General features: G+C 31.4%; 1 protein-coding gene and 1 long non-coding RNA gene across 8 annotated transcripts; one reads left to right on the top strand and one right to left on the bottom strand.

The window, feature by feature from the left end:
- The first annotated feature begins 25558 nt into the window (after positions 1-25558).
- Positions 25559-47256, top strand: LOC127733032 (sperm flagellar protein 1-like). 7 transcript variants are annotated; one of them, XM_052242294.1, is made up of 9 exons: positions 25559-25918; positions 30642-30753; positions 35843-36051; positions 36859-36936; positions 39058-39100; positions 39907-39966; positions 43759-43882; positions 44415-44524; positions 45430-47256. In XM_052242294.1, the coding sequence occupies exons 1-9, from the start codon at positions 25783-25785 to the stop codon at positions 45434-45436; spliced, it is 879 nt and encodes a 292-aa protein (XP_052098254.1). In that variant the 5' UTR covers positions 25559-25782; the 3' UTR covers positions 45437-47256. The 7 variants fall into 7 exon arrangements, with proteins under 7 accessions (XP_052098254.1, XP_052098253.1, XP_052098255.1 ...); XM_052242293.1 differs by lacking the exon at positions 30642-30753 and adding an exon at positions 32772-32889 and having other exon boundaries at positions 25561-25918; XM_052242295.1 differs by lacking the exons at positions 30642-30753; positions 39907-39966 and adding exons at positions 32772-32889; positions 41388-41426 and having other exon boundaries at positions 25561-25918.
- LOC127733056 (uncharacterized) lies at positions 26138-28785 on the bottom strand. The gene is made up of 3 exons (XR_007996685.1): positions 28173-28785; positions 27542-27656; positions 26138-26869 (listed from the first exon to the last, which is right to left on the bottom strand). It is a non-coding gene; the product is annotated as an uncharacterized LOC127733056 (long non-coding RNA).
- Positions 47257-53076: the final 5820 nt, after the last annotated feature.

A 53076-nucleotide genomic window follows, 5' to 3' on the forward strand; every position in this document is an offset into this window, starting at 1 on the left:
TAAACAGCAACGTATAAAACAAATCAAATGTATCCGTTCGCTTCCAATAGAAGCAGGATACAGGATACCTAAGCGTATACTATTTTGTATCTATATAGTAAAATGGTCAACTGCAGGACACAAGTCATTCTTCCAGCACCCGTAAAAAACAACACACATTTGCTTCAGCCGACAAAGCACAGTTAGGTTTAAATTAATTATTAATAAGTCATTGATATTTGGTTTAACTTAATTTATCTTCCGCCGTGTTCATTTTTAGTTTGTTTAAACGACTGTTAACGTCATAATCAAACTACGTTTCTTACGACTATACTTTCGCGGACCATCGGACTTTAGCGTATGGAGGCATCGCACTTTAGCGTATACCATCGCACTTTAGCGTGACCATCGCACTTTAGCGTCCCCATTGCACTTTAGAGTCCTACATATATATACAACAATATACATGAAAATATATGAGGAATGATAACAGAAAAGAGTCATGCCCACTGACCTGAAGGAAATTTTAATATTTTATGAATTAGACTAGGGATTTCTCAACGAATTCAAGTAGGAAAATAGGTGATGAGGTACGAGGTGAGATACCTTCCCTCTATATAATATATATCAGTGACCGCTGTGGATAGTAAACTTGAAATTGATAGAAAATAGCAACTACAAGTTATTTTTAGTATATTTATGTTCATACAACAGAAAAACGCAAAAATAATTGAAATTAATAGAAAACAAAAATATAAGAGATTCTGGAAAAAAGGGGGAGTGCTAAAAATAAATTGTCCTGTCCCAAGTACCTAATAGGTAAATAGACTCCAAGAAAAAAAATTATAGTACCCTATTGCATAATTTTTTAACCAACAAAAAAATACTCACCACATATAATTATAGATGAGGTTCTTACCATACCCTTTGGTAACTACAAAGATAGCTGTTTCACTGTACACATTGCTTGCTCTTCAAGGTCATTGAATACTGTTCTGCTCTGTTCAGTTGTTCGGTTCCTCTAAAATATCAGATAAGTATAAAATATTTGAAAGGATGGAAACTTAAAACTTTATTTTATTTATAGTTCTTTATAAAATGTTTATTCAATCTAAGACATTCATATAAAAATAAGGAGATGTGGTATGATGAGACAACTGTCCACCAAAGTTCAAATGAAGTAGATGTAAGTCATTATACTGGCAACTGTACGGCCTTCAACAATGAAATAAACCTAAATCATATGGTCAGGTTTAAAAGGCCCTAAGACACTAAAAATATGAAACAATTCAATTGAGAAACTAACAGCCTAATTTATAAACAGTTTACATAAAAACAAATATGACAAAAATGAACCAAGGACAACCACTGAACTTTCAGGCTCCTGACTTGTGACAGGCACATAAAGAATGAAATGTGTCGGGGTTAAACATGCATGTTTGTAAGTGTTCAACACTCTCCCTAACCTGGGACAGAGGTGTAACAGTACAACATCAAACTATAAAAATCAGTTGAAAAAGGCTTTACCCATCAGATGGATTATTACAGTAACAAATAGAAATACATCTAACAAAAACAGGTACTTATACATCCCAAAAGCAAAAAGGCACAAAGTACAGATCTGAGAGTTTCGCAGTTCCTGACAGCTAGTTCAAAGTCAATAACAACTAATAAAAAACATATCATAGGGAACATGTGTACTTAAGTTTCAAGTTCAACTTCATCAAAAACTACCTTGACCAAAAACTTGAACCTAAAAACTTTAACCTGAAGCAGGACAGACTGACGAACGAACAGCCAAACGAACAAACAGACAGACACAAACAGACAGACGAATGAAAGAACTGACAGACGAACGAACCAACAGATGAACGAACCGACAGACAAACAAACGAACAAACTAATGAACGGACGAACGAACAGACCCACAGACCGAAAAACATTATGCCCATAAATGGGGCATTAAAATTATGTATCTAAGGCTAAAATATCAATCAGTTCACATCCAACATCCAATGGATTAAGGTTCCACTAAAGTCAAAATATAGGACACTTCATAAACATCTAAACTTTGCCTGTATTTTTCAACCTATAATGAGTAAAGTCCTAAACTATGAGAACATATGTTCATTTAAACATACTTAACATATACACACTGTGTAAATTGTAAATAAACTTGAAATTGTTATGCTGTGGCCAAACCGGTTCTTGGGGTGAACACTAAATTTTCAAAAAAATCTGAAGGCCTGCGAGACGACTTAATTTGCTTAAAATTGTTATGGACGAATACTGTTATATGTAATGCAGGGCAAGCTCATGTTGATTTGTCACATACATATGTTATAATGGCATATTTGTCCAATTTCTGTATTGTGCCTTCGATATTTGTTCACCTAGATACATGAAATTAACTGAAACTCGAAAATCAATACATTTTCTGAAAAATCAACATGAGCTTGCCCTGCATTAGATATAACACTATTTGTCCATACTAATTTTAAACAAATTAAGTCGTCTCGCAGGCCTCCAGATTTTTTTGAAAATTTAGTGTTCACCCCAAGAACCGGTTTGGCCACAACATAACAATTTCAAGTTTATTTACAATTTACACAGTGTGTATATGTTAAGTATGCTTAAATGAACATATGTTCTCATAGTTTAGGACTTTACTCATTATAGGTTGAAAAATACAGGCAAAGTTTAGATGTTTATGAAGTGTCCTATATTTTGACTTTAGTGGAACCTTAAGGGTAAAGACGTCAATGATAGTCAGAGAAAAACATGACCTTGTGCAATGCCAAACTATAGGTATTGAGAGATTGTAGAACCGTGAAAGTACATATGTGTAATATTTAGTATGGCTTTAATTCATTGATGACAAAATCAATATTTACACCAATAAAAACAATATTCAAAGATTTATTTACACTGTTGAATAGGTAACCTTTTAGAATAAGTTTATTTAAAGGATTGATATTAGTGTAACCCGGATTGTTTATGTTTTCTATAGTACAAAAAATTCTCCTTTAATCAATGTCATATCTCAATCAATTTCTAATATATTTATCTCAACAAGAATAACAACATATCCAACCAAATATTAATATTATCCTGTAAAACTTAAACCATAAAACATTTCTTTGCATGTAAATATCATTAAGTAAGATTAAGGTTATTGTTCCGTGACCTATTGCTGTTCATATGGATGTAGATGTAGATGACTATAAATTATATAATACATGGCAAATATTTGTAAATACTGAATATCAGCTCATAACTAAAGCAAAGAAACAGACAGATATTATTATGTTGAAAAGACATGTTATAATTTATATCTGATTAATCTTTTTAGCTACAAGTATCCAAAAGGTAAAAAAAACAGGGTTTGTAAAAGTTTTTTTGTTTTTTTTTTAAAACTATTATACCTGTATACACTGGGTCTACCATTGTTGAAAGTCTATATAATGGAGTTGTAATAATGTCTGGCTATCCTAAATGCATTTGAATACAAAGTTAGACGACTGTAAAATCATATTACTCCAAGAACTGAAAAGAAACATTTAATATCAAAACAGGTCATGAAAATTTTCACATACCGGTAGACTAGAACAATCTACTTGCTGATGAGAGAAGTCAAACTCGCCGCAATACATTGGATTTTCATTAAGTCAAATGACCCTAGAAATATTAATAAATATAAGGTTTTCAGATCCAGGATTTTGAAAAGGGGGGGCCCATAAATGTAGCTCCATAAGGGGAAGGGCACCCCCTTAAATCAGCCTCTGCTTTTGCAAAACTTGTAAATTTGTAGACATGTACGGACATTTGGAAGAGTGTTTTACATCTCCAATATATAAACTAATGTGAAGAAACTGTAATAGTCACCATTTTGTTTCACATCCAACCTTATTCTGCATGAAAATTTTGTGAAATCTTTTTGATTCTATAAAAGTAATTTTCTAGAACTAAAAGCTTTCAAATCCCAAAGAGATCGCATTGAAGCAAATAATTATAACTAAATAATACCTTAAACTCCTCATAAACCATGTAAACCTCTTTAGTGTACCAACAAAATTCTAAGGAAATAATCCATGTCTTTATTCAAGGAATTAAAGATCAAACTTATAATTTGGAGTCAAATTCTAACCTTTTGATCACATGATCATACAGGAAATAAAACTGTTCACTCACATCTACTCACTTCACACTTGAGTAACTGGCTGTGTACAAAAATAATTTAACCTGACAAAGGTATTTCACCAAATTATGTAACAGAATTTTGTTCAGATAATAAAACATTCCCCTAAAGGGAAAAGTTTTAATATAAGTTAAATTGTACAACTTTGCCCCCAGCATAGCTATAAAAAACAGCACAATAAGGGGTGTGTAACAGGACACTTTTTATGAAGATACACTGAGACTCTTTTTATGAATAAGTCACTCGTGCATTCATTGAGTTCACTTTTATCACTTTATCCTTAATGTACACCTCGTGACTTAATTACCTTGATTTATAAATATAATTTATCAGGTTGGGAACAACCCTCCAAATGAGGGATGTCCCTTAAATGAAGGACTGTCCCCCAGACAAGGGGTCATTTTGCTGTTGTAGAAAAGAAAAAGAAAATCTTAGCTTTTTTAACTTAAAAGTGGAAAAATTCATTATTTTTGGAACAACTTTTCTAAAAAAGGGGTCCACTTATTTTTAATAATAAAGAAGATATACATTCAAGTCCATCAATATTACTTCCGGTTCCGGACAAACTATGATAAACAATTCCTAAATATAGAAGGACAAAGGTTCAGGGAATGGTTCCAAGTAATATATAAAGACTCCTTATATTGATAACATCCACCACAATAGCCAATTATCACCATCCTGCCCATTATCTACATTCTTTGACCCAAAACTTGTCACATCATTGTAAAAACTAACAATAATATGGCATCTTAATTTTTGACGATCTACCTAAAATTGCCGTTGAGAGTGTTACTCAATCCAATCTTTGGATGCCCGACACTGAATTTATTAAGTATAAGTTGCCTGATCAACCAAAACCACCAACAGGCATTGCTATCAAGGCACCTTTTGAAAAACTTTATCACGACTTGTACAGGCCAGCTGCGCGTATGGTAGCATTCCAAGTTGAATCAAAAGATCGGTTTCTGCTTTGGATAAAAACTTTTGCTTTTCGCTACCATTCCCAATTTGGAGCTCTTGACAACTATACTTGCAAGTGGACAGACAAAGAAAATACTAAAGAGGGCAACATAGGTGAAATATTTATACAACTTTTCAAGGGCACTGAAGATGAAATAAATACTGACTCAAACAAACTACTTACATTTCATTTTTCTGATAACAGTTCAAGGAACACATCATTTATCATGGGCAAAAACAGAGTTCCAATATCTTTAATCAATACTAGACAATCATTTTAAACTAGACAATACAGTCACAAATCGTGAACAATAGTCTTCTTGATTCATCCAACACAGAATACGTACACTTTCTTCACAACACAATTAGACCAAAGTGAGACAAAACCTATGAAAATGTCAACCCCTAGAGTTGTAACGCCAAGAACACGATACTCAGTGATAAATAAACAAATTGATGTCTGCTCTTTGGTCAGGTTGTTGTCTCTTTAACATATTCCCCATTTCCATTCTCAATTTTATAATCTACTGAAAATATGCTTGCATCATTGCAACTATTAGAGAGTAAACTATGTGAAGTGTCAAACACCTGTGCAGGCTTAAAAGATGACAACCCTACAGGTAACAAAAACTATGATAGCAAAATGTCAGAACTAAATCAAAATCTTGATGACCTGAAAGAAAATCAACAAAAATTAGAAAAAGAGCTTCATGGTCTTGTGTTATCATCTAATCAGATGAAGAAACAATTTGTAAGTTCAGCAGTCCTAAGTGACAAGAAACTTGTAGACTTTGAAAAGTCAATTTTGACAAAAATAAATTTACAAAGAAACGAAGTTATACTTACACTGTCACATTAAAGGAAAATTCTGACTTAAAGAAAGTGTTTAAACAAGAAACTATCTGATCTTGAAAAGCAACTTCATGAGATACATGTACCTGATATTGAATACAAGGCAACCATAAGCACACACAACCGATTTACAGGGCTTACAACACAAAATGATGACATGACAGATATAAGTGAAAAAATCAGAGATGAACAAAAAGTAAAGAAAGATGATGATAACAGTATTCCTCAAGAAAAAACATACAGGTATGCTCAAGATCTAGAAATAATTATTGACTCTCATGGAAATTGTCTATTGGCCTCAAAACTGTACAGAAACATACAATCAAAAATCAAGGTTCTTGGACCAGGAAAGAAGAATATAAAAGGCGCAGGGGAGACTATTCTTGAAACAACCAACAAAGACACCAGACATATTGTATTAGTTGTAGGAAGCAATGACTTGAGTATCAAAACAACTACTGCATGTGTAAATGAAATGAAAAACCTTATAGAAAACACAAAAAACAGTCATACTCGTTCCCGCATACATGTTTTACCAACATTTGATCGTGTGAAACAGCTAGCCCCATTTCAACAAACAAGAGGCTCTCAAGAGCCTGAATCGCTCACCTGTATTTCAGAGGAGAAGATTTTTAAATGTTAGCAAACTTGATGAAAAAATTGTGTAAAATTGTCTTTAAAGGGCAATAACTACTTAAGGGGTCAATTGACAATTTTGGTCATATTAACTTTTTTGTAGATCTTACTTTGCTGAACATTATTGCTGCTTACAGTTTATATATATCTATAATAATATTCAAAATAATAACAAAAAACTGCAAAATTTTGTTAAAACTACCAATTCGGTGGCAGCAACCCAACTATGGGTTGTTGATTCGTCTGAAAATTTCAGGGCCGATAGATCTTGACCAATTAAACAATTTTACCCTTGTCACATTTGCTCTAAAAGATTTAATTTTGAGATATAAGCCAAAAACTGCATTTGAACCTTATGTTCTATTTTTAGCCATGGCAGCCATGTTTGTCGATGGATACAAACTTCTGATACAATTTATAAACAAGATACCCTAAGGAACATTTATTTAAAGTTTGAAGGTAATTGGCCCAGTAGTTTCAGAGGAGAAGATTTTTAAATGTTAGCAAACTTGATGAACAAATTGTGTAAAATTGTCTTTAAAGGGCAATAACTCCTTAAGGGGTCAATTGACAATTATGGTCATATTAACTTTTTTGTAGATTTTACTTTGTTGAACATTATTGCTGCTTATAGTTTATATATATCTATAATAATATTCAAAATAATAATAAAAAACTGCAAAATTTTGTTAAAACTACCAATTCGGTGGCAGCAACCCAACAATGGGTTGTTCGATTCGTCTGAAAATTTCAGGGCCGATAGATCTTGACCAATTAAACAATTTTACCCTTGTCACATTTGCTCTAAAAGATTTAGTTTTTGAGATATAAGCCAAAAACTGCATTTGACCATTATGTTCTATTTTTAGCCATGGCAGCCATGTTTGTCGATGGATACATACTTCGGATACAATTTATAAACTAGATACCCTAAGGAACATTTAGTTAAAGTTTGAAGGTATTTGGCCCAGTTGTTTCAGAGGAGAAGATTTTTGAAATAGTTTACGACGACAGACGACGACGAACGATGATGGAACCAAGTGATGGCATAAGCTCACGGGCCCCGGTGAGCTAAAAAGCAAAAGAATTCAATGAAGAAATAAAGAAATATTGCGAAAATCAATCAGATGTTAAATTTATTTTGAACAGTGACATAAGTGGTATTAACACGTCTATTTTTCAAGAGGATGGCATTCATTTTAATCAATCAGGCAAAAAATGCCTCTCAGAATCTTAAAAACACATTTGAACCCAGTATTTGGACTTAAACCTTTTAATGAGTACAAAACTTCTACAAGTAAAACACAAAACGGAAACTTTAGACATAACGACTCCTATGGTCGACAAAACAATGACAATCAGTCTTACAGGCAAAACTACATGTACAATGAAAACAAAAACCCCTATAACTATTATACTGGTAGTCAACAATATCATAACGCTAACAAAAAGTGAGATGAATCTACTTCTCAGTAGACTTATTGAACTAGCTTGCACCATTATTCAGCTATAGATTTAACTGAAAAGCTATATAGTACAGTACATTTAGCCATATACTTTAATTAAGGCCAATTAGAATAATAAGCATTTATTATAGTTGTTATTTTTATTTTTGTACAAAAATCACAATAGTATGTTTTCATTTTTTATTTACGTTGCTTGCAAATGTCATTAATTACATGTATATTGTAATATACACTCTTTAAAAGTATAGCACTATTACATACATAATGCTATCAATGTTTTATGATACATAAAATAAGCACACATCTCATGAAACAGAAAATTTAGATTTACTTCCCTTGTCCCATGTTTGAAACTCATTATTGTGTTTTAAGTTAAAAAAAAACTTATATATTTATATATTATTTTGATAACTAAATGAAATAGAAAATATACACATTACACATATATATCAATGACTTATATGTCCCTGCAGACATTAAAAAGATCTGTAAAGTAATAATAATGGAGTTATTTCCCTTTCCCCGTGTCCTTTGTAAATAGATAGATTTTTGACTTACTATATGAATATTGCCTTTAGATTACAAGGAAGTAATTATTTACATAGGCAACAATGGTAGCCTTTTTTGGTCCTGCGTTTTCCCTATCAAAGATCCATTGAAAAAAATTTCGAAATCTGAATTATCAATACCTTTGGGTGTAATTGAAAATGCATAACACATATGGTGCCGCAGCTTTTTTTATAGAAAAATGGCATTTTTTAAGGGTACTCAAGGGTTCCGGAATTTTCGAAATAGTATAAATGAAGAACACCACTTGCTAAATTTGGCACAGAAAATGTTTCTCGTCACAGAGAGTTTTCTCTAAATTTCTCGCTTTTTCTACACCAATGGCCAACACTCATTTCTCACTATTTCAATTTTGATTTCTAATTACTAGGGCAGCAGAAAATAAATTTACTTCTACCTATTATCTTGGATGTGAAATCTAGGTGGCGCCAATCATCTTTATTTACTTCCTTTTAACCTATACCGACATATATTGAAATAAAATCTGACAATCTTTACATTAGTCGATTACTATATACCCCTGCTGCTTAAGTTCAAATTTTTGGATTAAAGATACAATTGTTCACCATTTAAAATGACTTTCTTTACAGGTACCCCCCTTTGCAGAAAACGTTACTTTTTACAGACTTGGGGCCATTGACCAGCTTATTTTGACTGTTTGGCTATGTTTAAAACGAGGTGTTTGATTAATAAAGTTCGATTTAGGCCTATTAAAGACTTCAGGCTGATGATTTGATAACTGTGTCCAACTTATCTGTCTTTATCGCGAATATATGAACACCATTGTATAAGAGTCAAAATATTTTATGAAATAGACTATAAAAATGTTAAAACTAAGAATTTATCATTGCTGTTATGTGTTTTATATGAATCGTGTGCAGAACATTCAATTTGACCATATTAAGGAAAAACATGTATAGCCTTTGATTTTTTAACTAATTTTGATATTTTAGGGGCATTTTGGCACATTTTAAAAACAATAATAAACAAATATTTTAAATGCAAAAAGAAACTATACGTGTGTTTTGTAGATTTAAAAAGGCTTTTGACAGTATCTGGAGATCAGCTCTCTTCTTAAAATTACAAGATAAAGGAATCCAAGGCAAATTTTATAACATACTGCATGACATGTACTCTAATACATTATATTCATGTAAATATCAGAATATGTTTACTAAGCCTTTTCTTGCTAATCATGGAGTCAAACAAAGAGACAATGTAAGTCCTACTTTATTTAATATATTTGTCGATGACATAGGAAAATACTTTGATACCAAATCAACTAGTGCAGTTAATTTACATGATCAAAAATTGAACCATTTATTGTATGCTGATGATTTGTTATTGATATCTGAATCTGCAACTGGTCTCCAGAACTGTCTTGATTCTTTGCAAAAATATAGTGCTGAATGGAAACTGGATGTGAACTTTAAAAAAAACAAAAATTATAATTTTCTCTAAAAAAAGTAAATAAAGAAAGTTTCTACTTTTATTACAGTTCTAATGCAATCGAAATCGTTGATTATTATAAATACTTAGTTGATTTTCATAGCTCTGGAAATTTATACAGGCAGTGTCAAGCCTGTCTCAGATAAAGCTAAAAAAGCATATTTTGCGTTGGTCTAAACTCCCATACAGTGAAAACTTGTCTGTTAAAACTTGTCACCAGCTTTTTAACTCAATGATAATTCCTATTTTAACTTATGGATCAGAAGTATGGATATCAGAATTCAAACCATTAATTTTGAAGCTTTAGACAAAAGTTAATTTGAAAAAACACTTAATAGATATAGGAAGATGTGGTATGAGTGCCAATGAGACAACTCTCCATCCAAGTAACAATTTATAAAAGTAAACCATTATAGGTCAAGGTACGGCCTTCAACACAGAGCCTTGGCTCATACCAAACAGCAAGCTAAAAAGGGCCCCAAAAATTACTAGTGTAAAACCAATCTAATCTATATAAAAACGAGAAACGAGAAACATGTATGAACTACATAAACAGACTCCATATTTAAAAACATACTTGGGGTTCATGGAAAGTCTTCCAATCTAGCAGTGCGGTGCGAATTGGGTACATTACCTATTAGCATTAAATGTTATCACCTTATGTATAAATACTATGTGCGTCTCAGTGATATTGGTGAATAGTCTGGTGGTCCACATGAAATTCTCAAGTCTGCTTTTGAAGTGGACAAAACTCTAACAAGTAGAGAAAATTCATGGTCTAATAAATTATCTGAGTTATCAAAATATATCCCTAAACAAGCATTGTAATATTAATTTCAAACAGAAACTAGAAGATTTCTACAAAAACAAAATTATATTTGAACTATCTATAATAAAAGATGGAAACTGTGGTAAACTTTTATTTTTTAGTAAAATTTATACTAAATTTAAACAAGAATATCTAAACTATAATGTTCCTAAATATCTCAGAAAAAAGGTCCCTAAATTAAGAATAAGTGCACACTCATTAGCAATAGAAACTGGTAGGTATGCAAGACCAATAATACCCTCTATGAGAGATTTTGTAAATTTTGCACAGGACAAATTGAAAATGAGATACATTTCTTGATTGAATGTTCTCAATATAAAAAAATTAGATCTAAATATAAAATCAATGAAATAAATTAAAATAATTCGAATGAAAATTTTATCAAAATTTTAAATCCCAATTCTAAAAAAGAACTAAAACCAATTTGTATGTATATTGAAGAAGCTCTTGATTTGAGAGACCACCATATGCATACTGTTTCATCAGATAATAATCTTTTATAGTATACGCTTGTGCATATACACATATATCTTATATACAGATTACTGTTTTTTTAAGTAAAATTATGAAAACTTAGAATAATCATGATGTATATATGTGTATGGTATCATGAAGAATTCTGAATGTTATGGTATCCCTAGACCATATCTAGAATTGACCTATGACTTGTTGTTACATTGATCTTTATTTCATTTATAGTAGATGTTATTGTTGAATATATTATTGTCTGTACTTGGATCACGCCTCTATTGTGCTCTTTCCAATAAAATTTTGAATTGAATTGAATTGAATATTACAAAATTCTTGGACATGTTTTGACCATATAATACCAGATAGATGTATAGTTCTTTGGGAAAATATTCTTCAAATAATATAGATATGTGCCCTTTTGTACTAAGAAGTGGTTTTACAAAAAAATATTTTTTTATCACTTGAAATGTACCCCTCATAAAAGGGATAGTCATTACATTGAGGGGTTGTTCCCAACCTGTTTATATGAAATGTGTTCATAAGAATTGTATTTATAAAAAGCTAACTATGTACCAAAATGCTGAAATTAAATAATGTGTCAACGAAGTTACTGACTACAAGAGTACTTTAACGATAAAATATTTCCATGTACAAACCTTTGCCAGGGACGTAAAATGAACAAAAATTGTATGTCACGTGATCAATAGTTGGGTCTACTCGAAAAGAATAGTAAGCTGGTTAACGGCTGACTACTACACTTTGTTCGTAGTTTGAGTGTAGCGTAATACAAGCGGATTCCAGTTTAAAAGAATAGAATAAAATAGAATCACAGGAACTTGTCTCAGAATTTTTTCCGCCAATATACCTTAATATAACGTTATATTAAGGTATATAGGAAATTTTTTTTCTGAGACAAGTGCCTGTGAATAGAATAGAATATTTTTATTTCCCAAATTACAGAGCCCATAAAAAGCATAAAATCAGTTGGAATTTGTTTGTACGTTTTTATGCTTTTTTCTTGGTATGGAGGGGTATAAGATAAGATAAGATATTTTATTTTCCAATTATGGTCCCCAAAGGGCATAAACATTACAACATCAATAATTTTTCATAATACAATACAAACTGAGATAAAAAAAAAAGTCACAGTTTAACGAGAACTATTTAAGTTCTTAAAGAATACGTAGACAAAAAAATCTAAATTATGTTTTTTTAATACTAATGCATTTTATTGCAAGTGTGGTTGATATAGATAACAAACAAGCAGCCCAAAAAGAAAAAAGAAAAATAGATATCCATATATGTATAGTGTATAAATTCAGGGGCGTAGGAGCCGGTAAAGGGTACCATACCAATTAAAGAGAGGGAAAAAACTATAAGCCCCTCTCCCATTTTGTCATTTTTTTTAAATATTAAGTGACTACGAAAGAGGACATTGGCTTATTTCTAGACTTTTAGACTATTATGATATAAAATATGGATTACATGTAAAGGTCTTTTTTTTGCTTGCCACTTTAAGAACCCCCCCCCCCCTTTTTCTCAACTTTTCTACTCCTACTTCACTGATATGTATAAAAGGAATAAGCAAAAATTTTACTCGCACATAGCTGATAGAATTGAGAAGCGCTAGTGTTAACGCAAAATCCCTAATTTATTAAAGACTAAATATCTCCATTCATCATGATACATAAACCAGTACGCATTTTTTTATTTGTTTTTTTGTGTTTAATCTTTTTCATTATGGTGCAATCGTCTCAAATTTGTATAATTTTCTGATTAAAAACGTCGTACAAGTCAGATACAAAACAAAAGTAACAAAATAAACTGGATGGTAACAACCAGCCGTTTAGTTTTTCTGCACTTGTAGTCCGGTCAAGGTCCTCAGAAAAAGTATACGACAACGGTTGTTACCAGCCAGTTTTTTTTTGTTACCTTTGTTCTGTATATAATACTAAAACCTAAAACCATCCCAGAGTCTCCAAGAACCTGCATTGTATTCTTGTAAACTATGCATGATATTAGCCAAAGTATTTTTAAGTACATGTCTTTGTAAGAATCATGCAGTGGGTGATACATGATAATTTCACTAAATTCCTTTTTTTTTGTCCTAAATTATAATGAGAACACAGGAAGCTAGATGAGTAAAATTCATTATTTTCCCTGTATGTGCATTGCCATGGCAACAGCTACACAACATTTTGCCTGAATTATAAGTTATTAAAGTACCATGGAAGTAAAGTTCATCAATTAAAACAGTATGGATTTTAACAAAGTTGACTAAAACACAAAACACCACACAATTCAAAAATGTTAAAAATTCAAATTTACTTATAGTTTATTTCCATAGCAGCTAGCTATTTATAAATAAATTAAAATTTTATAATAAAAAACTTCAAAATCGCCAAAGGATCTTCCCAGATGTAAAAAAAATAGACTAAGTGCATGTATCTCTGACTTTAGTTTAGGGAATCCCACTGAAAAGTTGAAGTCTTTGTAAACACTTACAGTAGTGTAAATATATGGCAAGAAATGAACCAAAAAATTATTACTTTAAAAATTTCCAGATTTATAATGAGATTGATTACAAGTATGTTGTTATACAGAAAAGACATAAAGACATATTGAGGGTGGGTCATAAATATCAAGAATATATAATTATGTTAACTGAAGAGCAGTTATTTTCTTTTGCTAAAATTAATGCTCTTAGGTCTGATATTATTTCACCTTTGCTTAAGATAACCAAACTTTGTTTGGTGCTTCTATAAATAAGAGGGCGCATTACGTTTGATGGCATTTGGGAATTATTATTTTTTACGTTTGCGCGCAGCTTTTGATTTCATTTGCGCGCATTTATTTTACAGGTAACAGTGGTAAAAATAAAGATGATTCATAATAAATATGACTTTAGTTATTTTGAAATTTGAACATATTTGTAAATTTAAATTATATATTTAAACATAATGAATTCTAAAAAAAAAATAAAAAACTAATCATAGCTAAAAACAAACATAGAAACAAATCAGGGGAACACTTCATTAGCGTTAAAATTATATTTAATAAATCCCTGTCCCAAGGTAAATACCCTTCTTCATGGAAAATAGCCAATGTAATTGCCATATTTAAGAAAGCAGATGCATCCCTACCATCTAATTATCGACCGATATCCCTAATTAGCTGTGTAGGAAAAGTAATGGAGAGGGTAGTCTACAAACATATTTATAACCATCTACATAGGAACAAACTTATTTATATGTATCAGTCAGGATTTTTACCTAAACATTCAGCTGTACATCAACTTATTGAACTTTATAACACAATATTAAATTCTCTTGAAAAAAAAGAATTCAGTTGCTTCGTTTTCTGTGATTTTTCCAAAGCATTTGATAAAGTATGGCATAATGGACTTATATATAAAATGAATTCTTATGGAATAAAGGGAAATTTACTTGCATGGACTAAAAATTATCTTTTTCAAAGAAAACAAAAAGTAGTTATTAGAGATTCGTCTTCGTCATTGTCCATTGTTTCTGCGGGGGTCCCCCAAGGCTCTGTTCTCGGTCCCCTTTTATTTTTGCTGTATATAAATGATATTGGCGAAAATTTAATTTCACTGACTAGACTTTTTGCTGATGATACGTCGCTGGGATATTCCACCGCAAGCATTACAGACTTAGAGGTAGTAGTTAATCATGATTTAAACAAACTCAATGATTGGTCAAAAAATTGGTTAATGTCCTTTAACCCAGATAAAACGGAAATAATGATTTGCTCAAATACTAAGATTCCAAGTAATTTAAGTTTTTCTTTCAATGGAAGATCAATATCTAACACATCAAGTCATAAACACTTAGGTGTAACTCTCTCCCAGGACGCAAAGTGGAATGAGCACGTAGAAAATATTTCCAAAAATATTACAAAGCATTTAGGAGTCTTAAGAAAATTAAAATTTAAGATGAAAAGACAGAACTTAGAAAAAATGTATCTGGTATATATTCGTCCTATATTTGAGTATGCTTGCGAAGTGTGGGACAATTGTGGTATTTGCTATTCAAACAAATTAGAAAAACTTCAACTGCAAGCTGCGAGGATTGTAACAGGACTGCCAATCTTTACTAAAACCGAATATTTATATTTAGAGACTGGCTGGGAACCCCTTCACAGTAGGAGGCACAGAAGAAAACTCCAATTATTTTATAATATGTACAATGGTCTCGCTCCACAATATTTATGTGATTTAATTCCCCCAACTATACAAAGTACAACTGTTTATCCACTGCGTAATGGCAATGACTTAATAGTCCCCTTTTGTCGACTCTCCTTAACAAATTCTGCATTTATTCCGTCGTCCATCAGAGAATGGAACAAACTTGATAATTCTATCCGTACACTTGATACCCTATCTAAGTTCAAACGCTATTTGTTGAATAATACATACGAAGCAAAGACTGTACCTAAGCATTTTATGTATGGTCCGCGGAAATTGAGTGTAATTTTAACACAGCTGCGATGTTCAGCCTCATTTCTAAATAACGACCTATTTGAATCAAATATAATACAAAGTCCATATTGTGCTTGTGGCGCTCCGCGTGAGGATTCTTTTCATTTCTTCTTTAATTGCAATAAATACACCGATATAAGGAACGATCTATTAACTAACATTCATCGTCTACAAGTGACAATAAATCTACAGTTGCTCACTGAGGGTAGCCAAACTTTAACATACGAGGAAAACTGTGAAATCTTTAAAGAAGTCTTTAGATATATAAAAAAATCAAAAAGATTCCTTGTTGTATAATCAAATAAGATATGACTGAACAAAAAACATCGTGTCCACAGAATTTCATTTATTTTTTTTTTTCTTTATATTGGTATTATTTAATATTTTTTCTTTTTTTTTTTTTTTTTTTTTCTTTTATTTATATTTTTTCTTTTCTTTTCTTTTTCTCAATTCTCTATCCTTTTCCTTGTTAATTGCGTTAGGCTTTTTTTTTCTTTCTTTCTTTTTTTTCTCTGACTGTGCAAATGCCTCATTTTACTATTACCTTTAATATATATATACTGAACTGTGCATGCTCTGTATAATTGTTATTGTAATATTATGTAAAGGAGAAGACTTCATAAGTTGGTTAAACTTGTGTCCGATCCTTTTTGTATCTATGAGCAAATAAAATCGTTATAAACCCTTCATTAGCGTACGACGGATTTACTCTCCGTATCCACAGAACACATAAGTCGGGGGATATTTTATGGAGATGCACCATATACAATTGCGAAGGTATTTCACCAGATTCCATTTTCCTCCAAGTCTTTAGATATTTAGGCGTGCTAGAACGTTCCGGAATCATTCCATGCTCACTACAATGAACAATTTTATTCAAATGTGTTTTCTTGAAGTCTTCCAATATTTAGCACGTTAGTTACGATATGTAATTTTATAAAAAAATAGTACATTTAATCATTAGATTTGCTATGTTTTTACATTTCTATCTATATTTTATTTCCAGGACTAGTGCTTATGCATAAAATAACAGACTTATCCTGCTCCAAAATCACAGTCAAATACATATAATCTACATGTATTTATCTGAGTTTACATGTAAAAATATGCGCGCAAACGTAATCAAAACCTGTGCGCAAATGTTATGCACCGAAATAAGATACTTTTCTAATGTATTTGTTGATTATCAGTACCGTACATATCTGAAAGAGATGGACTTGCCTTTGGACAGTTCTTAAATGTAAAGAAATTTAACACTTTTAGGAACTTGGCTCTACATTTCATTCAGAATCAGAAATCATACTTTGCCAATGCTGCTTTAGTTGTTGATGTCTTTGATAGATATGACAGCAAACTGTCTTTACAATCTACCGAACGATACCAGTGAACTGGTATAAATTATAGCGAATAGGTATATTAGAAGGTTGATCAATACCAGATAGAATGGAAAACATTTTGTTTTGAATTTTAACGCAAATAAACAAGTTATTATTTGAATCCGGGATAATTTTTAACTTTGGAAAATTATACGAAATGAATGATGAAAACTAACCCAATTTAGGAAAGGAAGGGGTAGGGGGGGGGGGGGGGGGGTAGTTTTTCCCTGTCAATGTCCATGGCATGAAACTGATTTTGTTATACACTGAACGAATTGGTAAAATAAAGCGAGTCACACCTCACCTGTGCCTCGGTTGATAAAATAATGTCTATGTTACAAGTACCCTCCCACGTCCACTCTGTGTGTTTGTTAGATGTATTTCTATTTGTATCTATCTGATGAGTAAAGCCTTTTTGTTCTTATGTTGTACTGTTACACCACTGTCCCAGGTTAGAGGAGGGTTGGGCGCCCGCTAACATGTTTAACCCCGCCACATTCTATATGTGCCTGTCCCAAGTCTGAAGCCTGTATTTGAGTGGTTGTTGTTTGTTGCTGTTGACCATATGTGTTGTTTGTTGCTGTTGACAATATGTGTTGTTTGTTGCTGTTGACCATATGTGTTGTTTGTTTTTCGTTTTGTACAATTCTTGTATTGTTCTGTTGCACCACTGTCCCGGGATAAGGGGTAGGGTTGGGCCCCGCTTACATGTTTAACCCCGCCATATTCTATATGTGCCTGTCCCAAGTCAGGAGCCTGTATTTGAGTGGTTGTTGTTTGTAGCTGTTGATCATATGTGTTGTTTGTTGCTGTTGACCATATGTGTTGTTTGTTTATCGTTTTGTACAGTTCTTGTATTGTTCTGTTGCACCACTGTCCCGGGATTAGGGGTAGGGTTGGCCCCCTCTTACATGTTTAACCCCGCCACATGCTGTGTGTCTCTGTCCCTAGTCAGGATCCTGTAATTCAGTGGTTGTCGTTTGTTGCTGTGTTACATATTTGTTTTTCGTTTATCATTTTGTCCATAAATTAGGCCGTTAATTTTCTCGATTGAATTGTTTTACATTTGTCAATTCGGGGCCTTTTATAGCTGACTATGTGGTATGGGCTTTGCACATTGTTGAAGGCTGTACGGTGCACTATAGTTGTTAATTTCTGTGTCATTTGGTCTCTTGTGGAGAGTTGTCTCATTGGCAATCATACCACACCAATGACCTTCTTTTTTATATATATTTAGAGCAAGCATAAAGATTGCAATTAGTTAAGTTTTGAACAGTAGAATTCATTGTTTACAAAGTAAATTTTTTTGTACCAATATACTGCCTAATATCCTAATAATGTATCAGGCCTGGGCATTGCACGGACGGCTTCCTGCAAGAGTGGTTTCTTGGCTTTTAGAGAATTACTGTTCCATTTTTATAATAAAACAAAAGGAAGGTTCCTGTAATAATATCATTTATTTTCAAATCACTATTCAATGACATGACTAAACTTTCATAAAAGGGGGACGTTTTGGCTTCGACATGCATATGGAACGTTTGGGAAACCACAAAAAAGGCGCTGCTGTTAATTGACGTCTAAGACATATGGACACGTTTTGTTTATTTTTTTATTTTTTTTAATTTGATTTTTTTTTGGGGGTGGACATGTTTCTCAGTGTTACATACATAATACTACTTACTTGGGAGCACACAATATGCACTTCAAAAATACATGTAAAATTGAGAACGGAAATGTTGAATGTGTCAAAAAGACAACCACCCAACCAAAGAGCAGAATACAGCCCAAGGACACCAATGAGTTTTCAACACAGCGAGAAAATCCCACAGCCGTAGGCGGGCTTCAGCTATAGTTTATACATAATACGAAGCGAAAAGGCAATACAAAATTTATATGCAACCATTCTCCTTAAATAATGTTCTTGCACCTGTACAGGAAGTTTTATCTAGCACTAATTGTATAGTTTTATTGTTGATATTCACTCCATATGTACCAAGTGTTAGATTAGTTTTATTGATATTAAAGAAATTTCTTGGTATTCCTAAACGGAAGAGTTTATACACACAGAAGAAGAAGTATACTTAACAACAAAATTATTTTCATTTACCTGTGTATAATATGACACAGGTTTTTTTCAAAAGTGATGATTTTCTAAATATTGTTTAACATTTCACAGTGGTATCATACTTTAACTTTGTTTCAACCTGTTTATTTACTTTTGACCTCAGTTATTTATCCCTTATAATTTTTATTAACTATGTATTTGCATTCAGGTATCACAGATCAAAGTTATTCGTTCATTGTGTGTTAATTTACGTTTTTTGATTGAGTTAAGCCTTCCAATTGATATTTTATAGTGTGTCTGTTATACTATTGTTTCAGAAAAAGGGAGAAGGTTTGGTACCATTGAAACGTTTAATCCCGCTGCAAATGTTTGCACCTGTCCTAAGTCAGGAATCTGATGTACAGTAGTTGTCGTCTGTGTATATAGTTCATACGTGTTTCTCGTTTCTCGTTTTTATATAGATTAGACCGTTGGTTTTCCCGTTTGAATGGTTTTACACTAGTAATTTTTGGGGCCCTTTATAGCTTGCTGTTCGGTGTGAGCCAATGCTCCGTGTTGAAGGCCGTACCTTGACCTATAATGGTTTACTTTTATAAATTGTTACTTGGATGGAGAGTTGTCTCATTGGCACTCATACCACATCTTCCTATATCTATATATATGTATTTTAACCAAAATATCTTCACTACATGTTTTTTTTTCAATATTTAACAGGTTTGTTAAGATTATATTTTTCGAAGCGTTGCTTCATGCAGACTTATAGCAATATATGGATGATGGTGATGTTGTATTGACAAAGTTGCATGGACGTATTAGGGTCAATAGGCTATTCCAGAATTAGTTGATCCCCCCCAGCCATTTTTTTATTCTCAAACCCATGGAAGATGCTAGATTTCCAGATGTTTTTAGTTTTGAGACAAAAATTTGGTTAAACAAAAGGGTGGAAATCCAGTACTTTTTGCAAAATCTGTAATAAAAAAAAATTTGGAATGGTATCGAATGGTCCGACACGTGTAACTGTTCGTTTGTTTACAAATAATAATGTCACATAATTATTAAATGATTATGATTTAATATTTAAGAACATCGTCTTTATGTGTGCATATACAATTCCTCATCATAAAACCATTTTAGATATCTTGTATAAACTTGAACAACTTGAACAAAGTCATAGCGATGTTTTTGGTCTTATTTTGACAAATTTGTTTCAAACTGACTTCTTATAACCAAGGATTTGTATAGTAAGAAGATCTTACTATACAAATCCTTGTTATAACGAAATATTATTTCAAAATTCCGCTTCTATCAATACTTGAAAAAAAAAATAATCGTGTTTTAAATTTGTGATTCAATCGTAGGTAATGCCCCTATAATAAAGACACATCAAAACACCAATTGATAGATATTGTTAGCATATAGATATAAAAAAGAAGATGTGGTATGATTGCCAATTAGACAACTCTCCTCAAGAGACCAAATGACACAGAAATTAACAACTATATGTCACCGTACGACCTTCAACAATGAGCAAAGCCCATACCGCACAGTCAGCTATAAAAGGCCCCGAAATGACAATGTCAAACAATTCAAACGAGAAAACTAACGGCCAAATTTATGAACAAAAAATGAACGAATAACAAATATGTAACACATGAACAAACGACAACCACTGAATTACAGGCTCCTGACTTGGGACAGGCACATACATACAGAATGTGGCGGGGTTAAACATGTTAGCGGGATCCCAACCCTCCCCCTAACCTGGGACAGTGGTGTAACAGTACAATAGATAGGTTGTTTATTTTCTGTAAACAATTATTTATGTATTTTCAAATATACAAATGGTATTTATCCACTTGAACTCATAATTACGAAATAAAACATTTATAGCGGTTAATGTCCTTTAGAATTTCAAATTATCCACATTTATAATAAACTGGATGCATATTTCTTTCTATTGTTACTTTCCTTTCCTTGATTGAGTGTACATTTCTCAGTTGATTTGATAAACATTTAATGAATGTTTTGTCAATCTACTGATCGAGATTAAAAAGATGGACGTTTGAGATCTGATTAAATAAACAGTTTAACCCCGCCACATTTGCACGCGCCTGTCCCAAGTTAGAAACATTGTCTTTATTCAAATTGTCATATGTCAGATATACATGTTAATCGTTATGTGGAGAGTTTGGATATCAATAGCAGGTCTTTGATTGGTTCTGTTAAATTTATTCATAATTTGGTTCACCTCGGAACGTTTCAGAATTTGACATAAAGTATGGACACTTGTCTGTTGTTAAAGATTGTATTGGTTATTTTTGTCCCTGGGATGATGTATCATCGACCTCATATTATTGACATATAACTACATCTCCCTTTATTCATATTTTAAATAAAGAGGATGATCTTCTAGTATTTGATGCTTCTCTGTAAAGGATGCGACACTCAGGAGTAGAGTGCGAAGTCTAGTAAGCTTGGAGTCAGAATAATGTGTTACCAGATAGAGTTAAATATATTCAAGTCAGCTGTTTCTGTCTGACCTAATACAATTAATATATCAAGTTCAGCGGATCAGTCTAGTGCAAAAAAGTTTCTTGTTTATATCAGTAAATGTGATTGTCATGAATATGAAAAAGTTGCTGCTGGACGCTTAAGCATTTCAATCAGTTACGTTTTTCTAAGTTACATGCATGTATGGTGAAATCGTGAAGTCCTGTCCAATTTTATTTGGTAGATAGCAGTAGTATAGCTTGTATGCTTAAGCATCCACATCTTGAGCATTATTCATCATACAAAATTATCCCCTTCCCTATTTTCCATAATGGGGGGCTTCCACATCCACTTTTTTTTTATCTGCTACGCAAAAGGATACACGAGGCTGTGGATTGAATTTCCTGTCGATATGAAAATGTTTTAGGAATTTTCTTTATTATTAAAGACTTTTGGAACTTAGTCATTTTTCAGGAAAATTTACAAAAAAAATGGTACGTATTATGAGTACCTAATTTACTACATTTGTTTTCATCCAAGATCCTTGAAACTTCACAGATAGATTGCCCACATGTATAAGTTGTGTACCTGCTATTATGGAATGTGTTTGGGGATTTCAGTTTCTCCGCAATCTATAGTTTCCCCACTTTTTTTTTCCTTTGTAGAATTGTTCACAAAGATTAATATATGATTATTATCGTTGTTCTCTCACAACGTCTATTGTTTTAATAGTTTTTATCATTACCACCAACTTGAATTCGCTACTATAATTTTAGATTCATTGAAGTAAGGCTGAAATACTTCTTTTTTTATTTTTCTTTAATAAAATTCAATTTAAAATGTACGTTTAGCATTGCACAAGGCAATTCAAGTTCTTTCTGCACAATCTACTCCGAAGTTCAGTCGCCGATAATTAAATGCAGGAAGGCATGCTTTATATTGAAGCATACAGATTATAATTAAGTACTTTGAGTTTTTCAATAGCATTCTTTTATCAAGTTTTATTTAACATTTGTTTGCTTGCACCTGTGTTTTTGTTGTCTATTATGATAAAGAGTTATACCCGCAGATATTTAGACAACATATTCTCTGTAAAGGAAGACTTAAGGTTTTTCTTTTCTTATTCTTAATATTTTTCTATCTGATGGCAATGTTCCTTTGGCTCTTTCTTATATATGGACCAATCTAATTAAGATATAGACATCTAATTTCGTTATATAACTTATATGTTCGAGCACGCGAGTTAATATGCGTCTGAATTTTAATCAGATAGTTACATTTCTCAGATCGTAATTCATGTTCATGTTTGAATTGGAGTCTCATATTTCAAAGAATGTACCTTTTTATAACTTAATATAAATAAGAAGATGTGGTAAGAGTGCCAATGAGTTAACTCTCCATCCAAGTCACTATGTATAAAAAGTTAAAAATTATAGGTAAAGTATGACATTTAATACTAAGCCTTGGCTCACACCGAACAGCAATCAAGGGCCCAAAATGACTAGTGTGAAACAATTCAAACAGGAAAACCAACGGTCTCCAATCTGGAACAGGTCAGTCATTTTCTGGCATTGCACGGGGAAATTTTTGTATTTACCATTTTCAACAGGAATATAGATATCAAAATTTGTAAAAACACTTTACATGTATCTAATATTATCACAAATATAACGGACATAACGGACATAACGATCATTTAAGTTATGATGGCGTCCGTAAAATTTTCGAAGGGATGACCTCAACTTTACCACAAAGAACCCTTCATCCAATAGCTTCCTTGCAAGCAGTGACCTTTTATCAAGAAAAAAAATATTGATAGGAAACTCAATCCCTGGAATATCGTATCAAATAAGAGGTATACATGTATACTCCATAGTGTATGCAGGTACTGCTGGGAATGTTGCTACACAGAAGAGGAAAATTCAAAATAGGAAAATTTCAATCATCTCTGTTGTCGAAAAGTGTATGTATAGATGTAAGTAAATATATGGGGCAGACTTTACTGTGTTTGTAAAATCCTTTATTTCCAGTTCATTGTGATACATGTAGTCAAAAATATTCAGTGATAGAACATCATCTATATAGCGGGAAGTGAAGGATAACGCCAGCTTCTTTTTATTTTTATAGGGTGATCGGGTATGAGTCTGCCTCATGGAAAAGGAACAAGTCGCCAATCAGTGGCATACTTAGTGCCTTTATGATAGGAATAGGGATTGTCTGTTGAAAAAAAACCGCGTCCTACAAACGTAACAAATAATAAATATGTTGTCAATAATAAATCCAACATTTTTTGACCATTTTAAAAATTTACACACTGAGAATAAAAAAAAAAACCACACACACTGAGATAAAAAAAACCTAAAAACACACACTGAGAATTTGAAATTACACACTGAGAATTTAAAATTACACACTTTTTATGAGCACCGTTATCTAATTAGCATACTAAATCTGAATCTACTACAAGCTTAAATCAGCTAGGTAACATAACTCGTTAGTCTTTTCAATTTTGCGCCAAATGTTTTATAAAAAAAAACATTAGAAATACAATGTAAAGAAAAACTGACTTATTACAGACCGATAGAACATGATACCCACTTACTCTCATTACAAAATATAATCAAATGGCGAAAAACTTTATCTAGTTAAAATTATAAGATAAAATCGAAACAATCGGAGTTCGGGAGTCCACGAAATTAATCTGTTGAATTATTCATCTCATGAATATTCATTAGTAATGTGCATATTAATCTCAGTGTGTATTTTTGAAATCTCAGTGTGTAATTAACAATTCTCAGTGTGTGTTTTTCAATTTATTTCATCTCAGTGTGTCTATTTAAAACCTCAGTGTGTAATTTTAAATTCTCAGTGTGTGTTTTTCATTTTTTTAAATCTCAGAGTGTAATTTTAAAATCACAGTGTGTAATTTCGGTTTCTCAGTGTAAATTAGGTTTTTAAATCTCAGTGTGTTTTTTTTTATTTCTCAGTGTGCAATTTTTTTTCGAAAAAAGGGTTTAAACATAGTTTTGACGAGAACGGCTTGCCATAGATGTCAGTTTCAGTTGTAAGAAATCTTTTTGTTTTGTTGCTCTTTGGAATACATATAGAGTCTACCAGATCACCTTTCAGAACTTAATATGGTTGCACACATTTTAGAGACATTGTTCAGTATTGGAGTGATTAAGCCTGACTGTTGTTCTGGTTATAAATAATTCGACACATTCTCAAGGGGGTTTGTCTCCTAATTAGTTTGCAATTCAAAATCTAAGTTTCATTATGCAATTTTTAAATTAAATTGTTCTTATTGATTATCTTAGTGCTTTTTCCTCAGTTTTGTGTGCGCTAGAGTTGTCACGGCTTGTTTAATTATAATGTAATTTCATGCTGTATTCTATTCAAAGTGTTTTATTGTTCAAGTTGAAACATCGATCGTTCATTTAAACAAAAGGATAGGACAAAAGCCAACACTAATCCTCATCTCACCCAAAATCTTATCTATTTCGTTACATTAATTGATTGCATTACTATAATTTTCGTTTTTGCTATACTTTGTAGTGCGTTGTTTATATAATTTGTTCAATATTTTAATACAGGTATGGTATGGTGCGTTGTTGAAAAAAAATGTTTTGGTCTTTATTTATATTTCAAATGATTTTATTGAGTAACAATCTTACTTCAACTTAATTGACAAAAATATCCCAATGAGGGATAGTGTTGAGACTGACGAATACTGTTTGATGCATTGTGGGAAATGCCGTTGCGACAACAACAAAGACGCCTTACTGATTTTAAAAGCAATATTTACACAAGAAGAACCATCTGATATCTAAATTATTTATCACTGTATATTGACATACACAAACATTGCATTCAGATTATAAAAAGAATATTTGAAAAGGCCTTAGAAATCATTTATAAAAGCCCTCATCTATCAATACATATAATGGAACATGTGAAAACTACTGGTAACGATATGGACGATTTCGATGATGCAGAGTTAGAAGAATTATATAGCTGGATTGACGGCATTCCACTGTCCAGACCAAAAAGAAACATAGCTAGGGACTTTTCTGATGGCGGTAAATATGACATTTTAAGTAGTTGAAAGAAAAAAACAATCTACCTACAGACAGAGACACATGTATACTATAACATGATAATTTGAGTATACATCTATTAACACTTTTGGCATTTAGTTGAATTTTGTCTCTGAATGACCTCAGATCTGCTCTGAATAACCTTCTGACGTCAAGCAACAATCACTTTTCCATTGTGACTTCAAATTTTTTACATTGTGCCTGTACGAAAAAATCCAGGCGTATTTTACATGGATTCCAGACGGAAATTTTAGAAGGAATCTGTTTAAAGTCCCCCTTTACACGAAGAATCTTTCTTACATGGATTCCAGGCGGGTTCAGGGCGGAATAGGGCCGAAATATGCAAATTTATCCGCCTGTCTTAGGGGGGAAAAATTCCGTCTGATTAAAAGGAAAAATGTTTTTCTCAAAAAATATCCGCCTAAAGAGACGGAAAATATATCCGCCTAAAGAGACGGAAAATATATCCGCTTTTAGAAGTGAGAAAAAAATCCGCCTTAAAAATTGGAAAAAAATTCCGCCTTAGAATATGAGAAAAATTCCGCCTTAAGAATATGAAAAAAATTCTGCCTTCAATGAAGGAAATTTTTCATTCCACAGATCCAGGTTTTTACCATTTCTATGCATTCTTGCAAAGAAAAACTAGGCCTTCATACAAATAAAATAGTAAAATTGTTATCAAACTTGATCGACTGTATTTAAGCAACTACAATTTACTACATGTATAATATTGACATTTTTAGTTCTTCCCAATTTCTTCATTTTCAGTTATTAGTCATATTTTAATGTCTTTTCAGTGTTCTTCGAATAAAAAGTATTATCACAATTTCCTTAATTTCTTTCGTGCATAACTGATTTGCTCTGTAACAGCATCATTAATCTGACCATCTTGTATGCATTTGTTGTGTTTTGTGCACCAAGCAGTTACATAAACTGAAAAAAAAAATGAGGACATAAATTAAAATTACCATGCATTATTGGTTAAATTAAAATGAATTTACCAAATTTGTCTATGTTAAACAGGTAAATTGTGAGCTGCATAAGTAGGTCGGGTGTCTTTTTCTGAGCATCCCTTCATTGGTTTATTTGGTCATGTGTATTCCAATATATATTTTGTATTTTTTTTTCACTATTTTGACATATTGACTTGAATTTACTATTTTTACCATATATTATTCAATACACAACAGAAACATTTAAAACTTGATATTATAAGATTAAACTATAAAAAAATAAGAGTTGTTAGGCAATTGTTTTAAAATGTAATTAAATTTTTAGAAAAAAAACCTTGTAAAATCAAGGGCAGATAATTATAATGAATTTAATTTACTCAGGACCTGTTTTGGGGATTTTCTGAAGAAAATAAGACCTGTGGGCTGTGACCCCCTATTTCAATTTGCTAATTTGGATTTTATGTGCATTTTAAGCATCATAGATTATTTCAAATTGTTGTGTTTAAATAAAAGATTATATATCATGTTTATATCTAAAAAAATTACAGATGGTTTTACAACTTTTTTCAAAATGTTTTGAAAGTCCAACATGTGCAAATTCTACTTTAAAAGCATTTTAAAATAAGGATTTCTTTCGTATAAAACTACTTACTCAAAGTCTGATTGTGTTTCCATTCTTCAGTCCTATCAGAAAACATTTTGAAAAGATTATATTAAAACTAATAGTCTGCGCATACATCATTCTTTAAATTTTCTTTTCACCAGTTCTGAAATATAAAAAATTGTCTGATACTAAATATTACCATTATATTCAGTGCATGAAGTGTATAGGTTGATATTCTTTACTTTGATTAATATTTGTTTTTCATTTTACTTAAACATCATACAGTTGTAGGCCTATATTTACATGTAAGTCTTGCCCATTTTTAAAATTTTAAATTTGATCCATAATTGAGTACTTAAGTTAAAGATAATACTTTTTGCCTTTTGTGGATAGATGTCTATATATTTAATTATTGCAGTCATATCACAGATCTCCAATTTTGCCAAAACTACTATAAAGAAATATTTTATAAAAGAGATTGTCTTAAAAATATAAGTCTTGTGTGTACACTGAATACCATAATAATTATTTATATGCAAAAAATGCATGGTCTTATAGTTATTTTCTTAATCCTACATGGTTAAGAAGATACTTTATATATGTCACATTTTATTTGAAGGAAATAGCAGTTTCAAAATATTCAAAATGGTGGAAATACTTATTCATAATTTGTACTTACCAAAAGATTTAATCCAAAATATATGAAAACATCAATCTTCCTAAATCCAATAGTCATGTCATCAGAAGAATACATCTGCACTTTTTAATGTTAATAGAATACTTTGGAACTTTTTAGTCTAAACTCTACATCCATTGTAAAATTCATATTTTGTTCATGATAAATTAGACATCTTTGCTTGTTGTCTGCAAGTTCAAATTTTGAATCTGTTGGGGTTGTTTAGGGAGTTGTTTGAACTGTTTCCCTAATCATACTATTTAAATTACCTAAATCTTAAATATTTGATATATATAATAATAAATAAAAAATATTCACATGATTTTATCTATTTTCCTTATATTTTAAGTTGTAGAAATTTCAGAGAAATGTACAAAACAATGTGGTCTCCTTCACTGGGCCCCAACTCTTTTGTACATCATTTCCTGTCAATATCACAGAGATAAATAGAAACCAGATGGCACATATCATTTCTATCACTAATTGATAAGAAAGAGACTGCATGGAAATAATTTTTGTGTATACTAATTAATTAAATAGAGATACTTGAAAATAAATTAATTGTAACCTGCAATTCATTTAATGGAAAATTCAAAAATAAATTATTGTCTGAAATTCTGTAAGTGAAATAATTAAAGTATATATATATATATATATATATATATATCTTGTCACTTTATATAATGTTTAAGTGCATTATAGATAGCAACACATAACATGTAAATCTATTTTAAAGTGAGTAATCATTTCAGTAATCAAGATTAATTAAATTACACAATTAAAATTATAAATTACCTAACAATGCTATAAATTTATAGACACTATTTAGTATGTAAATATTAAAAAGTAACCAATGCAGGGATTATAATTGGCTATAATTTTTTTTTCAAATTCATAATTGAATAATGCAATCACTTTACATTAAATGTTAGATTTTAGGGTGGTACAAACACTGGATTTACTGCCCAAATAATCAGCACTCTCTCATTACTATAGAATTTTAAAAAAAAATTCAGTAATGATATATTTTTCATTTGAAAACATAAACAGAAAGAAAATTTCTGCCTGATAAATTTGACAAAATTTTCTAAGTACAATTCCCGCCTGATAAATTTGAACAAAATTTTCTAAGTCCAATTTCCTCCTAAGAAACTTGAACAAATCTACTAAGTCCAGCATTCCGTCTATGATATTTCTTTTACAACAGAAATCCTGTTAACTCAACAGGAAAGTAGTAAACATTTCGCCTAAGGTCTATGATACTTAAGACGGGTTTTTTTCTATATTCCATGTCCGCCTTAATTCCGTCTATAAGTCTTAATTTTTAGGTGGATTCCGCCTGGGTTCCTGCTATTTTTAAGCGGAATCCACCTAATATTCTCATACGGGTGATTTCAAAGTTTACGGTAACTTGTGTGATTTTATGTAATAGTGGAAAAATTTGCATACAAGTGTAAATACCTCTATGGTCTAGACATAGTATAGTACATACAATGCAGTCTGTGAAATCTGTCCACATAAGGCTTTGATTAGTATTTCTGCTTAATTATAAGCAAATTGTATCAAAGTTGATGTATATCGATTCACTCACAAATCAATTTTACATAGTTTATCTCATTTCCCCAAAAATACAGTCCTCGAAATTAGCACAGGACCGAAGGACATGTCCTGTAAAAATATATTCATATTATTCGGTCCTGTCGATTTTTGTTAATTTTGTAATACATTCTTAAGAAAAATTTGAAGAATCATCAATTCGGTCCTGTAAATGCCAAACCCCAATTATTCAAAACTCACAGTTATGTACAAAATGTATGGAAGGCTAGTTTTTCACATATTTATGAAAGGAAAAGGTGATATACATTGTATTATAATTTATTAGACCACTTATGCCAGACAATCAAAATCGCTACTGTATGCAGTATATATGTCTCTGCTACAGATACATGTACATGTACAAATGTACACATGTAACTACAAAATTTATATAAATATACATTGCCACTAAGTCTCGATAGTTAGTCCTTATAATTATGAAGTCTTGACAGGTTATTTTTAATATTTTCCTGTAATTCCTTTCTTCAATCAATGTCCATGATGTCATAACGTTGAAGCAATTTTTTTTTCCAGACATGTGCTATTTTTAATCTTCTTCGAAGAAAAAATTATGAGAAGGGATATTTGATATGATTCATCAATTTTAATAATGTGAAATTTGTGAAAATTTTATTCTTTACAGTATGACATTGAGTATTTAAAGGATTTAAAGATCACTTATTTAAGTAATTCAGAACCATTTTATGAGCTAAAGTATCTTTAATACATATATTGTGATTATGGTGATTGTTAATATAAAAGAGCAATATTTTTTTCATAACTAATTTTGAATTTGAAAAACAGAATGTCTTATGCTGCTGTATAAATCATGATAAATCAATGGTCCATAATTAAAACCATTTTTGTTATATTTAGTTCTGGTAGCAGAGATTGTAAGGCAATATTTTCCGCAAATCATTCAAATGCACAACTACTCCCCTGCAAATTCCACACCTCAGAAAAAGGAGAACTGGAACGTGCTAAACAGGTATACAATATTCTGCCGTGAACCCACGCCTTTCTCTGGTTTTGTGGCTAGTCAGACTAAACTACAATGCTCGTGTGCTTTATTTAGTTTATTCACTGAAATTATTTATTTTTCTGATTTTGGTTTTTATATATTCAAAATATTAAGACAGAGTTCACTTGACAATCATGAAAAAAAACCACTAAGAATAAATTAATTTTTTTCAAATTTTAGACTGAAATTTTTTTTGTTCTGCTTTGATTATTTAAAATGATTTATATCATTTTCCTTTAAAACAAGCTAAAACTTCATGTGTACATGTGTGCATGCATAATGATATGGAACAGAGAGATCAAAATGTTTTTTCAGTACATTGCTGAATACAATACGAAAAAAAACTATTTTGATGACCTTGACTTCATGTTTCAGAAAGATACGCTCAAAGTTATCCATTTATTTAAAATAATAATTATCACGATTATGCTAAAAGAAAAGATATTTTCTAGTTTGTAAATTAAAGTTGGTAAAATGATGGTCATTTTCCATGTGTAAGTATAATTGATTCAAGTGAACTCTGCTTAATAAGATGTTTTAGATCTAAAAATCTATTGATGTTAGTTTACAGATTAAAGAATGGTTTAAAATGATTTGTTAAGAAATCATTGCACATTAGATGATTGTTATTACAAAAATGTGCAAACACGACACATTTTAAACCCTTTTATGTATCTCCTTAATTGATCATACAATGTACACTCAGCAAATCTGACTTTCTTTAATTATTTCCTGACCATTTAACAAAATCCTTTTTAGAAATTCATAAACATGCATGAGCAGTCTAAAATTGAAGTTAAGATTATTTTGCAATTTTTCAGTTGATAGGAAAGTGACTTGACCATCTATATATGGTTGAGTGGTCTAGGGGTTAACATCTATAATTGTTCAAGTTCATACAGTTTTTTGTCAAGTTCGTACAGTTTGAAATAAGATGCTGCATCAAAGATCAAAGAAATTATTTCAATAATAGACTGTTCATACCTACATTGTACATACTTGTACAAAATTGTTAATGCACTTGTCTAATACTTATTAATACTGTACTTTATATTTCAGTTTTAAATGTCCTTTTATTTATTTTCTTCTGATAATTTGCACATTTATTTAACCACATATGCACATCATAGACAGCTGCTTCAAATAATTAGAAATAGAAATTTATGAAAATTGCAGCCATGTTTAAGTAAATCACTCTTGTGGCTCATGTCACAATAACACTGTTTCAAGCTGAAGCAACTTTAAGCAATATTTAATATATTTGATACATCCTGGAACCTCTGGTAATGAGGAGATAACTATTGTTTACAAAATTATCATTCTGGTGTACAAATACTTGTTTTTGGAAAGAATGAATCACTGTCAGACTCTGTTAAACGTCTGTAAGTATTATTATTTCCTTATCAAACTTATTTGTTATTGCTTTACTTGAAAAGTGACCCTTCAAAGGTCAGGAAGCTCAGAAATGAGAAATTGCAAAAGAAACCAAGTATTTGTATGAAAATGGACATAAGTTATTGATGCTCCCATTGTTAATTCATGTACCTGCACAGGTTTGAAATATTCCTGATACATTTGTAGTAGAGAGATGAAACAATTTTCAAAATTATCAATTAAGCAATAATGAAATTATTATTGAGCTGGTTTATTTGTACACACAATCAGTGACATGTACAGAATAAAAAAAATTGTGGAATGAAAGTTAAGCAAGATGAAAGGGGGATGGAAGGTTGAATTTAACTCTTTACTTTATTTATAAAAAAATAAGAAAAAAGGGATAACTTCAGTCCACTGAAATCTCCCGTGTTAAACTGCCTCACATAAATAGATTTTGTCTTAAGTAAAAAAGAAAAGCATGGCATGCAAGATTGATAAATCATACCAATTTCATCTTTGAATCAGCTGTTATGTGTACATATGTCTTCTCAAAGGGAGATAACTTTATCTGAACTGTTTTAACATTTGGTGTGTTCCTCCTCTTCCAGTTTTGGTAGCAGAATTAGTAAGGCATTGTTGTTCACAAAAAGGTTTGGTTGACCTTCACAACTACACAGGTGCTAACAGCACAAATAAAAAAGAAGAAAATTGGCGTTTAATGAACAGGTAATGACAGCACATGAGTTTTATATGGATAATAAGTCAAAATGAATCTCAAAGTAATTATTTTTTATTTATTCAAACATATTTAATTCAATAAGCAAGTATATTTATAATCAAATTTAAAGTCATAAGATGAAGAAATACTAAAAAAAATGAAATAGAATAGAATAGAAACTAATATTGCTATATTATAAAGAATAAATTATACATGTAACATGTACGGTACAATGTAGGTATTCAAAACTGACAGTTTGTAAACAAATATATAAAATCTTTGACAGAATGGTACTGTGCTGTTGTCATTTGTCATAATATCCATCTTAAAACTAAATCTATGTTTTCCATGTCAAAATGCATGTTCCCAAAAAATATTTGACTACATACAGCTGTATAATCCCTAAAATATGAATTTTTTTCATTTATAATCTTGATTTTCATTTCCTTGATCTCATATACATGTAGACAAAGGCTTTATGAGTTATTGTCATCACTCTATGTCTGTTGTCAGTCTATTTGTCATTAAATGAGTTACATTTTCATCATCTGGTGTGAAATTAATCGGTCAATTTGATGTGTGATTGATTGATGGTGTTTAATGCCATTTTAAGCACTCTTTGCTATATTGTGCAGCCAGTTTTTATAGGTAGAGGGAACCGGAGTACCTGGAGAGAACCACAACCTTCAAAAGGATAACTGGTAATCCTAGTTAATTAAGACCAGAGTGGAAGGCACCTGTTGCAAGTAGGGTTCAACCGTTGGAACTCACAACCTCAATGTGGATTGGCAACTCGTAGTGATAACACATGTACTGTAGATGAACTACTTAGACTAAGCGGCCACCAAGGCATCCTAGGCCTAGCTGATTTGAATCAAATTTGTCCAGAATAAAAAAAATGATTGTCTTTATAAGAATTTCTCATTACCTTCTGATTAGCCAATAAAACATGGCTTCCAGAGGCAGTCTTTGATTCTGATTGGCCAATTTTGAAAAATCTCATCTGAAGGAGGTACATGGTGACCTTAAGTAAGGGAGAGAACTCATATATATACATGTTTTGAAGTTGTTTTTGTTTTTTGTAGCAATGTTTGAAAAATTAAATACTTCATCTGTTTGAGATTTGCCCTAAGATTTTGACTTCTTCATTAATTTTCAACCATTAAATATGTACAACGAAGAGAATTTACCTACATTTTGTGTAATTTAGAAATAAGTTTCTCCCAAGGCATACACATGTATTACAAAACAGTAAACAGTAATGGATCTTTCTACAAAGAACATGTGCACCAGCCAATTTATTACACAAACAAATGTACACCTACTGATGTTGTCCACTGGCATTATATTCAAATACCCCAAAACTGTTCATTTTCAGGATACCCCAAAAATAAAATGCCACAGTGAATTTTAACAAAACTTGAGTTATTGCCTTTAAGATAATTTTAATGATTTATTTTGTTTTTGGCTTTTATCTTGAAAATTCTTATGGATAGAATGAAATTTATATAGCAAAATGATCAGCTAGACAAAAATCTACAAATAAGTCTTATTGACCGAAATCTTCAGTCAGCTTTATATGAGTTATTGCTCTTCAATGACCTGTTTTACCTTTGCTGCAATGTTGGCTATTATCTTTAATTTTAAAACTGAAGTAGAAAGAGTGAAATTCTAAACAACAGAACTGAGCAGCTAGACATGCTCTTCAAAGAGGTCAACATGGCCAAAAAACATATGTTTACTCCCCATCCTTTAATTTCAGTTTTTACCTAGTTTTTATGTTTTTGGTGAAAATTACAGTATAGGTAAAGAGTAACAAAATATATCAGGCAGACTGTTGAAAATCTACAATTAAGTCAATTTATGACCAAAATGGTCAGTCGAATCATTAAAGAAATTATTCTGAAGGTTTTGAAGTCTTAGAACTGTCTGCCCTATGATCTTCCCCTACATGTCTTGCAAAATTTGCATGCACCAATGTTTTATTGCTAGGTATAATTTTTCTGCTAAATTACTAGAATTTTGATGTTAGCTGCCGTACTTCTTTTTTTTTACTTTTGTGCTTCTAAAATGTTAACTTCATCTTTGTACTTGTAGTTATTCAGCACATTTTTTTCTTTATTCATTTAAAAATACTTTTTAGCTTTTTAATTGTAAAACATCTTTCTATTTCAGCACAGTATTTAAATTTTTAAACTGAAATAATGCTTTAATTTTTACCTTGTTACTTATAAGTTTAAGAACTTTACATTGATACCATAAGTTAATGTCCCTATACAAATTTACAAGTTTGATATCTTTTCATCTGCATTTATGTACCAGTCCGGTATATGAGATACAATCATATTGACTGATTTCTTTTGTATTTAACCATACCAGAAAAACTAACACTCGCACTTCAGTATTTTAACAATAAAATTTATGAAGACATGATATTTGAAAGTATGAAAAACTGAAGAAGTTTAATTTTTGTTAATAAAGAAAATATAATTAATAAAATTATACTCGTTAATTGAAACTTTGATCAAATGTTCTTCATTCATTGCTGAATTTATTATATAGTTTCCATTAAAAGTTTTCAGGTCGAAGTATATTCATATTTACAGCAACTACAAATATCAATTAAATTTGTACTGAAAAAAATATGTACTTGTTAATGCTTCTTTACAAAATAATAAGGCAGTCAAGCATATACATGTATTCTAAAAAAAATGTTTTCCGCTGGGTGTGAATTTTTCAAATGACGTACAAAAAATTTAAAGAACCTTTTGTTTGTTTAATAATAAGAAAATCACACTCTATAGTTACAAAATGTGATCTGTAAATGTATGAGTTCTTTTACATTATGGGAGAAATATTTACTTGAATGATTTAGTGCTAAACAAGAATTGTGATCGAAATGTCTTTCAGGAAAAAAACAGTGAACAAAAGTAAGTAAATATTTTTATGAATATTTTCCAGAAAAGTTTTTACCAAATTGGGTTTTGAACTTGGGGATGATGTGATGCGAGATGTTATAACAGCAAAGCCAGGAGTTATAGAAAAAGTTTTAATGATGTTACGCACAAAACTGAATAGAGCAGAATGGGAATTAAAGAAGCAAACACAGAAGAGTAAAGGAGGGGGAGGTAAAAAAGAAAGTGATAAACCAGAAGCTGATCAGTATATGGGTAAGGACGGATATATCCAAGTTTTCTGTAAGCCAGTTTCTTCCTTCTGTCATTCTCACAATGTTGAATTATCTAAAGATATTTTGATAATTTTGTTGAAATGAATACAAGTTATAAAAAGTAATCTGTGAGCATAGATTACAAATTCATAAAGCCATATTAGGGGTTGACCATTTGATTTCTGGTTGGTTTGGGGGGGGGGGGATTTTGAAAACAAATATCATGGCCTGGTAAGAGCTGAAAATAATTAAACTTGCATAATACAGGGTGAAAATGAAAATTCTGCAGTGCGAAATGCAGGAATCAATTGTGTACAAAAGTGCAAATTTTCGTGCATCAAAACTGATGAAAAAACATGCATGCTTAGCAACAGATGAAAATGAAAAGTTGTTCCAGAAAATAAAACCCTACAAATTCAACAGTATTTTTTTTTTGTATCTAAAATTTCACTGCAATTACAATAAAACTCTGGGGTACTTTTCACTATATATTACGACAAAAATTGATCGTAAGTTATATGAAATGGTCATGACCTACAAGTATTTTTTCTCGAAAGTGTTTTGGTGAAATGAGTCACAGACCATTGGTAACTTTCAGCTGTTTTTAACCATGGATCACAGGAAGTTATTATTCCTCTTTTTCAAAATAGCCAATTTTCTTAGTTTTCAGGCTCAGTCAGGGTAATTTAAGAATGTAAATGTGTAAATGGTATATAAGTACATGTATGATATATTGTGATATTGATAGCAGTATAAAATCATTTGTAACTGTAAGCATTGAGCAGTATTTTTGTATTTGTTCTTCCAGTTGTAAAAGGCAATGACCCATGGGGTTGGGAGTCAGAATTTCTGGAAAGAGACTGGACTCGGGGAATAAAAGTTTATGGTAAAAACACCTGGCTAGACTAAAGTAGTAAAAAATTTGGGTGTTTTTTCCTAATTTAGATGCTAATTAAATACTGTACTAATTTTGGCAAATTAATTTAAAAATAATTGCATGCCTTTATATTTTAAAAAGAATCAATTAACATATTTATATTTAAATTTTTGTGTGATAAGATTACTAATTTTAGAGTTTTGTCTCGGCTTGACGGAGTGAAAAAGCTAGACCTAGGTATGCTGTTTCCATCACCGTCAGCGTCAACAATGCATTAGTTTGTGATTAGGTCAGTTTATGGGGAACCACTAGTGGTGGGTCAATGATATTTGGTATGCAGTAGTATCAGCATTGGCACACCTCATTTCCATGGAGATTATTTGGCCTGCCCCCTCAGTCATGGTCTATTGACTATGAAACTTTTGCTTAATTTACATCTATTAGTTTGTGATTAGGTCAGTTTATTGGGAACCACTAGTGGTAGGTTAATGATATTTGGTATACAGTTGTATTAGCATTGGCACATCTCAATTCAAAAGAGATTATTTGGCCCTGCCCCTCAGTCATGGTCTATTGACTTTAAAACTTTTTCTTAGTTTACATGTATTAGTTTGTGATTAGGTCAGTTTATTGGGAACCAATAGTGGTAGGTCAGTGGTATTTGGTATGCAGTTGTATTAGCATTGGCACATCTCATTTCCATGGAGATTGTTTGGCCCTATATATACCTCAAACTCAGAAATCTACCAATCAAAAAACTTGATTTGTTGTTTTGAGCACAACTGTTGTACTGAATAAAGTTTTATGACTGAGAGCCCAGAGGTACTAGGAAAGGAGGAAGATGACTAAACTACATTTAAAAATACCATTGTAAGTCTATTATTGGTTCACAACACATTTTCATGATAAGACGGGTTGAGTGCCTTTTGTCTATGAATTATTGCAAGATTTTCTATATTTTTATTTTCACATAGCTTACTATAACTTTCATCAGTCAGTTAAATGGACAATTGAAACCTCCTAAATTTATACTATCAGAAGGTTGGGCTACAAGTACAGTCATATTAATCTAAAATAGAAAAATATTTTTTCGATGGTATTTTCAAACATGGTTAGACCATTTTAATGTATTGTTCTGTTTCTATTTACTCATATATTCATATACTGCACTGTGAACATCCTGTTTTAGGCTAGTTGATGTACAAACCAATGTATATGATCTTACTATGTTAAAATGACTAAGAAAATTACTTCTCAATTAAATTATATATCTTACAAATGTCCTAGGAATTTTGCTTTGAAAATTTGTTATGAAGAAAATTTCCTTCAAGATAGTTTATTAAGTTTATTACTTCACCCTTTTTTAAGTTATATTTGCATGATGTAAAAATCAGGTGTTAATTAAATGGCGATTAGTTTTTTGCTCTTCAAAATCTTTACACTTAACCTAACATTTGTGTTTTTGTGATCTATTGTAAATCTATAAACTCATTTCATTAACATTAGCAGTTATATTATATAAAAGTTTATAATTTCAATTTTATATCCCCACTCTAGGAATGGAGGTTGTTTTGCAATCACCTTGTCTGTCTGTCTGTCTTTGTCCATCTTTTTGTCAAATAAATATTGCCATTACACTTTTATCAGGAACTGCATAATAGAATTACTTCATATTTGTCAGCAGCTTGATAGTGATGGGTTATAATGTGTGAACGCTACTTCTTGTTTGCCAATATTTTGAATTTTCAACAATTTTAAATTAAAACAAATCTTTTCATCACACTTGTCTTAGTAACTACTAAACGGAATGAACTCATATTTGGTTAGCAGCTTAACAGTGATTTGCTGTAACTTTTCAGATCTGCAGGACACCTTCTTCCGGTTTTCTGTTTGTGTGTGGGATCAAGCACAAAATTGTGTGCAACTTCTTATTTGTTTTATTTTAATCTATTTTTTTTTTAGTTTTATCTCCAATAAATGTTTTGGAAGATATAAAAATATGTTGCACAATTTCTGCATTCATGAGTAACAATTTATTTTGGTAACCCAGTGCTGCCACAGTTTGAAGTTTTTAATGATTTTTATATATATGTAACTTTTCTAAATAACTAAATTCTTCTTTCATTTTAGGATCACCAAGAGGAAAAGGAATGAAACAAGACACAACTAGAGGGTATGTATTTTGAAATAAAAATTAAAGATTTTTCATGATAATTCAATTCAAGAAATCAAAATACTTTTCAGAAGAATAATTTGCCATTGCACGTTAAACAGCTAGACAGACAAACAGACAGAAAACCATGCATGCTAGCATGTTAACAGTTTTAACCATCGATAGTTGGACCCATTATATGCATTCAAAAGTAACATTTAATTGTAGTCTACATACATATACATGTTACCACTATTTTCTGGAGATAGGATACCATTACATATATTATTCATGGGAGAAGGAGTAGAAAAAGTTAATAATTGTTTCCTTGTTTTTTCATCCAAATTAAATATTGCATTAGCAACTATTATTCTTATTTTTTTAATCAAATGAAAAATAGATTGAAAGGCCTTCTATTATCACATCATAGACACTGCAAAAGACTTTTTATAAAAAACATATATGGACGTTTTAATTGAAATGACAAGATGAATAAGGCCTTTGCTATACGGCTTATGGGTACAACTCATATGAATAATCAGATTCTAGAAATGATTATGCAAGGGAAAAATTCTGCTTTTCCGAGATTTCAATGTGTGGTCAGAATATTCCATTTGCAAAATAAGGCCTCTGATGGTAGAATTAAAGAGAAGGTGAAAATTTAAGAGTATTAAATTCTCTAGCTGCATTTAGAGAATTTTTTTATGAAAGCATACTAGTGGTTAGAACTGACTGCATATTGAAAGTTGAAACACCATGCAAGAAAAGGGATAAGGAATGTACCATAAGATATTACAAATAATGAAAAGTTTTGCCGTTAATTACAGATACCCTTATCTTCAGAGAGATCCTCAGCTTGAGTTGATAACTCTCTACAATCTAGACAGGTATAAATATACACATGCAGGAATGAGGGTCAACACCGTGGGATATATGTTATGTTTTGCTTTTTACAGTACACACAAGATGATTCAATTAAATCACTGTGAATCATGTTGATTATTGGTGATTCACAAATCACTGTGAATCATGGTGATTATTGGTGATTCACCATTCAGTACAGCACAGTGAACACATGGATAAATACACCTGTTGTTGTATATTCATAATACATAGACAGAATTCATACTGAATCACCAAGAATCACCAGCCAAAGTGATTTTGAACTGATTCACCTTTTGTTTACTATACATATAAACGGTTACTTTTTTGACAAGAGAAGGTGTACTCTTTTGTTTTTATCTTCATTGCTTGGATCTGGACTGCACTGAAATGAGTCTACACTTGTCTATTATTTTCATTTTCTTTTTTTACAGCTTCAGGTATAAATTGTGATAATTCAGTATAGAAGCTTTTATCACTAGTATTGTACACTAACTTTAGTCAGGCCTTATATTTTAAACTTTTTGTAGAAGTTCTTTTGATTTCTTTGTTTCAGTATAGCCTAGGCATCTTGCAATGGTTAGTCAGTCCACATCTTTTTTGGAGGGAATATTGGTTCCCATCTGTCCCTGTACCAATAGGTCTTCAATCTGTATTCAAAGGTTCCTTCAGAGTTTGCTTCTAGAATTATTTTTTGCACAGTTGTGACAATTATATATTGGATATCCCTTAGATAGAGGAATTTGACGTGGTGTTTTTTCTTTGTTATTGTCATATTGGTTGATATGTATAGTAAAAGTAGGTTTTCTGTATTTTTTCTCCCATTTTAAAAATATTTGGTGATAATTTTTCACACAGCTATCAATTGGTAAAAGAATGGTAATGGCAAACCAACTCTACAATAATAAACCAATATTACACTGTACAATTCATTCTCAGGGTGCCCTATGGAAATTTTTTTCCATTTTTATGCCCCACATACGATAGTAGTTGGGGCATTATGTTTTCTGGTCTGTGCATTCTTTCGTCTGTCCCGCTTCAGGCTAAAGTTTTTGGTCAAGGTAGTTTTTGAGGAAGTTGAAGTCTAATCAACTTGAAACTTAGTACACATGTTCACTATGATATGATCATTTTGACCCCAATTTCACGGTCCACTGAACATAGAAAATGATAGTGCGAGTGGGGCATCCATGTACTATGGACACATTCTTGTTTTTTTTTATTAAACCATTGAATTAAAGGAGATGTAGGATATAAGTCAAATAGACAGCAACCAAAAACAAAAAACACAACTTAAGGTCAGCATGCCATACCGTCTTCAGCAATAGACAGATGTGTATTACCAATTTGAAAGTTTATAGACAGAAAATTGGCATAATCTTGAATTCTTTTATTTGATTTTTAAAATACAATACAATATTTTAAGATATTTACAAGACTACAAAAAAGATCGGACTGACGCCAGGTATTTATATATGCTTTTATTTATAAAAATCATTCATGTCCTAAGCCATTTTATATATATTAATCAATCTATCTGCTAAATTTGTTCTTTGCATTAGACTATAGTTATAATTGCCTCTCACTTGCAACCCTTTTGTACACAAAGAAATGAATTATTTTGAAACCTTGTATTTGTAATATAAATATATGTTTTCACTTTAGTTTTTACAGGTAAAATAAATTTTCATGCATCTATATTTTAAAACATTCATGAAGAGTTGAAAACATTCATGGAGAGTTGTCTCATTGGCACTCATACCACATGTACATCTTCTTATTTATATGAAAGTAAGGATTTACAAAGATATTTACAATTTCTGAAAAGCTTGCCCTACGGCCAACTGGAAATAATTGCCAACAATCGGATTCAATTGTTGCCTCATTTAAAAAATTCTATCAAACTTTTATCCTCTTGAAAATAACTGGTTAAAAATAATTCTTTGAGATTATTCTTTGTACTGATTCCATGCTTGACCACAAATAGGAAACCACTTCTATAAATAAATAAATTGAGGTTTAGATTGCAGACTTAGTGATGGTTTCTTTTTGTATTTCAATGTTAATATAAATTAAAACCCATTTGTAAACAATATTGTCTGCCAAAAAAGTAGTAAAAATATGCAAACTCTATAAATAACTATTAGTCACCTTGTTTTGACAGACAATGCTGATGATTCCTTGTAAGATTTGAATTGAAATATCCACCATTTTAGCACGGATAAAATATGTTTGTAAAAATTAGTATTCCTCAAGATATCTTATATAGAACCTATAAAAACCATCTGATACTAATCGACTGTTTCAAATTGATTGCGTTCTTTCTTTCAGGGATGAGAAAATGAATTAAAAATGCCCTTCAAATATGATGTCTTTATAATTTGCTACTTTGTCAGCACAACCTGTTTATTTGCATCCCGAATCACTTCCCAGTGTTTAGCTGTAAAACTCTTGGTTTATTTACTCCAAATGTGTTCTGTCTTATCATCAGGGAAATCTTGGTAAACTTTTAAAATCTTTTCTGCTTGGTGAATAATGTTTAGGCTTTATTTTCCTGAACCAAAAAAAAACAGAAATTAGAAAGTTTGCCAGGCAAGTTTGATGGAAAAATAGTCAAAAATATTTTTAAAATATGGAAAATTGACTACAATGGAGGTTTGAAAAGGGGGAAAGATTGCAGTTCAAGCACAAGATACATTTAAACTAGACATCTCCGTTTTTTTAATATATACATACAGATTCTAGATTTCTTTTCTTTCGATTTGAGACCCAAATAATACCAATGCAAATATTAGGTAAAAGTCTGAGTCAGCCTTTTCCTGCCATTTAAAAAAAATTAAATATCTCGAAAAGGAGCTCCATAACCTATCAATATTTTTAGCTTATTTTGTTCCTTAACTAATGCTCTTCTGACTTAAAGTATCAATTTTGAATTCTAGATTTTTAAAATTTCACCTAAGTACATCCTTAAGTAACATCACATCACAAAAGTAAAGCATAAAATATCGCAATAAAACTATATGAATGCACAGCATTGATATGAGCTGCCATTCCATGTAGAAATTAATTTTGTGAACTGTTCCATATTTGTCTCTAGACTGAAATGCTGTTATCTTTATCTTCATACATCATAATTAGATGCTATTAGCAGTGTGTTTATATAGTAATATTTCTACTTTATCACAACAGCTGATTGTTTTTTTCTTAAAGGTAATGGTATTTTAAAGTTTTAAAATTGTCTTCTATTTTTAGAATTTCCTTGAACTCATTTACTTTATTTATACGTTTGTAATTCTGTAGTGAAACAGAAGTGAATAATTTGACTTTTACATGATGATTAATACAAACGTTTTTTTTTTTTAAATTATCAGAGAAGATTGCATATGTCAAAAAGAAGGGTTTTGATGTTGTGAATGTTAAGCAGCCAGGAACCAATCAAAACATTTGTAATATATGCCTTTTATAGCCGACTGTTTTTCTCATTGTTGAAGGCCGTACATATGCCTATAATTGCTTACATCCACTTCATTTGAACTTTGGTAGATAGTTGTCTCATTGGCAATCATACAACATCTCCTTATTTTTATATGGTGTTTTACAGATATTTAATGGGAATCATTTTCATTCCATGTCCTATTTACTACATTTTATATAATAAATCATATCTTTTGTTCCCAAAAGTAATTCAGACATTCAAATACTTTCTTTTCAGCAATATGAAGAAAGAAGAATTTGGAATTAATTTTGACAAGATGTGGAAAATTTTATTTTTTTAATTTTACTTTATTCTTTCACAGGCCAGATTACCCAAGTATCCCAAAACACAAAATTATTAGATCAATAGCTGAAAGTGATGCTGTACCAAGGATTTTATTTGAAGAAAAAGAACAAGAATGTCTAGCTAAAGATGAAACTATAAGGGTAAGATATTATGAAACCGCAATTTATGTCAACTATAAGCACTCTATGTATTAAAACCAGTTGCAGATCCAAGATTTTGAAAAGGGGGGCTTGCCTAGGCAATATGTTTGATTGAAATGAGACTTGTTAAAAGGACTATGTATTTACCTTATAGGTAGTTTATTAAGGGGGCTTGGAACCCCGAATCCCCCCTCCTAACAAAACAAAACACAAAACAAAACAAAACAAACGAAACAAAATAAAACAAAACAAAACAAAACAAAACAAAACGAAACTAAACGAACAAAACAAATTCAAAATCTGCACCTGAAAACTGCTGAATTATACATGCAACTTCTCTAAGAATGTTCATTGCATTTTAACAATTAGCACCTCTCATTTACAGACATGATAGAAAATACAATCTTTCCTATATCTACTAAAATTGGGGGAATGGAGTGATGTTAACATTTTAAGGTCTGTTCACAACTTTTTCTAACATAAGATTATATGTAGTTCAAGAAGGTGTAATTTTTGTTTTCATATTTTCCAGATTCTCGAGGCCAAAATTCACAGAATGGAACATTTAATTCATTTGAAAGATGTGAGAATAGATGACTTACAAAACAGACTAGAAACAATGCGTCCAACTGGAGTACGGAGGTAAAAAGACGCATGTGATAGAAAGTACTGACACCTTCAGGGATGGACAATGCTATATATATATATATAAATCATCACTATATACCTGTATTGTTAGAGCACAGGTGAAAGTGAATCTAACTTTATGTTTGTATTTATGTCTCCACTGAATAAGCCATTCAAGTTTGTACATAATTTGATTACTGTGGATTCATTTATTTTTAGAGGTTACCAATTTTTGTGGATTGAGGGAGAGAAAAAAATTGGTCGTGGATACTAAATTTTGTGGATTTTAACAAATTCTGCTGAAAACTAAAATTTGTGGTCCACTTTGTGCACAGAATCCATGAAAATTAGCATACCATGAATAATAATGAATCCACAGTACTGCTTCTCGGATTGCTGTTACGAAGGGATGATTTAAATTGTGTCACTCACTTGCAAAACAAAAATAAGTGACTGAGCACCTGTATTAACCTTTGACATTTCTATCAATGTAATAACATGTTCACCACATGTACCTCTTGCTTTGGTTTTGCTTTATGAAGTTTTGACTTGGCCAGGTTTTTAAAAATTCACTTGCAATCCTGAATATTATTTACAGATTTAGCTATTACAGAGCTAGTAATTAAATAAATTGGTGTTAGAAAGATGTTTTATGAATGAATGAAAAGAAATAAGCATTTATATCATAAATTGTATTGGCATTTGATCTTTTGCAACATTTGAAATGATAATTTTCAAACATTTTTGATAAACAGCATTTTCCTTGTAAAAGGTTTATTTTCTTATGTTTCAAATGGACATTAAGTTAAAATTAATTTATATGAAAATAAACTATGATCGTTGATGTTTATTACATATAAAAGATTTAAAATAAAATGGGGATTTTAATATTTTAAAAATTTGCTCTTGATATTTTGTAGGATGTAAAATCTTAAATTGGATACAACAAATGGGTAAACATGGACATTGTTTGCAATATATATGTTATATTTTTATTGATCAATGTTGACAGTGCACTTGAAAAATTATAATGGTATCACAGTTGTTTATTATTGTTGGTAAAATGGTTACAGAACGTCCTCGGTTTGTTGTTACATCATGTCTATAAATAAACATTCCTTAAAAATCATCTAACTCTGTGTTATAATGTTTTGTTTTTTCACACAGTTTAAATTTGTTTGTAAAGATAATTTTGTTGGAAATTTGTTTTGGAAATACATTGAATATTGAAACAAATAATAAACAAATTTTTGTCTGCAAGTTTTATTATAACCAGTGCTTATTCCAGATACATTTATTACAAAACATATCATTAATATAAATAAAGTGTAATGAAATATATAAATAGAAAATTAATTTATAAGAAAGTGTTTATTTAGATTTATTTAAAAAATTAGATTGAACATATATAATCCCAATGACATGGAAAGTTAAAAAAAATTCTGCATAGATATTTATTTAATTGAGCATCATGGAAAATTGAAAAATAAAATCAAGATAGATTCTGAGGAACTGAACAATATACTGAGAAAGTTTAAGTGTCAAAAAGTTTAGGCATCTTGTTATTCTAATGATAAAACATTCAGGGGACTTGATTGACAGAGTAGACATGGTAGAAACTAAACGTTGCATCATTTCTTTTTTCACCAAAGAATATAGATCATCAGTTCATTGCAGAATGAAATTTGAGAAATTTTTGGAACATTTTATTATACCAAAAAAGGGGAATAGAAGAATTTCCCAATAATCAAAACTGGCATTTTAAATCAGCAGCATTACTTGTACGGAGAATCCAATCAAATGTTGCAATTATTATCACATGACCAATTGAAAATTTATAATATCTGCAGATAATAATTTCTGAATTTACTGTATTTGAAAAACTTTTATTTGTGAATCATACATTATTTTTTTTTTACAAAAATCATGTGATGAAATGAATTAATGTCTGTGATATTTTTTGTGTAGTGTTTTATAGTACGTACTGTAATTTTTTCATTACTAAATACCTGGATCCTTGGTCATAAAACTTTACTCAGTACTCAGGGTACAAAATGTGTGCTCGAAACACCAAATCTAGTATTTTGATTGGTTGATTTCTAAAGTTTTATGACCGCAAGGCCAGGTTCAATGGCTTAGTGTAAAGAGTAGTGGTTTATGGGTGGTTGAATGGTTTTTTATTTGCTCTCAAAATCGAAAAAAACCAACCTCTACTAATAAATTCTTCTAAGTAGATAATGTGTACTGTTTAACATGAAAATTATGGACCATCAAAGTAAAATTTTATGTGCTTATTTTTTTAGAAATAAATGTATTGAAAAGCTTAATCTTTAAGCTGGAAAAATGATGTTTTGGTCTTTTATATGAAATTTATGGTGTAAAAGGAATAATAAAAAGGAGTATGGTTTAAATATGTTTTTAGGATTATTATTTTGAAAATAATATGAGAAATATGGAAAAATATGAAATATAAGCTGGTTATTGATATGGAAATCTATTGATGATGAGATTATGAATACATATATATATATTTACATCTGAGCCTGTGAAATGTTATTTACTGTATAGTTCTTAAAATTATGTACATTCCGTCCATTTGTTTCTTTCCATTAACAATCAGTTTTATACATTGTAAATTTTACACCATTTTATTTTGTATTTTCTGTTGCTGTTCCATTTGAAAAAAGCATTAATTATTTCAAATCTTGAAAGAGTCTGTAATCAAGAATAAAGTCTTAAAGAATAAAGTTTTGTTATTAATTAATGTATAAATTTTTTGATTGAGTTACTCTTTATTTTTGGTGATGAACTTAATTGATTGTGGATTTTTGTCTCGCCTGTGACGAAAGTCGCAGAAAGTGAGACATAGGTATTACTATCCGGCAGCGGCGGCGTAAACTATTTGTATAAAGCTTTATATTTCAGAAGGTAGAAGACCTGGATGCTTCATACTTTGTATGCAGATACCTTATGTTACGAACTTTCCGTCTGTCATATGTCCAATGTCCTTGACCTTATTTTCATGGTTCAGCGACTGCTTGAAAAAAAAGTTTAGTTTTTTTGTTATGTAAATTTCTCACTTATTATGAGTAATAGGATAACTATATTTGGTATATGGGTTCCTTGCAACGTCTACATGTCCATCAGACAGGGTTCACCTGACCTCAGCCTCATTTCATGGATCAGTGATCAAGGTTAAAGTTACGTGATTAGGTCCGTTTCTCAGATACTACAAGCAGTAGGTAAGCTATATGTGGTGTATGGAATGATTATAAGGGATACATGTCAGTCTGGCAGGTTTCATCTGACCTTGACCTCATTTTCACGGTTCATTGGTCAATGTTAAGTTTTTGTGTTTTGGTCTGTTTTTCTAATACTATAAGCCATTGGTCAACTATATTTGGTGTATGGAATGATTTTTAGGTGTACATGTCTGTCTGGCAGGTGTCATTTGTCCTTGACCTATTTTCATGGTTCATTGGTCAATGTTAAGTTTTTGTGTTTTGGTCTGTTTTTCTTATACTGTATGCAATAGATCAACTATATTTGGTGTATGGAATGATTGTAAGGTGTACATGTCCAACTGGCAGGTGTCATCTGAACTTGACCTCATTTTCATGGTTCAGTGGTCAAAGTTAAGTTTTTGAGTTTTGGTCTTTTTTTCTAATACTATATGCAATAGGTCAACTATATTTGGTGTATGGAAATATTTTATGATGCACATGTCAGTCTCGCAGGCTTTATTTGACCTTGACCTCATTTTCACGGTTCATTGCTCAGTGTTAAGTTTTTGTGTTTTGGTCTGTTTTTCTTAAACTATAAGCAATAGGTCAACTATATTTTTTGTATAGGATTGTAAGCTGTATATGTCTGTCTGGCAGGTATCATCTGACCTTGACCTCATTTTGTTGGTTCATTGGTCAATGTTAAGTTTTCATGGTTAAGTTTGTTTCTTGGATACTATAAGCAATAGGTCAACTATATTTAATGCATAGGTTGATTGTAAGGTGTATATGTCTGCCTTGCATGGTTCATCTGACCTTGACCTCATTTTCATGGTTCATTGGTCAATGTTTAGTTTTCTTGGTTAAGTCTGTTTCTTAGAAACTATAAGCAATAGGTCAACTATATTTAGTGTATTGAATGCATGTAATGTTGATAGTTGTAGTAAAAGCTTAATATTTAGGACTATCAACATAATATCAATGGTTAGTAAAGAAGGCGAGACATTTCAGCGTGTGCACTCTTGTTTGCTATTAGTTCTGAAAGCTCCTGATCTGAGGTCTAAACTCCTGACAATTTCCTAATCTCCTGATCAGAAATTCACAGTCTATCAAAACCATCTCAGAAATAGTTCATTTTTATACGACCGCAAAAAAATTTTTGTGGTCGTATATTGGTATGACGTTGGCGTCGTCGTCGGCGGGGGCGTCGTCCGAAGACACATTGGTTTTCGCACTCTAACTTTAGTTTAAGTGAATGGATCTCTATGATATTTTACCACAAGGTTCAATACCACAAAAGGAAGGTTGGGATTGATTTTGGGGGTTATGGTACCAACAGTAAAGGACAAAGGGGCCAAAAATAGGCATTTTAGTAACTTCCAGACATAACTTGTGTGTTAGTGTATGGATCTCTCTGACATTGTACCACAAGGTTCCATATCACAAAAGGAATGCTGGGATTGATTTTGGGGGTAATTGCCTCTAAATTTTAGGAATTAGGGGCCAAAAAAGGGGCAAAAAACAAGCATTTTTCTAGTTTCATCACAATTACTTGTGTGTAAGTGTATGGATCTTTCTGAAATTGTACTACAAGGTTCCATATCACAAAGGGAAAGCTGGAATTGAGTTTGGGGGTACTTGCCGAATTGTTTAGGAATTGGGGGCCAACAAGGGGCCAAAAATAAGCATTTTTCTAGTTTCCAGACAATAACTTGTGTTCAAGTGTATGGATCTCTCTGAAATTGTACTGCAAGGTACCATACCACAAAGGGAAGGCTAGGATTGATGATGGGGGTAATTGCCCCAATATTTTAGGAATTAGGGGCCAAAAAGGGGCAAAAAACAAGCATTTTTCTAGTTTCAGGACAATAACTTGTGTGTAAGTGTATGGATCTTTCTGAAATTGTACTACAAGGTTCCATATCACAAAGGGAAAGCTGGGTTTGAGTTTGGGGGTAATTGCCCTAAACACTAGAATTTGGGGCCAAAAAGGGGCCAAAAAACACATTTTTCTAGTTTCCAGACAATAACTTGTGTTCAAGTGTATGGATATCTCTGAAATTGTACTGCAAGGTACCATACCACAAAGGGAAGGCTGGGATTGAGTTTGGGTGTGATGAATCATAAGGGGGTTAAAAAATTTGGGGGGGGGGGGTTTCCTTTTTTTTCTTTTTTTCCTTTTTTTTTTTTTTTAAATTTTCCATTTTAAGTTGGTTATTTCTGATTTATATTTAAAAGCAAATAATGATATGGTAGGAGATACACACCAAACAGGATGTGTAAATTATTATATAATAAGTATTGTGCAGTAGCACGAAATTTTCAATTGCACAGTATTGCACAATAGCAAGAAATCTTCAAGAATCTGTGCAAAAGAAGATACTTCATATAAATTGCTTATTTCTTGACCAATTTCAATGGGGTTTTATTCTTGAATTCTTGGGGTTCTTAAATATGCTGAATCTAACCGTGTATTTAGTTTTTGGATTTTGGGCCCCGTTTTTAAATTGGTCCACATTGAGGTCCAAAGGGTCCAAAATTAAACTTTGTTTGATTTCATCAAAAATTGAATTATTGGGGTTCTTTGATATGCCGAATCTAACCGTGTATTTAGATTCTTAATATTTGGTTCCGTTTTCAAATTGGTCTACATTAAGGTCCAAAGGATTCAAAATTAAACTTAGTTTGATTTTAACAAAAATTGAATTCTTAGGGTTCTTTGATATGCTTATTCTAACCATGTATTTAGATTTTTGATTTTTGGGCCCCGTTATCAACTTTGTCCACATTGAGGTCGAAAGGGTCCAAAATTAAACATTGTTTGATTTCATCAAAAATTGAATTCTTGGGGTTCTTTGATATGCTGAATCTAACCATGTATTTAGATTTTGGATATTGGACCATAATAGGTGAATGTCCAATTTAAAATTTTTAAGTTCTTAGACCACATTCATTCTGTGTCAGAAACCTATGCTGTGTCAAATATTTAATCACAATCCAAATGCAAAGCTGTATCAAGCTTGAATGTTGTGTCCATACTTGCCCCAACTGTTCAGGGTTCGACCTCTGCGGTCGTATCAAGCTGCGCCCTGCGGAGCATTTTATTCTGTCTTGATTTCATTTTACACATGTGGTAACGTCGGAAATCTATGCAGTGTTTAGATCAATACAAAAATGTCACATGATATCACTTTTTCAACCTCCACATTGAAACAAAAGATCTCTGCTCTCCTATGATTTAAGACCAACATTTTTATGCCCGACCTAGGGGCAATATGTTTTTCGGTCTGTCCTTTCGTTCGTTCGTCCATCTGTCCCGCTTCAGTTTTTGGTCAAGATAGTTTTTGATCAACATGAAACTTAGTACACATGTTCCTAATGATATGATCTTTCTAATTTTAATGCCAAATTAAAGTTTTGACCCTAGTTTCACGGTCCACTGAACATAGAAAATGATAGTGCGAGTTGGGCATCCGTTTACTATGGACACATTCTTGTTTAGAATATATTGATATATACTGAAGCTGTGCTATTTGCGCAGTCAAATTGCATTGATCGTATAATGGGGGTCTCATTTGGGAAGTCTGATCCCGGATCCTGCTTATTGTTTTGTCAGAATCCTGTATCCCGCTTATCATTGCAATAATAGGGCTTGTAATTTGACTTTCACATGTCACGCTGAAGAAAAATCGGTATATCCCGCGTCATGCTTAGACCCCAATGAGACCCACTATAATCATTTGTGATATGCAGTCACCGACCATATCTACTTGTTTATGATGTTGACAATGCGCTTCCTAGAGTTTTATTTATGACGTCATTAAAAGTATTAATTTGTTCCCTTCAAATTAAAAAATGATGGTATTTTCAAAAGTTAAATGAGCATTACAGGTATCATGGTTTGGTTGATCTCCATAAATATGTCACCGATGAGAAGGGATATGTTCTATTGTTCTATACACTCCTTTCCTCATATTCTTGGTTGACATAATTGACTGAAACTTATCACCTGATTTTGCTTGCCATGATGAGCATGATGGGTAATACTAGTGGAGCTGGAACTACTTACTCTTCTGAAGCACCTGCATTAAACTCAGGTGATAGGTCGGGTATTTGTTTCCCAATCTTAAGTTTTCTATGTAGTGTTTGTTGACTGAACTTGTATTTCTTTCTTCTGGCAGTAATCATAAAATTAAGAAGATGTGGTATGACTGCCAATGAGACAACTCTCCACAAGAGACTAAATGACATAGAAGTTAACAACTATAGGTCACCGTATGGCCTTCAACAATGAGCACTATTAAACCCATACCGCATAGCTATAAAAGACCAAGAAATTACAAATATAAAAAAGTTAAACGAGAAAACTATCGACCTGATTTATGTACAAAACAATGAACGAAAAACAATTATGACATACAGCATTAATACACTGAATTACATGCTCCTGACTTGGGACAGGCACATACAGAATGTGTTTGGGTTAAACTAGGTTTCTGGCGATAAACCCTCCCATAACCTGGAACAGTGGTGGAACAGTACAACATAAAAACAAACTGCATGTATAAAAATCAGCTGAAAAGGGCTTAACTCATCAGATCTACAAAACGGAAAAACATCTAACAAAAACACAGACCGGATGTGGCAGGGTATTTATACATCCCCACAGCAAAAGAGACACTAAGTACAGATCTGAAAGTACAGCTAGTTCAAAGCCAATAACAACTTATAAAAAAAATAATGTATCTAAGACCAAAATATCAATCAGTACACATCCAAAAATCCAATATATTTGGTGTAAAGACGTCATTAACAGTTAGAGAAAAACATGACCTTGTCATGGCAATGCCAAGATACAGGTATCGACATATTGTAGAGCAATGATTGTGCAAATGTATATAACAATCATATATAGTTTGATTTTGATTTACTGATATTAAACAAAATCAATATGTATACCAATAAAAACAATATTCAAAGATCCAATTACGGTGTTAAATTTGTAACCTTTTGAAGTTTATTTAAAGGGTTGGTCAGTTTTGATTGATATGGTTGTTGATTCCCCATTTATTATTTTATTGCAAGTTTACCATCAAAATTAATATTTCCATATTTTTGCTTATTGAACTACTTCTGTTGATACCCCAGCCCAACAAATGACAAAAGCATTTAGATATAAAAACTGTTAATTTAGAAATTATTTGAGAGGTTTTTATTAATGGTAATAATGAGACTGATTGAGTATCACAATAATAAGATCTCGCATTATATGTTAAACTGATACATATATCTGTATGCAGATTTATCTGAAATTGCAATAATGAAACTCGCATTTTTGTCTAT

The sequence above is a fragment of the Mytilus californianus genome, unplaced genomic scaffold, assembly GCF_021869535.1.
Source record: "Mytilus californianus isolate M0D057914Y unplaced genomic scaffold, xbMytCali1.0.p SCAF_3, whole genome shotgun sequence".
Classification (NCBI taxonomy): domain Eukaryota; kingdom Metazoa; phylum Mollusca; class Bivalvia; order Mytilida; family Mytilidae; genus Mytilus; species Mytilus californianus.

Excerpts from the sequence above, each read along its gene's own strand:
- LOC127733032 (XM_052242293.1), top strand. The coding sequence starts at position 25,783 with ATGGAACATGTGAAAACTACTGGTAACGATATGGACGATTTCGATGAT. Across the intron at positions 36,052-36,858 it reads AGAAGCTGATCAGTATATGG|TTGTAAAAGGCAATGACCCA; the intron begins GTAAGGACGGAT and ends TTGTTCTTCCAG. Across the intron at positions 39,967-43,758 it reads ACTCTCTACAATCTAGACAG|GCCAGATTACCCAAGTATCC; the intron begins GTATAAATATAC and ends ATTCTTTCACAG.